This window comes from Lactuca sativa, chromosome 1 (genome assembly GCF_002870075.4).
Source record: "Lactuca sativa cultivar Salinas chromosome 1, Lsat_Salinas_v11, whole genome shotgun sequence".
In the NCBI taxonomy this organism is placed as follows: domain Eukaryota; kingdom Viridiplantae; phylum Streptophyta; class Magnoliopsida; order Asterales; family Asteraceae; genus Lactuca; species Lactuca sativa.
In genome coordinates, this window is record NC_056623.2 from 10,955,244 (window position 1) to 11,005,832 (window position 50,589).

Sequence of the window (50,589 nt, forward strand, 5' to 3'; positions counted from 1 at the left end):
AACACAATATGTACCATTGACTAAATTTATTAACATTTCACAACCTAAGCCTTTAGATTTGAAATGAAGCATAATATTCTCTCCCTTAATTATAGCAAAACAACTATTCCATCCTTACAACTTTGCAAAGAATGACTCTTGTTTTCTATAATTAATATTGCCAACTTGCAATACTTTCCTTAATAAGCATACAATCATAACATTTATGCTCCCACTATCATGATGATTATTACAAACATAACACTTATGCTCCCACTAGCTTTGACATGTATTCAGAAACAGCTTAACTTTCAGAAAAAAAAAACAATACCTATTGAATTTCTTAACTTCATGTTTCTAATACCTAATGCTTTGATAACCTTTTATCAAGGCTTACACACCTTTGCCTTAGATAGTTCATATGTGTGTCGAAACAATCAAGACTAATTGCCAAACCTTACAATTCAAATTATGGAAAGGGATACCGTAACCATAATCGAATTCGAGAATGCAATTTTACAATCACTATCTTCTTAAAATCTTTCTTAGTGAAAGCATTTCCTCACAATCATTTTCATGAAGGAGGAAATCTTATGACACTTAGATTTAAACGGTATATGTGTTCCTATCCATGTGAACAAATTCAAACTCATATGGATCGAACTTTCTTAATCTCGATTTCTTGCCTTATGGTAGCACAGCTGCCCACCATGTCTTCCAAGTAGTTAAGCAGCTTCACCTTTTCCTATCAATGTACCTTTCATTGATTAAGGTGCCTTTTATGCGTTCAAAATGAGAACTCATAGAACTCACATGCATAATTAACTCAACTGGAACAGCACAAAAACAAAATAATGTCAACACGATAGGTTGTAAACCTCAACTCGTGTGCTAGTGATGATCGATAAGTTTTATTTGATTTGTTCTTGAAACCTTTCTAGACAATTAAGACTCCCACTGACTCCTTGACCTATAATATTCTCTTGTCAATAACCATTTCTTGACAAACACATATTCAAGAGTTAGTGTAGCTTTTATCAAAACACTTCATAAATTGGTCCTAGTTGGTCTTTGTCTTATCCAAGACATCACAACTTTCCACATTTGATGAATGTTATAAACCTTCTTAATACTTTTTCACTCAATGTCACAATCTTAACTTTAAGACTTGTTTTGGAACGAAGTATGATTGACTTCTTGATTTAACCATTTCTTCAATTCTTGATTCCTCTACTTAGACATACAATTGTACTAAGATTCACTTAGAGGATCAATTGAGATATAGTTCTTAATCATTAAGACCTATCATAAAGCATAAAAGGTACTCTCCCTTTTTCTTAGAATGGAGAACCTTTTATCTTTCTGCCTATTTGATTCTTCTTATTCGTTATGCTATTGAATTAAACTTTTTCAATCAATTCAGAATTACACTTAATCTTATAAGTATAATCATATTTACTAAACCTTTAGTAAATCATGACGAATGTCTTTGTTACTCTTGTGGTAGACTTGATCAACACGCAACGTTTTGTGCTCGATCTCCTAGTCCTTCACTTGACACTTTGTCAATGAATTAGTCTAATTTCCAAATATGAAATTTCTCATTCATCGTGCAACCAAGTTGCATGATTCCAAGTTTCTGTCCAATTGAAATTTGGGCGATGAGAAACTCTCCCTATTTGGAAAACTCTCGACTTTCCATAAATAACATAATAAGAACCAAATCCATTATTGCTAATAATAGAAACATTCAAACATCAATTTTTCATATACGCCATTGCAAGGATAAATAAATAATATAAAATCAAAATTTATTTTATTGCGGAAAAATTTTGTCCTTAGAATGCAATTCATTGAAAAACTATGCTAATACATCTTTCTTAGCTATCTAATTCTAACTCTAAGTAGTAGCTCAAGAATCTAATCTTCGAGAAATGCGATCAAAATCCATTCCTTCACGGTTAGATTCTGCTCACTTCTTCCCTTAAGCTTCCTTTCTTTTCTTCGATCCTACAAAACATCAATTGTAATCTTATCACATTATGTATTAAGAATCTAGAATAGAAGCTTAAAAGAGTTAGTCAATGGATTTTACCTAAAGCAGAGCCATACGTTTCGACTCTCCCATCTCTTAGATCTCTTAGGTAAATGGGGCAGCTTCGTCTCCAATGCCCTTTCTCTTGGCAATAAAAGCAAATTGACTCTTTCGGAACATGACATGGAACTACTTCAGACATTGCCTTTCTCTTATGATCAAACTTTTTGATCACAACATGTCTTTCGTTGCCATTGTCTATATCCATAGAGGTCTTGAAGGCAGATTCACCAATCAACTTTGCTTTTCCATTGCGCCAAAACATTTCTGATTCAGCAGCAATAAGCATATAGGTGAGATCTATAAGGGTCACGTCGCGGTTTATCATATAGTACTCTCTTACAAACTCACTATATGAGTTAGGAAGTGACCGAAGAACCCCATCAACATCCATTTCCTCACAGACAACGGATCTCGACATTCTTAACCTATCAATGTGTGACTTCATCCCTAGGACGTGTGCACACACCGACTTTCCTTCTTTATGTTTACTTGCCAAAAGGGCTAGAGTGATCTTGAACTTTTCAAGCCTTTGAACTTGTGGGTTAGGGAGAATAATTGGAGGAGGAGGAGGAAGTGAAGCATGATTTCTTGTTCCTCGATCGAATCGTGGAATACCATCTTCATGTGGAATGCTTGTTCCACGGGATTTGGGAAGACCATAGTTGTCGAACTTTGACATCTACAAAACGGGAGAAAAACGAATTCAAGTTAGTTGATAGATTGTGTCCTTAGTAAATCACCCAAATGAAATACTAAGGGTAGGACCCAACACAATATTCTACAACTCGGGAGAGGGATGCCGTAACCCTAATTGCAGAATATTTGAAGGTAAGTGAATGACGATTCACTAATTTCCACCATGAAAAACGAAAAGAAATTTAAGTTTTAAATCTATGAAAACTCCTAGATCCTTTGAGATTCATTGAACTTTCAATGGCATGTTTAAATCTCGATATGCCCCTCTTGTTTGTGACTAGGATGGCGAGGATCACAAAGCGGGTGTGAATAACCATGCAAACTTACATGGTGCCCTCACATGTTACAGTCACCTATTCGATGTGTCGATAAACCACACACACTCCAACGAACTATGACAAACATTGAGTCACCCTTTTCTACCTTTGCTTAGAACCATTTAGTGTGCCTGTAAACCACACACGCTCCACTAACGTCTTTGCAAGGGCACAAAGTGTAATTTCATGGAATTGCATCAATTCACTTTTGCCTAAGTAACTAAGATTGGGAATTTTATGAAAACATTTAGTTACTTTTATACTTCATTATACTTATAATGGAAGGTTTTGTCCCATCCTACCCGTTCGGCTAACGACCCTCCACTAGTCAAGAGTGCGGTGGGTAAGAGTGGATACTCATTCAATCGCCATTTTATAGGCAATTTCCTTAAACACCCCTTATAGACCAGCTTCGTGAATGAGGCCTACTAACGGTAAGACTGACTTTTACTCATACATATATATAATGTTATACCTTTAATGTTATATATATAGTATAGGGTGTATTTTATACTTTTAAAATACTAGGTGGTCTAATTTAACAATTATACTTTTAATTAAATTGTAAACCTAAACTTTTATGGATTTATTAAACTTCTTTTAATTATACACCTTAATTAATTAATAAAACCATAAGGGTGTGATTTGAACCATTTCAAAACAATACTAGAGTTTTAGAATTTAACATTCCTAATTAAACTTTTAATCAACTTTTAAATTCCAAAACTTGAGGGCAAGTTTTGAAACATTTCAACACATTAGGGTTTAGAATTTAAACATACATCAAAATTAAACCATTTAATAAAAATTTAAATTCCAAAACTTGAGGGCAAGTTTTGAAACCTTTTTCAAAATATTAGGGTTTTAACTATTTAAATTTCAAAACAACAAAACTTTTAGGTTCAAATTTAAACTATAAAACCTAAAGGGGAAAATATGAAACTTTTCATAACAACAAGGATCAAATAACAAATAATCTTAATTAACATTTAATCACATAATTATCCATATTTGATTTATTTAATGATTTCTTGCAAAACAATTTACCAATTTAATTAAAATAATCAATCAATTATCACATAAGGAAACAAATATTTTATTAATTGATAAATATCTTCAATTAGATCAAGAATATAGTCAAATATATCATAAAATTGGATTTATATTGATCTAATATGATAAGGCAACTATCCTTTAGCAAAAACAGCAAGAAATCCTGAAGTTGGCTCCTTCTGATGAGTTGACTCGTCGAGTCAAGCATGGACTCATCGAGTCAGCATGGACTCGGCGAGTTCAGCTATGGACTCGGCGAGTCCAGCCTCCAGAAACCAAAAAATCGAATTTTTCAATCATATAATGCATCAATACAATAGAAACCAGTCTAGGCTCTGATACCACTGATGTGTTTTTGGTCATAAGACATCCTATGTGCTCATACAAACCCTAATGCTTGGATCTAGGTTTCTCTATTGTACATGCAAGTTATCCAAGACTATAAACCCTAATTCTAGCAATCAAGTAATCATATTAACATGAGAATAGGTTTAAGATGTTACCTTGATTGTTATGTAGCAATAACAATCCCAAATCTCCTTGTAATGACTTTAGAAAGCTTAGAGTCACAATTGTCACTCCTCTAATGGTTCACAAACACCATAAGCAAGAGGATGAAGAGGAGAGAGGATGGAGGCTGCCCAAAACGTGTTCTAACCCTAGAATAAAGCTTTTCCACGTTTTTGGGTCATAAGGGTCTTATATATAGTTAGGTAATTAGGGTTATCTAACAAGGAAACCCTAATTTGGATGCTTAAGCCGTAAGCAACCCATGAACTCCTTTAATTAGGGCCTTGGACAATTTCCTTATGGGTTTCTCCATAGAATTCGTCCACTCCTTAATTTAAGACAATCCATGGCCCAAATTGCAATTATCTTATAATTACAATTCTAGTCCCTTAAGTTTAATTAATCTCTTTTAGTCACAAAACTAATTACCAATTAATTATTGAATAATATTAATTAAACAATATGATTTCTCCTTTAATATATTATTCCCATAATATATTAATAAATCATATTTAATCCTTTCTCTCCATAATTCATCCTATCAAGTTGCTTTGGTGAAGGCAACCCAAAAGGACCATGCACCATCGGGTCAAGTACATACCAAAATAGTTATGGACTTAGACACTAATCCAACAGTAAGCAGCAGAGCAAATGATGTGGATTCATGGAGAGGTTCAGGTCAAGGTTTGTGTTAGGACCTCTCTTCCCGTTCTTGTCTGATGAAGGCTTTGGCGTTTGAAGCACGATCCGAACACCTTATAGAGTCCAGTAGAATGGGGTTTTGACTCGCATTTATTTCGTTTAGCCATTCTTGAGTGTAGTTAGCAAGACCATGGGTTAGGCTGTAACGCTTGGTTTCGGTATAAGTTTATTTCTACAATTGTTTTTAATTCCTTTGGGACTCGACGAGTTGGAAGCTTCAACTCGTCGTGTCGAGAGGGTTTTGGTCGCGAAATTGAATGAACCGACTCGACGAGTCGGGGTATCCCAACTTAGCAAGTTGGTGGCTGGGAAAGAAACCCTAATTTTTAGGGTGGTGTACCTAATTTAAAATCCTCTGTCCAGAAACCCTAAATGGCGTGTATCAACTTCTTTTATGAGTGTGTAAACTTGTGAATAGCCTTAAGTGTTGATCTTTTTGTACACTTTTGAAGAAGCTTTGAAGTTGAAGGTGTATAGCTTGGAGGGAAGACTTAGGTCCAGAATCTCCCCACTTGTTGCAGTCTCTTGGAGCTATCAATTTTATACCTTGCTTTGTTATCGTTTAGATCTCTTTGTTTTGGGGTTTTATCTTGATTTTGGGCTCATAGTGGGGTTGTCTAAGAAGTTGAGTCTTCCAGAGGTTGTTATGTTAGATCTGACCATTTATGGCCTTTTTTTGGGTTAAAGTTGCAAGCTTTACTAAATTCTAGGTCCCATTCATGCAATAAGTCATTCATTAAGCCCATCTCGAGCCCTAGGGTTTCTTTTAGCATGCATGGATGTAAATTTGGAAACTTTACATCATTTTCCAGCCTTTGGATGCCAGATCTGCATTTTGGGTCTATGCATTTGGAGTTTAAGGGCTTAATGGGTCAAGCCTCACTCTAATGAGTCTAGGGTTCAGGTTTGACTCATTGTGGTGGTTCCTTAGGGTAAAGTTGAAAACCTTACCCTTATAGACATCATTTTGGAGGATATCTGAGATTTAGAGTTCCTAGATTCGATGGAAACAGCTTAATGCATTAAGCAGTTAATGGAAAAACACGACGAGTTGAAGGACAACTCGGCATGTTGGGTCAACGTGGACTGTTGACTTTGACTTTTGTTTTTGACCAAGTTTGCCCGAAGGGGTAATTGAGGTAATCTGAATTGCAACAAAAGGAAATTATAGGCTTAGGATAAGACCCATATGGGTTTGGGCCCAATTTGGAAATTTAGGCCATTGGTGGGCCTTTGTGGATCATTTGTTTTTGCGTCTTTTGGTTATTGGATTTGGGCCTCAGTTTTGGTTCATGTTAGGTCAGTGGTAAAATGGTCATTCCACCCCAAGTATGGATGGTGGGCTCTAGAATGGAACCCAATTGCTAATTGGGTGTTATTTTGATCTGATAGTTTGGGGTGTCGTCAAGGCGGCAATCAGGGATTTCTTCCAACGAGTTTTTGCATTCAAGGTGAGTCTTCTCACTATATCTATGGGTCGAAGGCACCAATGTCGGCCCATTACGTGTTATGCGGTATGCTAGTTGTCTCTATGATACTTGCATGGAAGACCCCCCCCCTCGGGGGGGGGGGGGGGGGGAAGCCTGTGGCTGTTCACTATTTGGATAAAACCGAATTGTCCAATTGGACTATTTGGATTGGACTATTTGGTTTGGATATTCAGATTTTTGGATTGGTTTTCAACAAAACCGAATTATTATTTTGGATTTCAGATTGATTTGGGTTTATAAAATAAGAACCGAATAGTCCAAAAAAACTGAATAACAAATTGTTATGTATTTATTTTCAATATATCTATAATTATTTATTAATTTTATAATTTTTTTAAATAAGTTCAGAAGGTTTTACTTAATAAAAGACATTAATATTTACTTTCTCTCAAAAGTTTTTTATCTATTAAATAATAAACTATAATATGTCTTCTTAGTGGTTGTTTATAAATTTAAATCACAATAAATAATTTGTTTTTGCTTCTTCTGTAAAATTAGATCATATTATAATTCTATGTCCTTTTAAAATGTTATAGTTTTTGAAAACCGAATAATAAAAACCGATCCAACTGAATTGTAATTGGATCGGATCGGATTTGAATTTAGTTTGGACTATTTGGATCCATATTTTGAAAACCAAAATCAATTTGGATTTACTTAATTGGATCGGATCGAACCAATCCATCCAAACGAACACCCCTACCCATGGCATTTGGATATCAGACCATGAGGGAAAGCCTATTGCATTCCAGGTAAAGACCATATGGTTGTATGTTGTGTGGAAGTGATGTAAGACTACATAGCAGTTGTAGCATTCATTATGTTGGTATTTGGTTGTGGACGTGATGTAAGACTGCGAAGCAGCCATAGCATTTACTAGGTTAGTGTGTGGTTGTGGAAGTGTTGTAAGACTGCGGAGCACCCGTAGCACTCACTAGGTTAGTATGCAATTGTGGAAGTGATGTAAGACTTTGGAGCAACCGTAGCATTTACTAGGTTTGTATGCGGTTGTGGAAATGTTATAAGACTACAGAGCAGCTGTAGCATTCACTAGGTTGGTATGCGGTTGTAGGAGTGTTGTAAGACTACGAAGCAACCATAACATTCACTAGGTTGGTAGGCGGTTGTGGAAGTGCTGTAAGACTGTGAAGCAATCGTAGCATTCACTAGGTTAGTATGTGGTTGTGGAAGTGTTGTAAGACTGTAGAGCCATCGTAGCATTCATTAGGTAGGTAGGTGGTTGTGGAAGTGTTGTAAGACTGCGGAGCAGTAACATTCACTAAGTTGGTACGTAGGCGATTGTGACAATGATGGAAGCCTACAACTTGGCTCGTAGCATTCTTTAGGATGATTTAGATCATCACATGATTAGGTGAAGGGTTGTGAGTGGGCCATAACATTTGTAATACCTGGGTAGATCGTAGGCTGGGTTGGGACCGAATGTGATGTGGGAATACGGTTCGGTTCGTAGCAATCACTTGGAGTGAAGTGGACTTGGTGATCGTTCGTGCGTTGGTTGATCGAGTTGTCTTTTATTTGGACTGAATGACTGATGGAGTTGTATTGGCAGATGCGTTAGGACAACCTTTATCGGTTCGGCTCTTAAATCCAATTTGTCAAACATTTGATGTAATCAAAAGGATCTTCTTCAGTTCGTGATTATCCATAGACAATGATGAATGAAATTCCCAAATTACCCTTCGTGATCTTACTTAGCATGACCTTTAAACGTACTTAGTATATCTCTAAGAGGCCCTACTTTTCACTTGGTAATTTCTATCTTGAACCTTATTTATTTGAGATCTCCACAACTCTTCAACTTATTTATTAATTACTACACCTCAAAATGTTTGTGTTTTTTTTATAACTAAATGGTACTTAACGGAATAATTGAAATGCTAAGTTTAATTTAATTTTTTCTTAAGCTACTTATAGTATTAAAAAATTGCTTATTGAAGCTATAAAGTAAAATTAATATTTATTGATAAACAATATATAAATTGAATATTTAATTTAAGAGAAAAAGATAAATCATGCTAATCTCATGATACATTTTCTAAGATTTAAGAAAAAATAGTTATTTGATCAAAATAGTATGATTTTCACAAATGATTGAGATTTCACAATATTGAAAATCTTCAAAACGATGTTGATCATTTTAGAGATTTTTACAGGTGTCATATGCAAAAATCAAAGATAATTTGGTCCGGTAAATATTGTGGTTAACATGATTAGCCTTATTTATCTTTTTCTCCTAACTTAATGTTATATATTTTTAAACTTTAATAATTTTTAATAATTTCTACTATATGCAAAAAATATTTTGATTTTTTTATTAGTTACTAAAATAATTAGAACTTATATATTAATATTTTTTCATCTCATATATATATATATATATATATATATATATATATATATATATATATATATATATATATATATATATATATATATATATATATAAAGTGAGTATACCCTTAAAGATATATACGCTTAGATACTCAAACACACCATAATACGTCATTTTGTTTGATATATTCATTATAATTTTCTTATAGTTTAACCTCTAACTTGATTTATTTTTAAGATTTTAGAAATTTCACTATTATCTTCCTCTTACATCACTTTTTTTTGCCGACCACCTACTAGGCTATATATATTAGTTGAAAATGAAAATTATGTAAGAGGAAGATAAATGTTTAATTTTTAAAAATCATGGAAATAAATCAAGTTAGAAGTTAAATTATAAGAACATTGGACAATTAAAATGTATTATATAATAGAAAACGACGTGGTATGATGAATTTGGGTACCTAAGATTATATACCCTTAAGGGATATTCATTTTTCCATATATATATATATATATATATATATATATATATATATATATATATATATATATATATATATATATATAAAGACCATTGGTCAATAAAAAGTGTTTAGGGTAAAAATAAATTAAATAGAAAAACTAAGAACAAACACACCAAACATATTCTTACTAATCCTTGTAGTAAGTCTTTTGTTTTCCTTGATTAGGTATATATCTGTTCACAAATTGATATATTTATTATGGTTGTTGGTAGCAGAGAAGGTGGTAGTCGTGGTTGCAGTGAGGATTTTGGCAATGAAAAAAAGAAACGAATGACACTAAATAATCATTTACAAGTATAACTATACGGTTGTACCAGACACCAGTACACTAAAGTGTAATGACAAATGGAAATATGTGGTTTAAATTGAATCTTAAAATCTTTATTTTTTTACGGAATTTAAACGAAACATCTCTCTCTCTCTCTCTCTCTATATATATATATATATATATATATATATATATATATATATATATATAAATATATATATATATATATATATATATATATATATATATATATATTGTTAGGTTATTTTGTTTTCACTATCTAATGTGTGCATGTATGACTGATTCTATACCAATCATTTTAATTATTTTAAGAAACTAATTAATGTATATTACATGTTGAAGATATAATAGGTATTAATTACATCTTCAACATTTAATACACATTAATTATTTTATTAAAATAATTAAAATGATTGGTCCAGAATCAATCATAATAGATAGTGAAAACATTTGAACCTATATATATATATATATATATATATATATATATATATATATATATATATATATATATATATATATATATATATATATATATATATATATATATATATTGTGAGCCCAAAAACTAACTATGAACAACAAATTTTACTGGTTTTTTTTTTTCCTTTGTGTTTTGGGGTTTAAAAGATGTTTTGATTTAGCTGGTTTGACTTAGTCGATCTCTTCATTTTGGGTAATTATTTGAACTGGAAGTTTGATTGACATGCCAATAGATATTAACGTCTTTATGGAAATTACTAATAACAGTAATAAGTTTTGAGATTCTCTCTCTCTCTCTCTCTCTCTCTCTCTCTCTCTCTCTCTCTCTCTCTCTCTCTCTCTCTCTCTCTCTCTCTCTCTCTCTCTCTCTCTCTCTCTCTCTCTCTCTCTCTCTCTCTTTGTTTTTCCTTGAAAGATCTGGTTATTTGAGGTTCTTACAGTAGGTTTGCCAAAAAGATGTCATGTAACATAAAACATGAATTATATGAGCAAATCTACATATAGATCGAAGAGGATCCAGCTATTTGTCAAAAAGAGTTTATGAGATGTTACATCCATCACCAGATCTGGTAGTAACTTCTTTCCTCTGTGTTCCTTTTACTTGCAAAAACCCAAGTAATCTAGTGTTTTATACTTTGATTGAAATATATGGAGACAGTGAAACAAATTATCCACCACTGAGTAGGTATAGGTTTAAGACAGATCTTTATTTGTTTGATGATTGATGTTTCCTGAAATTGATAGAATCAAGGAAGAGAACAAGTGAACGCAAATTGAACTCAAGTACTTTTCTAATGTTTGTCTGTGTGTTAATTAAAGAACAAGTTTTAAGGAGGATTACACCAACTTTTCTTCTTATGATTAGGTTACGTTCTTATTAAATTTAAGGGTATTCATCCTATAACTTTTTTTCTTTGTAAGCCATTTTATGAAATTATTATATTTTCTTAACTATTTACAAATAACCGAACTTAATTGCGATTTTGAAAAAAAACTTTTAAAATACTTGTTTTTTTTCTCTCATCTTCTCTTCTTCCTATAAATTCATTTTTTTAGTGAATACAAATATAAGACTTAGTATATTTTTTCTCCAATCTCTTTCTATTATATCACTAGGTGTGAGACCCGTATATTATACGGGTTGATTTAAAAAAAAATTAAACATTAAAATGTAAACATAAAATATTTTTTAATATATAACTTTAAAATAAGAAAGGAATAAATGTATTTATTGTAATTTAATATCATATATATGATATTTAATACTTTACATATATAAGTATATGAGTTTAATTTAAAAATTGAAACAAACCAAAAATTGACAAGTGGATAATATTTATTTCAAAATTACTACAAAATTACAAGTGTCAAAACTCACGAGAGATTGACACGTGACAAAAAAACTTTCATTTATTAAAGAAGATTTCAATGCAGCGTCGCACAATATTAGTAGCCCCTCATATCTTCAAATTTTTTCAAAAAAATGTAATATTTTTTATAAAAAGGAAACTAGTTGTGAGACCAATGTTTTATATTAGTTAATTTAGAAAAAAAAAAAAGTTAAATATAAAGGTCAAAATATTTAACAACTTTGAATTTATAAGAAAAATAATGACTTATTATAATGAAAATGTTTTTTATCTTTTAAATTTAAACAAATAATTTAAATAAATAAACAAAAGAAACTAATGAGTTTTAATTTGAAAATTTTGAAATTAAAAGACTTTTTTTAACCGGCAAACGAGGATATTATATGTAAAAATGAAAAGCCATTCCTAGCAAGTTATTGGGAGTGGAAAATTCAAAAACAAACAAAGCAGTAAATCAAAACAAATACAAAAAGAACCATTGTAACGAATTGAAGGGAAGAACATTCCATTTCGTCCAATTTAAACCACCACCATCGCCTCTGTGCCTGAACCAAAGGAAAGTTATTGATTGGATTATGTTCACCACTTTCAAAGCACACATCAATTGGTTATTGAACAGTCTTTCATTTCTTGCTTTCCAGATACCCCATAATGTTCCATAGCAGATTCCTAGCAGCCTTTTCTTTTTCTTTGGACAGTTTCCCCAATTGGATGCATAATCTAGAACCTCGTTCACCGTGTGGAAGTTAACAATTGTAATGTTACACCATTTGAGTATCCATGTCATGACCTTTCTTGCAAAAGAGCACCGTATCAATGCATGATCAGAGGTTTCCTCCACCAGGTTGCATTGGCAGCACGTAGTGGATGGTAAGATTATCCCCTGCTTAGAGAGTGCCATCGCGGATGGGATGCGACCCATTTTTGCCCTCCAAATGAAACACTTGACCTTTAGTGGAATTTCCTTAATCCAGTTAATCCTGCCAATATCCATGGGGCCAGTGTTTTCCAAGGCTTGACGGAGGGCACTTACAGATTACTTTTCGTCCCTAGTAAGATCGCATTTCCATTAGACTTCGTTTGCCTCCTGATATTTTTTTAATGATTTTTCATGTGGAATGCCTGCTTTGTCGAGATCGTGTTTGATGCATGTTATATTATTCCATACCTCAGTCAACGTCTTTAAGGAGTAACAATCATCATCTTTATCATGACGTTTATGGATACTTGTAATAACCTTCGCCCACAACGAGAAGGGTTCTGAACGGAGTCGCCACCACCATTTCACCAGAAGTGATATATTTAGGGATTTAATTGATCCAACCCCAAGCCCGCCCTTTGCCTTATCTACAATAATTTTATCCCAAAAAACCCAATGTATCTTCTTTCTACCCTCTGAACCACCCCAAAGAAAGCGCTGTCTAATTCCTTCCAATTTGTTCAAGACTCCAGTGGGGGTAGCAAATAATGACATGTAATAGTTTGGTAGATTTACCAACACTGATTTGATTGATGTCAAACGTCCACCAAAGGATAACGTTTTCGACTTTCATAGTGATAACCTTTTTTAGAATCTTTCAATTATGGGCATCCAGTGTTTTGTGAGTATCATATTAGAACCCATAGGTACTCCAAGGTATGTAAAGCGTAGTGTAGAGGGTTCGCAACCAAGGGGCCGAGACCAACGGGATACTTTATTCGTGTCAGCCCCGACATCAAAAACTCTTGATTTGTTGATGTAACGCCCGTAGATCCGGGTTAGACAATGTAGAGGCAATAAGTGTCGATAATGACTTTTCAACAAAAGATTATTTAGAATAAATAATCTTAACCAAGATGTAGAATACGTCACGAAGTTCCGTACATATAAAGAATGCCGAGATCCGAGTTATAATGAAGAAGTTATGACCCGTCGAAGTTTTGCGACGGAACCGACACAATACCGGGAAGCGTAAATAGTGAATTTACGATAGAGCGAGTTTTAGCCTTAGCGACCTAAACAACAGTTGTAGAATACATTAAACCGAGAGCGTCCATAAAAAGAACGCCCAAATCTGACTTCATATGAGGAAGTTATGATTTTTCAAAGTTTTGGCTTAGCAATGAACAACCCGAAGTTCGAATATTAGATCGGGTGGTTTTTAGCTGACACAACCTAAACAAGAATCGAATATCTCGTTATTTTTAGCGTAACGATAAAAAGCCTGACGAAAACGGACGTCGGATGAAGAAGTTATGAGACTTTAACGGACCAATCATGTCCCGGCCTGTTAAATATTATAACTTTTAAAATAAATTCTAAATTAGTTGACGGAGTCTAAACAAAAGTTGTAGAGTATGTTCCCGCCTACGTGTGGATATAAAGAACGTTGAAAACAGAGCTCGTATGTGAAAGTTACGAATTTTTAAAGTCGAGTGTGCAAATTACGAAATCCGATGTGAAATTGATGACGTGGCTCGATCAGGGCTGTCGCTTGTTGACCACGGTGCTCGCTTCGGATCTTGACATGTCGCATCTCGGATGCCCAATGCTCGCATCGGACACCCCGCGTACCGTGTATGCCTCACGTACAAACCTCGCACGCTCCGTGTTCTAGCCTTCCTCGGTCCACAAGCAGCCACGTCGCACCAAGAGACTTCGGACGCGTGTCTTCGGTGTACGCCCAACGTAGTGCAAGCCCTCGCGGCTATAAAAGGAGGCCGAGGGTAGCCTAATTCTTCACTCCAAAATTCACTATCTCTCTACAATCTTTCTCTCTCTAACCCATTTTAATCCCCCAAAACCCTTGGAAAACCCGCTAACACCCGAAGGAAGCCCCGAAGCTCCCGGAGTCCTGAGAAAAAGGGTCTTTCGGTTTCGAAACGCTACTCCAAACAAAGCCCTGGTTTTCTATAAAACCTACTGTAAGTAAGCTACGCCTACGCTATTTTTATTATAGCTTCTAATTAATTATAGTAACATCATTAGGACCTTAAGATAATTATTTGGGCTATTATTATGAGTTATATAGAGTGTTGTTTAACGCTTATACAATAATAATAAAAGCTAGACTATTAATTAGTCGTGGTTAACGTTAGACTAAACCCTAGTGGTATTGATACTAGGTTTTGTCGAGGGAGAACTATTTTGAGATAACGAAGCGTTGTTCGAGTACAGAGTCACCACCTTTCAAGTGAGTGCATAGTACCTTATCATGAACATGATTTTAATACAAGTATTGATTGAATGTATTAAATATATGTTTATGTGCGAATTATTTGATGTTGTCTTAATTACGTGTTAAAGAACATACCTAGTTATTTATAATGATTTTGGGTAATGAGTAAACCTAAAATTTATTATGATGGTCATTGGGTAGTATCTCCTTATGAGTATGAGTGAGATATATACGGGGAATAGAACCCTTAAAAATGTCATTGATCCAGAAGCACAGATTAGACATAATCATTCGTCCCTAGTCCGAGAGTATGGATTGGACTCAGTCAACTGTCGTTAATCCGGGAGTATTGATTAAGACATAGTCAGTTGTCCTTAATCCGGGAGTATGGATTAAGACATAGTCAGTTGTCCTTAGTTCGGGAGTATGGACAGGACATAGTTATCTGTCATTAATTTGGTAGTATGGATTTAGACACAGACCAATTGTCCCTCATCCAAGAGTATGGAATAGGTACAATCAAGGACTCGAGAGAATGGATTAGATCCGGAGTAAGAGGTAAAATTTAAGGTCTGTGAGTATAGATAGTCTCGTTGTGAGGATTGACGGGGTGGGGTAAGAGTCGATTATATAAATGGGGAAATCCTATATTGTGTGAATATATATATATATATATATATATATATATATATATATATATATATATATATATATATATAACATTGTAGGATTGAAATCCCGATGTACTCACCAGGTTTCCCAACCTGACCCACTCAGTTTATTTATATCTCAGGTGTTGGTATGAAGTCACATTACACCGAGAGATTAAGGAGATATAAATCACTAGTGATAATAAGTGTAAGTTCTGTTTATGTTTATGTTTCTGTATTGACGATGACATCCCAAATGTTTTAAAATGAATAAAAATACATTTCTTCGGAAATGTATTGATAATGTAATCATCACGTTTTTTTGGGAACAAATTCCGCAACGTTTTTTTTAAAAAGATACTCTGGTTTTTATAAAGCATAAACAAAATCGGTCTTTTATGACCGTGAAAATGGGGATATCACAGTTGGTATCAGAGCATTAGTTTAAGCGAGCTAGGAATTTGTAGGATTTCTAGACTTAAACTTAGAATTCTAAGCGATAATTGTGAGGTGTGAGCACTAGCTTATTTTAGGAATTGTGCCTAAAATGCTTTTATGTGCTAAATGCTTGTGCCTGATATGTTGTTATTTGTTCGGATCAATCGTCTATTGCCGACCAGATCTGGGAACCTTATGTGTTTAGGATTCTAAGCGTTTAACTACGATATTAGAACTAGTATATAAACGTTCCAGAGTGATAAGGATGATTTAAACGTCTATCCTAAGTAAAAATCTAAATTCACCCTATTCGGTGTGAAGATCAAAATGGCAAGAACCCGAAGTGGGTTCGGGAATGCAAATGGGAACAAGAATCAACCTCCAGTGATTGAGCAGATACCCGTTATGGTAGCCTCTCCAGATCCAATCACCATGGCCGGAGTGCAAGCAATGATTCAAACGATGTTGGATCGTCAAATGAAGGAAAAAAGACGTTTACTTAACAACATCGAGAGGAACTTACGATGCCTATTGAGCAACCCGAACTGAATGATGGGCGGTCGGAGGAAGGGAACTACAGTGGGACCGTTGGTCAAGCCGATGCACCGATGATTAGGAGGATTAATCAAGATGACGGAGTCGAGAGTAATGGGTGCAATTACAAGGATTTTCTGACTTGCTACCCATCGACTTTCACTGGAAAGGAAGATCCGATCAGAGTTATGGATTGGATCTCGGAGATGGAGTTGGCCTTCATGACATGTGGTTGCAGAGGCAAATTACAGACCACGTTTGCAGTACGACAGTTCCGAGGAGGTGTTGTTCGTTGGTGGAACACCCTGGGGATGACTTTAAGTCCCAATGAGCCCCTGCAACTGACATGGGCAGAGTTTTTGGTGCAATTCAAACGTAAGTACTGTTCAGCCCAAAACCTGTTCGAACTGGAGAACCAATTCCTAACCTTGAAGACAGGAAGCATGACCATCGATGAATACAACAACAACTTCACGGACAACATGGAGTTTTCTTTGTGCCTTGTCCCAGACAAGCTGAAAAAAATTGACAAGTACGCAAAGGGACTTCCATGGGAGTATGCGGTGCCAGTACGTCACGCACCTACTCTAGAGGCAGCTATCTGGGCTGCCAAGTATGTTGAAGATATGATCAAGGGAAGAGCCGCCATCAAGATGGAGGTTGGCGAGAAGAGAAAGTTTGAAGGATCCTCAAGGTCTGACGAGAAGAGAAAATTCTCGAAGTCTGGTTCAAAGAAGTTCGAAGAAGGAACGCAATGGTGTGACTAGTGCAGAAAGAAGCACATTGGGAAATGCTCTAAAGAGATGACCTACTTTAAATGCGGGAAGACTGATCATTAGGCCAACGAATGCACAACCAAGAGAGAAGTATGCTTTAAGTGTGGTGAAGAGGGACACTTCAAGCAAGACTGCCCAAAGAGAGAAGGGGATACAAAGCCAAATGTGCCACCAAAGCCAAAGGCGAGAACATTTCAAATGATCCTTGACGAGGCAGATGACAATGCAAGGATTCAGGAGTGAAGGCTTGACATCCAAAGATCGAGTTATGAAGTAGTCGTGTAGATAGTATCACGTGATGTAGCCTATTAGAGGCATAGTCTAGGGTGAACTTGAACACCTATGTAATCATTTCAAGGAATACTATAAAACCTTCATTTTGATAGTTGATGTGTTAAGTTGTTATGTGATTTTCTTGTATGGTGACTTGGAAAACTGCGAGACAATACTTGGGACGAGTATGAGTAGGTGTGAATGGTAGTAGAGGCCTATACTACCGGAAGCACAAGACTTGCACTTGGATCAGGGAAAGTCACAAGGTTACCAAGAAGCTAGTAATTGATTTCGTTTTATTCAAGTATACCGTTACCATAGTTTCGGTAATGACTAAGAAGATGATTTTTATTCCGACCCTAATGGTCATATCAAATTGAGTCCGACTACGATGAGTATGTTATATGGTTCAGAAAACCAAGTTCGATGTAGCATCTGACTTAAGCCGGAAGATTAAAGAGAAAGACAATCAACGCAATCAGTAGAGGTATCGTGATAGTTGTTTGTAGCTAGAAATGCTACCTTTTAAGATGAGATTAGAACATGAATGAAAGTATAGTCTGTTTTGGAAGAATATAAGAGACTTGAGTCTAAGCATTGCAACATACAATGATAGGTCAATAGAATACGACACATCATTCCATTGTAGTAATAAAAGAACTTATCTTAAGTTCGTATCCAGTGAGGATCGAGATTGTGACTTGAAGGTTTTAATTTGCAGTCTAACGTGAGATAGGGAGCAAGTGCAAGATCGAGCACCGCCTGTAGTCAAGAAGTCTTAGAGTTAGATACTCGTTCAAAGAAACATGAAAGTTACGGTTATTACTTAGTATGAAGAGATAGCGTATGGAGTCATCATGTGAGCCTTGTTTCGTTGATGATTCTGGGACGTAATCATCCTAAAGAGGAGACAATTGTAACGCCCGTAGATCCGGGCTAGACAATTTAGAGGCAATAAGTGTCGAAAACGAATTTTCAACAAAAGATTATTTAGAATAAATAATCTTAACCAAGTTGTAGAATATGTCACGAGGTTTCCGTACATATAAAGAACGCCGAAATCCGAGTTATAACGAATAAGTTATGACCCGTCGAAGTTTCGCGACGGAACTGGCACAATACCGGGAAGCGTAAATAGTGAATTTATGATAAAGTGAGTTCTAGCCTTAGTGACCTAAATGAAAGTCGTAGAATACATTAATCCGAGAGCGTCCACAAAACGAACGCCGAAATCTAACTTCGTATGAGGAAGTTATGATTTTTCGAAGTCTCGGCTTAGCAGTGAACAGCCCGAAGTTCGAATATTAGATCGGGTGGTTTTTAGTAGACACAACCTAAACAAGAATTGAATATCTCGTTATTTTTAGCGTAACAATAAAAAGACAGACGAAAACGGACATCGGATGAAGAAGTTATGAGACTTTAACGGACCAATCATGTCCCGGCCTGTTAAATATTATAACTTTTAAAATAAATTCAGAATTAGCTAACAGAGTCTAAACGAAAGTTGTAGAGTACGTTCCCGCCTACGCGTGAATATAAAGAACGTCAAAAACGGAGCTCGTATGTGAAAGTTACGAATTTTTAAAGTCGAGTATGCAAATTATGAAATCTGACACGTCGCATCTCGGACGCCCAACGCTCGCATCGGACGCCCCAGGTACCGTGTACGCCTCACATACAAACCTCACATGCTCCGTGTTCTAGCCTTCCTCAGTCCACAAGCAGCCACGTCGCACCAAGAGACTTTGGACACGTGTCTTCGGTGTACGCCCAACGTACTTGAAACTACGCACAGCGTAGTGTGAGCCCTCGCGGCTATAAAAGGAGGCCGAGGGCAGCCTAATTCTTCACTCCAAAATTCACTATCTCTCTACAATCTTTCTCTCTCTAACCCATTTTAACCCCCCAAAACCCTAGGAAACCCCCTATAACACCCGAAGGAAGCCCCGAGGCTCCCAGAGTCCCGAGAAAAAGGGTCTTTCGGTTTCGAAACACTACTCCAAACAATGCCCGATTTTTTATAAAACCCGTTGTAAGTAAGCTACGCCTACGCTATTTTTAATATAACTTCTAATTAATTATAGTAACATCATTAGGACCTTAAAATAATTATTTGGGATATTATTATGAGTTATATAGAGTGTTGTTTAACGCTTATATAATAATAATAAAAGCTAGACTATTAATTAGTCGCGGTTAACGTTAGACTAAACCCTAGTGGTATTGATACTAGGTTTTGTCGGAGGAGAATTATTTTGAGATAACGAAGCGTTGCTCGAGTACAAAGTCACCACCTTTCAAGTGAGTGCATATTACCTTTTCATGAACATGATTTTAATACAAGTATTGATTGAATGTATTAAATATATGTTTATGTGCGAATTATTTGATGTTGTCTGAATTACGTGTTAAAGAACATACCTAGTTATTGATAATGATTTAGGGTAATGAGTAAACCTAAAATTTATTATGAGGGTCATTGGGTAGTATCTCCTTATGAGTACAAGTGAGATATATATGGGGAATAGAACCCTTAAACATGTCATTGATCCAGAAGCACGCATTAGACATAATCATTCGTCCCTAGTCCGAGAGTATGGATTGGACTCAGTCAACTGTCGTTAATCCGGGAGTATGGATTAAGACATAGTCAGTTGTCCTTAATCCAGGAGTATGGATTAAGACATAGTCAGTTGTCCTTAGTCCGGGAGTATGGACAGGACATAGTTATCTGTTATTAATCCGGGAGTATGGATTTAGACACAGACCAATTGTCCCTCATCCGAGAGTATGGAATAGGTACAATCAAGGACTCGAGAGCATGGATTAGATCCGGAGTAAGAGGTAAAATTTAAGGTCTGTGAGTATGGATAGTCTCGTTGTGAGGATTGACAGGGTGAGGTAAGAGTCGATTATATAAATGGGTAAATCCTATATTGTGTGAATTTATATATATATATATATATATATATATATATATATATATATATAACATTGTGGGATTGAAATCCATATCTACTCACCAGGTTTCCCAACCTGACCCACTCAGTTTATTTATATCTCAGGTGTTGGTATGAAGTCATATTACACCGAGAGATTAAGGAGATATAAATCACTAGTGATAATAAGTGTAAGTTCTGTTTATGCTTATGTTTCTGTATTGACGATGACATCCCAAATGTTTTAACATGAATAAAAATACATTTCTTCGGAAATGCCTTGATAATGTAATCATCACGTTTTTGTGGGAACAAATTCCGCAATGTTTTTCTTAAAAGAGATACTCTGATTTTTATAAATTATAAACAAAATCGGTCTTTTCTGGCCGTGAAAATGGGGATTTCACATTTGAAATTGACCTTTAGTGCAGAGGCAAGTTGGAAGCAACGTAGGACTCATGACAGATTTTTGAGATTTTGTTTAGACCACTCACCCACAAATAATGCATCGTCAGCGTATGAAAGATGTGAGACTATTGGGCCATCGTTCGGTAATTGCAGTCCTAGAAAGACCCCCGTTTAATGGGATCTTGCATCGTCACGCTCAAGCCTTCCATGGCAACAATAAAGAGGAAGGGGGAGAGGGAGTCTCCTTGTTGAACGCCTTTCGAGGTCTTGAATTCTATTGTTGGGTTTCCATTGACTAAAACAGAGGCGTACGATGATTGTAAACACCCTTTCATCCATATTCACCACCTATCACCGAAACCCATTTGCATTAAATTGTTGTCCAAAATTCCCAATTTATTGAATCGAATGCCTTGTCAAAGTCAGCCTTAAAAAGCAGTATCTTTTTATTTGTCTTTTTTGCCCACGAACAAATCTCGTTAACCACCAGCAGTCCATCTAATATGTTCATGTTGTCCACATATGCCGACTGGACTTCATTGATGCATCTCCCCATTACTTTCTTTATCCGCATTGCAAGAATTTTGGCTATGATCTTGTAAATACACCCAATGAGGCTGATTGGATTAAAGTCACTAATCTTTAAAGGGTCTTTAACCTTGGGTATTAAGGAAATGAAGGAAGAGGTGCATGATTTGTCGAGTTGACCATGCCACTCAAAATGTTTAACCACAACTGCGATGTCTCCGAGTAACACCTCCCAATATTTTTTATGAACTGGAACGTAAACCCGTCTGGACCCGACGACTTTTCATTCCCACATGCCCAAACGGCTGCTTTTATTTCTTCGAGTGAGAATGGCATTTCTAAGGCTTGAGAATCCGATTATGGTATTTTCTTAAACAAGGGACTCCTAAATTTAGGTCTTTGAGACCATTGCTCAGTAAATTTCTCCTGAAAGAATCGTAAAACCTCTGCTTTTATTTTCGTTGGATACGTGCACCATTCACCATTGATCATAATATCATTGATTCGATTACTTCGACTTTTGTTGTTTGCATAGCTATGAAAAAATCTAGTATTTTCATCTTCGTCTATTAGCCATTTAATTTTTGCTTTTTTTGCTCCACATCAATGACCGCTATTTTTTCTTTTTCAGCAATCTCTTTATATCCATTTTTCCTAGTTTCCATTTCCGCCTTAGTGAGAGGTTTGGGTTCAGCCTCTCTATCAAGGTCATTCACCACCTTTTGAATTTTCAAAATGTGTTCTTCTTCTTTTAGGTAATCTACCGCCATCTATCTTTCTAATTCCTCTTTGACATGTTTGAGTTTTACAGCTAAGTATTGATATGGGTTTCCGAATCCTTTAAAATTATTCCACGCTTTTATAAATACAAGCTCAAAACCTTCTCTCAACATCCATGGGTTGAAAAGTTTAAAAGGTTGGGGTCCGAAGTCGCACCATGTGGATGAAAGTAGGATCGGATAGTGGTCTGAGTGTTTCCTTGGTAATGTTGTGACTGAGATGGATGGGATTAGGTCAATGAGACTTAGGCAAACAAGGAATCTGTCAAGTTTGCTTAGGTGTCGTTTGATATGGTATCTAACTGGGTCCAAAGAGGGACTGGGTCTTAAAATCCCAATTGGCATGTTTGATATGGATTATAGATATAAGGACTCGGTCCAGAATGTGGACTCGGTCCAAAAAAAACAAAGGATTCGGTCCTTGCTTTCAACTTGACGGACCAGAGAAAAAATCCAAAAACACGTCTTGCGCCCTACATCCCGTTACCGTCTTGCTTGATTTTGTTTCATCCTCTCCCTGGTTATCCTGCCATCGAATAAGCAAGAAAACGGCCATCGATCAAAAGCAATCCGACCAGCCTTCATCAACGATCAAAAACAGTTCGAGCAGCCTTCATCAACAGCCTTAATAGACGAAGCAAGAAGTCGCCGGCAAGAAGACCTCTAAACCGTGATCAACAGCAACAACATCAGCAGGTTTTTTTTTTCGATTTTTGTCTTGATTTCATTTAGAGAATAAGAATGCGATGTTACCTGTAAATCTTATCATAATTCATAAATCAATGGCATCACCATGCATAGTTAAGCATTTGCTCACAGTATATATGATCGCCAACTACCTTTAATAAAGAATGAATAAATATATTCGTTAAATGCTCTTAAGAATCTCACATGCCCTTCATATGTTTTACTTAATATATATTTTACTTAAAATGAATATATATTTGCTCACAGTGTGGATAACTCTTTACTACCCACAACACCAAAATTATTTTGGTATTCTTATGTTTCATTCAAAACTGTTGTACACATTATTCTTTCTTTGTTACTGGTACCTTTTTGCTGTTGTTAGACATGTTGCCATGGAAGTATGAATGTTTTTTGTGTCAATACCCCATAAGCAGGGGCAAAATTGTCCAGAACTGTTCATATATTTTTGTGAATGTCAACTGGTCATGAATTCTTGAAGATGTGTTATTGTCATCATTTTTAGATTATTTGATTGACGAATCATGTTTCTTTTTCTTGTTGTTTATCTTTTTCACTAGTCATCAACATTTTTAATAAACAATATTGTAATACAAAAGTTTTACCATATTTGGGATGAAAAAACAATTTTAAGCTAAAAATGCCAACCATAAACTTCGATTTTACTCTTATATTTATATAATTTATTTTAATTATATTCAAGACACTAGAGTGTGGTATTTTTGTTATTATAGATTAACAATTTATTATATGTGATGAATTGTTTGTTTATTTTTTTTATATAATTTTCTATCTTTTCATCTTAATCACATTTTTTATTTTATCTCATAATAACTTTGTATATTTATAAATATGAAATATTTGTGACTATTTGTATACATGTGTATATGTATATATATATATATATATATATATATATATATATATATATATTTGCGTATATGTGTGCAAATTTGTGTGTTTATAGGTGTATATATTTGTGTTTATGTGTGCAAATATGTGTATATATTTGTGTGACATGTTTATCATTCATTTATTCCTTAGACATGGCAGAAAAGAGAAGTAGAGCTAGTTGGTCTTCGGATTTTGTGAACAAAACTTTTCTTGATGCATGTATACAAGAACTAACAAGTAATGGTCGGGAGGGTAGTGGTCTTAAAGGTACCTCATGGAATACAATAGCTAAAAAACTAAAAAAAGAACATGACTTTGTTGTTGACAAAAAACAAATGAAATATCGTTATGACTATTTGAAAAGCAAGTATGCAGTTTGGTTGAAATTAAAAAACAAAACTGGGAATCTCTATAATCCTATAACAAACACGTTTCAAATGACGGATGAAGAGTGGAAAGCGGAGGCGAAGGTATTCTTTTAATTTAAAGCACATTATTTTTTTAAAAAAAAGTTTAATAATAAAAACATTTTGTTTTTCAAATAGTTGAACAAGATGGTTGAGAAATTAAGAAATGCACCCCTCCTTTACCCTGAGCTATGCACCCAGTTGTTTGACGGTGCGACCTCGACTGGTGCTGCTAGTTGGGGACCATCTTCGACACTCCCTCATCCTGCAGAAGCCTTTACTACACAAGATTATGATGATATCGAGATGGTAGATACAGCACCTCAAATGGATATCCCAGCCTCAACTTCAACAGTACCCCCACCTACAAGTGCATCACATGCAAGTGTAGATTCGTCTGTTCGGTCCAAAAACAAAAGAGGAAAACGAAATGCATCCACAGACACACTAGATGATGACATAAGAGAGGTTGGCAAGGAAATTATGAAGGCGGCTCAGGCATTTGCGCAAACTCATAATCTTGACAAGGAGATGGATGAATGTATTGAAAAATTGAAAGTCTTGGAGTGGGGAAGTTCTGATCCGAAATACATCACTGTTCTTATGTTGTTCGCTGAAAATGCTGGTAACAGGAAAATTTGGTTACGCCTCGAGTCTTCGACTTGTGAGTTGTGGGTGAAAAGTGCGGGAAAGAATTTTGGATTACTTGGTTGACGTTAGTATGACTTTAGGATGTTTTTGTCTTTATGCTTTATGGATTTATATTATGGTACATGTTATGGATTTTTATGTGTACGATTGTTACGTGTTATGTTTAGGATTTTTAAGCTTAGGTTGTTTATGTGTTATGTTTAGGATTGTTATTTGGTATTGACTTTTATGTTATGGATTTTTATGTGATGTATTTTTATGTTACGGAGTTATATGTCATTAATTTTAATTTTATTGATTAATTTTATGGTTTATGTTATAAAATTTATGTGATTTGTATTTAACATGTAACAGGTTACATATGGATAAAGAAGGTGAGTTTTTAGGTTTCCTTATACTCTCATGCTATTGGTTGATGTTGGTTCGAAAAAGAAAAAAAAGAATTGGAAGAATAAAAGCTAACGAATCGGAAGAATCCGGACATGCATACACACAAGATTTGATACACGGATGTCCTATACAATGTTTTGATATGATGCGTCTTTCACAAGATGCATTTGTATTATTATGCAATCATTTTACTCAAAGAAATTGGTTGCAACATAGTAGGACAATAAGCGTTGAAGAGAAGATGGCTATATTTTTACATGTTATAGGACATAATGAACGTTTTCGAGCTGTTAAAGAAAGGTTTCACCACTCCATACAAACGATTCATCAATGTTTTCATGAAGTGCTAAAAGCAATGATGTGTTTTGCAAGAGAAATTATTGTACCAACATCTTCTAATACAACAAGAAATACCTCGGAACGACATAGACGGCTAAAAAACATATTTCCTAGAGCATTAGGTGCACTAGATGGAACACTTGTACATGCAGTTTTGCCCGTTGATGAACAAACTCGCTATAGAGGAAGAGGAAAAGGTGAATGTTATCAAAATGTAATAGGAATTTGTGATTTTGATATGATATTCACCTTTGTATGGGCTGGATGGGAGGGCATAGCACACGATTCTAAAGTTTTGAAAGAAGTTGCATTTAATCCGACTTCTGGATTTCCATTCCCTCCACCAGGTTTGTCAATTTTCTATAAGTTTTATTATCTATATTATTTATATGATTAATTTGTCACCCATCTACAGATAAATATTACCTTTGTGATGCCGCATACACCAACACCCGTGGATTTATGGCTCCTTACCGCAATACTAGGTATTGGTTAGCCGATTTTCGAAGAAACAGAGCGTTAACCAAGGAAGAAAGGTTTAATCATGCTCATGCACAACTTAGAAATATCATTGAACGTGCTTATGGTGTATTGAAAGCGAGATTTCCAATTTTAAAACGTATGGCTCCTTATCCTTTTCCCGTGCAAAGAGACATAGTCATTGCCTCTGTCGCGATCCATAATTTTATAAAGAAATACGATATTCAAGATGACCTATTTACGAACTTTGAACAAAACACTATGGTTACTCCTAATGTGGGAGGTGGAGGAAGTGAGGGTCAAAACATACAAAGCATAGAATGGGGTTCAGAAGCCGTTGAGTATATGACTACTTTGCGTGACCAGATTGCTAATCAGTTACTTTCAAATGGTTTACGTTAAATGATATATTTTTTTTATTATGTATGACAATGTGTACTTGGCTTTTGTATTACACTTTGTATTTGGATTTTAAATTATGTATGTTTAATTTGGATTTTATGTGATAATTTTTATTTTTATAATTTTTTTATCCAACACAAAAGGACAACATAAGGATAATATGGTCATTTTTATTATTCAGCACAATCAGTCAGATAAATAATCAAACAGCATAAATTCAGTCAGATGTGACTCAGTCAGCATTTCTAACCCAGTCAGCTTTAACCCAATCAGCAACTATCAAACGACCCCTTAGTTTCGAGTCTCTATTACAAAAACAGGTAAAACGATGCCCCCCCCCCCCCCATTTTTAAATCAGTAAGGCCAACTTGATGGATGAAAAGGTTGAAGTCTCTAGCGGATCTTGAGCAAAACAACGAATTGAATCTTTCATCGGACCTCCGAACTACATTGAAATCCCCCACCATTACACATATTCCTTCCTTCTAGTTTTTGATGTTTACTGATTCTTCCCAGAGCACTTTTTTGTTACAGGATGCTTGTGGCCCATAATTTTTTGCAAAAATGATTTGCGATTGAATACCATACTAGTGTACAATATTTATCAGGTAATGTCTTGAGGCAATAATCTCCGTTGAAGTGAAAATTTGATTATTCCAAATGTTTAAAAGACCTCCTGATCTCCCCACCGAGTTTGTTCTTTCTACCCCAAAATCACTAGACTCCCAACATGCTGCTACATCAATGAGATCTACATCCAACAGTTGTGTTTCTTGAATTGCAACAAAAAAAAAATTCTATGTTTAGCCTTTAGTTTCCTAACCCACTTCAGCTTATATTCTTCCCCCATCCCACGTATATAAAGAGATAATAAATTCATTGATCTACATTGTCCTCACCGTTTTATCCGATGATTTCAACCAATATTGGGTTCCTGGCATTCACTTCAAAACCAATTAAACTCCCAATTGCCGTAGTGACTTCTAGTTCTAGTAGGTTAGGCTCTCTTTCAAAGGTGGTATACCCAACCTCAATTGTTGTGGAAGTCTGAGGTCGAGGATGATTTCGACAATCCGAAGTGAGTGTGGGGTGAGCTGCAGACTCCGGGGGTCTATCATAAATCGGAGGGGTGGGGTGTTGGCGATCAGCGCAATTAAGATGGAAGGGCACAACTTCGGGTTTTGATGATCTCTCATTCCTTTTCCTTTTAAGTGTTGATCTCTCGTTATGTAACGACCCAAAAATCAAGGGTAAAAATTTCATTTTTATTATAGTCAAAACACAAATATCTTCTAAATCCAAGCATTCCAAAAAACATTGCTATTTAAAAACATTTATCAGAGTTCGTCCCAAAATCACATTTTGCGGAAAACACGGGTGTGTGAGCTGCGATCAAGTCGGACCCTTCCTTCCCAAACCAGTGACATCTGAAACCATAAACAAAACTGTAAGCATAAAACTTAGTGAGTTCCCCAGAGCATACCCCACATAATCCACATAATAACATAATCCATGCATATAACATATGAGGATGTCGTGGGCTCCCCCCAAGGTCTTACTCTAGGATGTCGTGGGCTCCCCCGGGGTCTTACACCTATGTGCCATGGGCTCCCCATGGTCTTTACCCACAAAGCCACGGGCTCCCCCACATGATCTAATATCCAAGTGCCATGGGCTCCCCCATGGTCTTTACCTGGATTGCCATGGGCTCCCCCACATGGTCTGACATCCAAGTGTCATGGGCTCCCCCATGGTCTTTCATGCAAATATCATAGAGACAACTAGCATACCACACAACACATAACCAACTAGTATACCACATATCACTAAATCAACTAGTATACCACATATCACAAAATGGGCCGGTGTAGCACCCGGTTCCTGGTACGTAAATGTTATTGAGTATTTCCTTTCTTTTTGCCTTGGACTCGGCGAGTCATAGGTCCGACTCGCCGAGTGGATGCGGGACCCGGGACACGTTTAAGTTGGTGACTCGGCGAGTCCATATCCTGGACTCGGCGAGTCACAGCTGTTGGATGAAACCCTAAGTTTCAGGGGTTTGCACCCTATTTAAAGGACTTATCAGCCCCAAGCCGGCCCCCATTGACCCTTAAAGCCCTGTATCTCTCGTTCTAAGCTATTTCTTTGAGAGTTTGAGGTTAGTGGGTGTGTTTTTGAAGGCTTTGAAAGAGGAAGGAAGTAGATCCAGAAGAAGGGAAGCCATCCAAGCATTATTTGTGTCCTTCCAGCAGTTCCTTTGAGGTATAACCCGTTTTCCCCTTGATTCTATGCTTAAAACTTCATTTGGGTCCTTCTTGGTCAATTCCCCAAGTTTGTATGTGCATTATATGTCGTAATAAGGCGTTTGGCCTTTGGATCTATGCAAGATTGAGCTCCAGGAGCTCAGATCTGTTAGCTTTTTGGCCCCATGTGGCTTGTTAGCCCTAGATCTACCCTTTTGAGAGATTTTGAGCCCTATAATCCATATTGGTGAATATCCACACGTAAAGTTGGAAACTTTACGTGTGATTCGTGTCCTAGGAGTCCAGATCTATGAATGGCATGGACTGGAATCGAGCAAATCGGTATATTTTAGGAGTGCATGGCAGCGACTCGGCGAGTCGTTCATGTGACTCGGCGAGTCTGCTCGCGAGTCTTCGAGTTTGTCCCCTTTCCGTAGTGTCGAGTGAGCAGTGAGTCACAGGGTGTGACTCAGTGAGTCGGAAGCTTAACCCATCTATGGAGGTACTCGGCGAGTCAATGCCCTGACTCGGCGAGTTCAAGGCAATCTCCTTAGATCAAGAACAGACTCGACGAGTTGTTCATACAACTCGGCGAGTCTTAGCATGGGTGTTCTTCGGATGAAGATGGACTCGACGAGTTGTTCATACAACTCGGCGAGTAGGATGAAGGACTTGAGTATTGGTCTTGAAGGCGAACCCGTCGAGTCGTCGCCTAACTCGACGGGTAGGATCGGGATTCAGGGCAGTCGTTTGCGTAGGGACTCGGCGAGTCGGAAAGCCAACTCGGCGAGTCGAGGTCAACTGAAAGTTGACTCTGACTTTGACTTGGGGCAAGGTCAGGGGTAAAATGGTCATTTTACCCAAAGGTCAGTGAGCAGTGTTTGATTGAGTATATTGTGGGAATTGCAGCCGGAGGGTTTCCGGAGCAGCAGCAACAGTAGTAGGTGATCAGTTCCCACGCAGACCAACAGCTATTTCGAGGTGAGTTTCCTTCCCAGTAGGAACGGGTCTAGGGCACCAAGGCCGACCCGTGTAGACGAGATGCTAGTACTAGAGTGTGGGCCGAGCCCGTATCTCTGTTGTAGTTAAGTACGGTATATGTGTTAATATGATAGTATTGCTTATACTTGTTGTCTGCATGATACTTGTATGTTATGGGTTAGTGGTTGAGTGTGGGCAGGGCCCGTATCTCGCCAAGGTCGGAGTGTGGGCTAGGCCCGTATCTCCCAGATAGCGAAGTGTGGGCAGGGCCCGTATCTTCACGAGTGTGGGCGAGGCCCGTATCTCCCGGCTAGCGAAGTGTGGGCAGGGCCCGTATCTTCCCGAGTGTGGGCAAGGCCCGTAACTCCTAGATGAATAATGGTTGTTACTTGTTGCATGGTATGTGGTATTATGGGGGAACTCACTAAGCTTTGTGCTTACAGTTTTCAGTTTTGGTTTCAGGTATCTCCTCAGCTAGGGGAAAGGAGCCGACGCGGTAGCGGCACGTCACGCACACACTCTCCGATTTCCGCATTTACGAGCTCCACTGGGATTTATACTCTGATATTTTAATTAAATGTATGACTTGGTTTTTAGACACGGTTCACTGGCGTGGTATTTGATCAGACAATGTTTTAGTCCTTTTATATTCTCTAGAAGTGATGTTTTTAAAACGAAATTTTTGGTCATGAAAATTGGGTTGTTACAAGTTGGTATCAGAGCCCTGGTTTGAGGGATTCGGACACACCTTCGGGGGTGTCTGAACTCAAATCGAGGGATTAAAAGATTTTCTGAAAGAAAATGTTTTTGAAAATTGAGAAAAGAATTTTGAGAAAGAACGAAGTGTGTGTGATGTGCGCGACCGGCCGAGCTCGAGTAAGTATTCCCCAAAGTACCCATACAAGTTTATGTTATGTTTATCAGCTTTCGTAGAACAGCATGCTAGAATAGGACTAAGGATCTAGGAGTGATACCTTATGTGCCTTCTATTTGTGTTTTAGTTGTATGAAAATTGCATGCTAGTTATCGGGTAGATAGTAAGTAGGATAGCCTGATTAGGTTATGCCTGGTAGTATGAGCTTAGCACTTTATGCTAGCTCAGTTCCTGAAGGTGATGGAGTTAGTTGAGATTGTTACCCCTTATCTGAATGTTGCTTGCTTCGTGCTTCGTGGGACTCTGAATAATGGGAGTTAGCCATTAGGCGAATGCGTCACGCCACGTGTGACCAGGGTTGAATAATCTTAGAGTGCCGGATTTGATCCTACTGCGCAGCTCTTGTTTGAGTCCAACCGTTGTAGGGACGAGTCGGATACTCGAAGAATTATTTGGGCCTCGTCACATGTGATGGTATTCGGGTAATGGCTAACTGGCATTACAAGGAGGCCTGTAGCAGCTGAGGACTGGTTAGAGTGGAACTAGAGATTTCCCTAGGGCAAGCCTAGGATGAGTATAACAGTGATCAGCAATAGTGAAAGGGATCTGGTGGAGTCGAGGCAATCCTTGAAGAAGGTACGGATAGATGTGGAAGGTAGTATGGGCCCGTACTACTGAAAGCAGAGGATCTGTACCCGAACCAAGGATGACCAAGATAAGACCAGGGAACTTGTAAGTAGATGTGATCCCTCAGGGAGTATCAGTATCGCTAATGATTGTTGTGATGTATTGCAGAATGGTGGTACTCCGATCGAGGCCGGTAGATGGTGGCTCAGGAGAGGGGTCAGGTTCGGGATCAGGTTCCGAGCCAATTGATGAGGGGCTACGCGAGTTCATCGCGTCAGAGATCACCAGGGGTATCCTTGAGTCGACTCCCATTATCTTTGGGTCGATCAAGGAAGGGATCATGGAGTTGATGGAGGATCGCCTTCGGGCATTCAGGAGTGATATGGCATCTAGCCAGTCAGGATCTCGCACGCTGTCCTTCAAGGACTTCAGGGGCAGCGGTGCGCCGGATTTCCATGGGGTGAAAGACCCCATTGTTGCCAGGCGATGGATTGCAGACATCGAGTCTGCCCAGTTGACCAGCTTCTGCCCCGAGGGGTCGAAGGTGAGGTATGCAGCGGGATGTCTACGGGACCGAGCCCGGGATTGGTGGGAGTCAGTGGGTGACTCGTTGGGAGCCTCAGCTATCGAGGCTATGACCTGGTCGGACTTTGTGACCAGGTTCAGGACAGAGTTCGCGCCGGCGGTCGAGCTTCAGCAGCTGGCCAGGGAATTTCTCGACATGAGGCAGACGACGGAGACTGTGGCGGAGATCACCGCCAAGTTCAGGGAGAGGGCTTTGTTGGTGCCCCAGTATGCCGGTGACGAGGACATGAGGAGGACTCGTTACCATGATATGCTACGAGCTGACATCCGGGAGCATGTTAGCTTTTCGGCTTGCCCTACCCTGGACTCCATGATTGCCAGGGCAAGGGAGAGGGAGATAGATTTGGAGCACATCCGGAAACGGAAACTAGAGGAGGGTCAGGCAGGAGGGGCTTCGGGGAAGAAGCCCAAGGGATCAGATGGTAGGCCGAAAGGTCAGTCAGGACCGAGCCGCTGCGGGAAATGCGGCAGGTCGCATGTGGGGGCATGTAGGATGGGTTCAGTAGGCTGCTACAAGTGCGGCAAGGCAGGGCACTTTAGCAGGGATTGTACTGCTCCAGTTTCAGCTATTCAGACATCAGAGTTGCTGTGTTTTCACTGCAATCAGAGGGGCCACAAGAAGGCCAATTGCCCCCAGTTGACAGTTTCAGCGCCAGTGAAGGCGCCAGCTCCAGCGACCCTGCGGATCACGGATGGTCGGCAGGGCAAGGCAGAGGCTCCAGTGGTGAGGAGCCGGGCATTTCAGCTGACTACCGAGGAGGCACGCGCCTCACCCGATGTGGTGACGGGTATGATTCTTTCCTTCTGTCTTATTTTTATGATGTTATGATATTGATATGTGCTCTGTATGCTTTAGGATCGTTCCATGTGAACGGCATCCCAGTTCAGGTATTGTTTGATTCGGGTGCATCCCGATCGTTTGTTTCTCTTGCGCTTAGCAAGAGGTTTCATGAGGCTTCAGGAGAGTTAGATTGTCCTTTAGAAGTAGAGATTGCTGATGATCGTTCGATGCGAGCATCGATGGTATTCCGAGATTGCGTTCTGCGGTTGTTCGAGGAGCGTTACTTGGTAGACTTGGTTCCCATACCGTTGCGTGGGAACAAGGTGATTATTGGCATGGATTGGTTGAGCCCTAATGGGGCGGTGATAGATTGCGCGCAGCAGCTAGTGCGGGTCAGGACCCCAAGTGGGGGAGAGTTGGTGATTCATGGAGAAAGGCCGCAGTGTGGACCCGCTGTATGTTCAGCAGCGAGGGCTAGGCGCTATCTCCAGCAGGGATGCGCAGGTTATGTCGCGTATATGATGGATACCCGAAAGGCGGGTAATGCATCGATGAGCGAGGTTCCGGTGGTTCGGGACTTTGTAGACGTCTTCCCAGAGCAGCTTCCTGGGATACCTCCGGAGCGACAGGTGGAGTTCAGGATCGACCTTGTTCCTGGTGCGGCTGCGATAGCCAAGGCGCCGTATCGGTTGGCTCCTCCCGAGATGCAGGAGTTGTCTACGCAGCTGCAGGAGCTGCTAGACAAGGGGTTCATTCGTCCGAGCAGTTCGCCCTGGGGAGCCCCGATTCTGTTTGTGAAGAAGAAGGACGGGTCGCATCGGATGTGTATAGATTATCGGGAGCTGAACAAGGTAACGGTGAAGAACCGTTACCCGCTTCCGAGGATTGATGACCTCTTTGACCAGCTTCAGGGCGCATCTTGGTTCTCCAAGATTGATTTGGGTTCGGGTTATCATCAGATGAGGGTCAGGGAGGAGGATATGCAGAAGACCGCGTTTCGGACGCGCTATGGCCATTACGAGTTCATGGTGATGCCGTTTGGGCTCACCAATGCTCCTGCCGCGTTCATGGACCTCATGAACCGTGTATGCAGACCGATGCTGGACCGGTCTGTGATAGTCTTTATCGATGATATCTTGGTTTATTCCAAGACCCGGGAGGAACATGAGGAGCATTTGAGAGAGGTGTTAGAGATCCTGAGGAGGGAGAGCTTGTATGCCAAGTTCTCCAAGTGTGAGTTTTGGTTGCGCGAGTTGCAATTTCTGGGACACCTCGTCAACCAGAACGGGATTCTGGTCGATCCGGCCAAGGTCGAGGCCGTGATGAGATGGGAGGTTCCGAAGTCTCCATCTGAGATTCGGAGTTTCCTGGGATTGGCAGGCTACTATCGGAGATTTATCCAGGATTTCTCCAAGATAGCCGTGCCCCTGACGCGGCTGACGAAGAGAGCCGTGGTCTTTCGGTGAGGACCCGAGCAGCAGGCTGCATTTGAGACGCTGAGACAGAGATTGTGTGAGGCGCCGATCTTAGCCCTGCCAGAGGGCGTAGAGGATTTTGTGGTTTATTGTGATGCGTCCATTTCTGGGTTGGGCGCGGTGCTGATGCAAAGGGGGCATGTCATTGCTTACGCTTCGAGGCAGCTCAAGCCTCACGAGGCGAACTACCCGACGCACGATTTGGAGTTGGGGGCGGTGGTATTTGCCCTCAAGATTTGGCGACATTACCTCTATGGGGTTCGATGTACCATCTACACGGACCACAAGAGCTTGAGGTACCTCATGGATCAGCCGAATCTGAACATGAGGCAGCGTCGGTGGTTGGATGTGGTGAAGGATTATGATTGCGATATCCTTTACCATCCGGGGAAGGCCAATGTGGTGGCCGATGCGCTTAGCCGCAAGGCGGCGCCGATCAGGGATGTTTGCATGCGGATGACCGTGGTGACTCCCCTGTTGGAGCAGATTCGGGAGGCTCAACAGGAGGCTATCAAGGAGGAGCATCGGAAGAGCGAGCGTGTAGTAGGTCAGGTTTCCTCCTTCGATTATGATAGCCGAGGGTTATTGACACTACACCATAAGGTGTGGGTGCCGTATCACGGAGGCGTGCGCCAGATTTTGATGGAGGAGGCGCACAAGTCCCGATTCTCTATTCATCCCGGGGCGACGAAGATGTATAGGGATCTTCGTCTAGACTATTGGTGGCCCTGCATGAAGCGGGATGTGGCATGGTATGTCGAGCGATGTTTGACCTGCAGGAAGGTCAAGGCCGAACATCAGAGACCGCATGGCAAGATGCAGCCGTTGGATATTCCACTGTGGAAATGGGAAGATATCACGATGGATTTTATCACGAAGCTTCCCAGGACCGCACGTGGGGTGGATTCGATTTGGGTCATCGTGGATAGATTGACCAAGAGTGCTCACTTTATTCCGATTCAGGAGAGCATATCGGCCGAGAAATTGGCCGACATCTATATCAGGGAGATTGTGGCACGGCATGGGGTGCCAGTATCGGTGATCTCGGACAGGGATGTGCGTTTCACTTCCAGGTTTTGGAAGAGATTCCATGACGAGTTGGGCACTCGTCTGCATTTTAGCACTGCCTTTCACCCGCAGACGGATGGGCATAGCGAGCGGACCATCCAGACTCTGGAGGATATGTTGCGGGCGTGCGTGCTAGATTTCGGTGGTAGCTGGGATACCTATCTTCCCCTGGCCGAGTTCTCCTACAACAACAGCTATCACGCGAGTATCGACCGCCCTCCCTTCGAGATGTTGTACGGAAGGAGGTGTAGGACCCCGATATGCTGGGGTGAGGTTGGCCAGAGAGTCATGGGAAGCACCGAAGTGGTGCTCAAGACGACTGAGAGGATCCAGCAGGTCCGGAGCAGGCTTCAGACTGCTCAGAGTCGGCAAAAAAGTTATGCCGACAAGCGTCGATCCGACTTAGAGTTCCAGGTCGGGGATATGGTTCTCCTGAAGGTGTCGCCGTGGAAAGGCGTCATCCGATTCAGGAAGCGGGGCAAGTTGGGCCCGCGATTCATCGGACCGTTCAGGGTCGTAGCCCGGGTGGGCAAGGTAGCATATAGGCTGGATCTGCCAGCCGAGCTTAGCCAGATCCACAGCACTTTCCATGTTTCGCAGTTGCGGAAGTGCCTAGTGGACGATTCTGCAGTAGTACCTTTGGAGGATATTCAGGTTGATGACAGCCTGAACTACATTGAGCGCCCAGTCGCAATCCTCGACAGGAAGTCAAAGGATTTAAGGAACAAGAGGGTGGAGCTAGTGAAGGTGCAATGGCAGCACCGCAAGGGTTCAGAGTGGACTTGGGAGCCGGTAGACGAGATGATGGAGCATTATCCCGAGCTGTTTCAGGATCGAGCAGCAGACTTCGAGGACGAAGTCTAAAATAAGTGGGGGAGATTTGTAGCACCCGGTTCCTGGTACGTAAATGTTATTGAGTATTTCCTTTCTTTTTGCCTTGGACTCGGCGAGTCATAGGTCCGACTCGCCGAGTGGATGCGGGACCCGGGACACGTTTAAGTTGGTGACTCGGCGAGTCCATATCCTGGACTCAGCGAGTCACAGCTGTTGGATGAAACCCTAAGTTTCAGGGGTTTGCACCCTATTTAAAGGACTTATCAGCCCCAAGCCGGCCCCCATTGACCCTTAAAGCCCTGTATCTCTCGTTCTAAGCTATTTCTTTGAGAGTTTGAGGTTAGTGGGTGTGTTTTTGAAGGCTTTGAAAGAGGAAGGAAGTAGATCCAGAAGAAGGGAAGCCATCCAAGCATTATTTATGTCCTTCCAGCAGTTCCTTTGAGGTATAACCCGTTTTCCCCTTGATTCTATGCTTAAAACTTCATTTGGGTCCTTCTTGGTCAATTCCCCAAGTTTGTATGTGCATTATATGTCGTAATAAGGCGTTTGGCCTTTGGATCTATGCAAGATTGAGCTCCAGGAGCTCAGATCTGTTAGCTTTTTGGCCCCATGTGGCTTGTTAGCCCTAGATCTACCCTTTTGAGAGATTTTGAGCCCTATAATCCATATTGGTGAATATCCACACGTAAAGTTGGAAACTTTACGTGTGATTCGTGTCCTAGGAGTCCAGATCTATGAATGGCATGGACTGGAATCGAGCAAATCGGTATATTTTAGGAGTGCATGGCAGCGACTCGGCAAGTCGTTCATGTGACTCGGCGAGTCTGCTCGCGAGTCTTCGAGTTTGTCCCCTTTCCGTAGTGTCGAGTGAGCAGTGAGTCACAGGGTGTGACTCAGTGAGTCGGAAGCTTAACCCATCTATGGAGGTACTCGGCGAGTCAATGCCCTGACTCGACGAGTTCAAGGCAATCTCCTTAGATCAAGAACAGACTCGACGAGTTGTTCATACAACTCGGCGAGTCTTAACATGGGTGTTCTTCGGATGAAGATGGACTCGACGAGTTGTTCATACAACTCGGCGAGTAGGATGAAGGACTTGAGTATTGGTCTTGAAGGCGAACCCGTCGAGTCGTCGCCTAACTCGACGGGTAGGATCGGGATTCAGGGCAGTCGTTTGCGTAGGGACTCGGCGAGTCGGAAAGCCAACTCGGCGAGTCGAGGTCAACTGAAAGTTGACTCTGACTTTGACTTGGGGCAAGGTCAGGGGTAAAATGGTCATTTTACCCAAAGGTCAGTGAGCAGTGTTTGATTGAGTATATTGTGGGAATTGCAGCCGGAGGGTTTCCGGAGCAGCAACAGCAGTAGTAGGTGATCAGTTCCCACGCAGACCAGCAGCTATTTCGAGGTGAGTTTCCTTCCCAGTAGGAACGGGTCTAGGGCACCAAGGCCGACCCGTGTAGACGAGATGCTAGTACTAGAGTGTGGGTCGAACCCGTATCTCTGTTGTAGTTAAGTACGGTATATGTGTTAATATGATAGTATTGCTTATACTTGTTGTCTGCATGATACTTGTATGTTATGGGTTAGTGGTTGAGTGTGGGCAGGGCCCGTATCTCGCCAAGGTCGGAGTGTGGGCTAGGCCCGTATCTCCCAGATAGCGAAGTGTGGGCAGGGCCCGTATCTTCACGAGTGTGGGCGAGGCCCGTATCTCCCGGCTAGCGAAGTGTGGGCAGGGCCCGTATCTTCCCGAGTGTGGGCAAGGCCCGTAACTCCTAGCTGAATAATGGTTGTTACTTGTTGCATGGTATGTGGTATTATGGGGGAACTCACTAAGCTTTGTGCTTACAGTTTTCAGTTTTGGTTTCAGGTATCTCCTCAGCTAGGGGAAAGGAGCCGGCGCGGTAGCGGCACGTCACGCACACACTCTCCGATTTCCGCATTTACGAGCTCCACTGGGATTTATACTCTGATATTTTAATTAAATGTATGACTTGGTTTTTAGACACGGTTCACTGGCGTGGTATTTGATCAGACAATGTTTTAGTCCTTTTATATTCTCTAGAAGTGATGTATTTAAAACGAAATTTTTATTCATGAAAATTGGGTTGTTACAGCCGGCCTTGGTGCCTTCGACACATTGGTATTATGAGGAGACTCACCTCGAATGTTGAAGCTCCCCGAATGAAATCCTTAGTTGTTGCCCCGCCGGCTTCGCGAGCTACCATTACTAATCAATATACCCAATTAGCAATTGGGTTCCCTGCTAAAATCCTTAATCCAAGGACTCCAAACCTTAGATCTCTTCCACAATGATGTCCAAAAGGGTAAAGTTTCTAACTTTACCCTCAAGAACCATCCATTAAGCTTCAAACTCAAACCTAGGTTCCTTAAAGCGGGTCTTGATCCATTAAGCCCTTAAATTCCCACTAAAATGTTCCAAAACACAGATCCGGTGTCCCAAAGTGGGCAAATCATGTAGAGTTTTCGACTTTACTCTCATACATGCTAGAAACACCCTCTAAGACTCGTTTATGGCTTCATAATGGACATATTGCATGAATGGGGCCTAGAGGCCAATAAAGTTTGCAATTTTAAGCCTCAAGAGGTCATATAGGGGTCAGATCTACTCCATCAACCCCTGGAAACCTCTTCTCTTTGGATAACTCAACCAAAGTCCCAAAAATCAAGCTTAAACTTCAAGAAGGGAGATCTAGTTAACTACAAGTCAAGGTGATGACTTTATACCTCAGAGATGCAGCCATTGATGAAGAGTTTTTGGATCTAGTAGCTCCTTCTTGTATCCCCAAGCTTTCTTTCCTTCCAAGTGGCTTCAAACACACACAACACCCTAAATATGGCTCACAATCACTCAAAAGTGCCTTAGGGTTTCGAGGTGAGGGTTTAGGACAGTGGAGGCTAGAAATGAGGCTAACTCCTGATGTTTAAGTTGTTTAAATAGGGTACAAAATCCTGGAATTAGGATTTCCCAAACTCCTTGCAACTCGTCAAGTTGGACCTCCCCAACTCTTCGAGTTGGTCTTCCAAAAAAACGTGTGACAAATTTCCAACACATCGAGTTCTTCCCCTTGAACTCGACGAGTTGGACTTATAAATGAAGTTTTCTCTTTCTTAACTGACCTTCTAGATTTCGGGTGTTACATCTCTCCCCCACGTAAACTAGACTTCGTCCTCGAACTCTCCCCCACTTAAACTAAACTTCGTCCTCGAAGCCCATGACTTCTTCTATCCACTTACTACTTCGACTGATGTTTCCTACTGCACCTTTACTAACCTTGCTACCTTACATCTGTAGGATCCTCATTTTCTGATCGATATCTGCCACTACTTCCTCTCCTGATTCAAACGTTCTTTATCATGGATATCGACCAAAGGAACTACACGAAATCGTTGTGCAAACACTTACGTGCCTGAGACATAGTAAGCACTATGAATCAGTCTGAAATTCCATCATAATCCTACATGATGCATCACCTTGCCCATCCGCGGCAAATCTTGACAAAATCACTATACCGGGCCTTCAGCCCTGCTTCCCGAATCGGGGTGTCGCTCTTTAAGGTGAAGCCTAGAGAGCACTTCGACCTCGATAAAACTTAAGTATCCAACGCTTACCACAAATCGACAAACCGTTCGGAACACAACAAATATTGACACCCGACATCCCGGGGGACGCAGCCATCACCCTGAGTTTCCGATGGCCTTCCCAAGGCAACTGATCCCCACCAAACGAGACTTTATCTAATCTCGGCGAAGGGTAAATCCTTCGTCTCATGCAAGAAACTACGCCTGCCTCCCCGGATCTAGGGGTGTTCGTTTGGATGGATCGGTTTGATCTGATCCAATCAAGTGAATCCAAATTGATTTCGGTTTTCGAAACATAGATCCGAATAGTCCAAACTAAATTTAAATCCAATCCGATCCGATCCAATCACAATTCGGTTGGATCGGTTTTTATAATTCGGTTTTCAAAAACCGAAACATTTTAAAATGACAAATAATTATAATATTACTAAACTTTACACAAGAAGCAAAAACAAATTACTTAGGGGTCGTTTGATATGGTCTCTAACTGGGTCCAAAGAGGGACTGGGTCCATAAAATACCAATTGGCATGTTTGATAGCAATTATAGAAGTGAGGACTCGGTCAAAAAAAAATAAAGGATTCGGTCCTTCATTTCTACTTGATGGACCGAGAAAAGAAAAACAAAAACACGTCGTCCTACATACTTTCGTGTTGCGTCACTGTTTCATTCCTCCCTCGTTATCTACCATCGAAGAAGAAAGGACCGTGATCAACAACAACAATACCATGATCAATCTTCATCAAAACATACCGTGATCAAGAGCAACAAAATCAACAAGTTTTTTCTTCGTTTTTTCGTTATTATTTCTGTATTCAGGGGCAAAATTGTCCTGCACTTGATAATAATACACACACAACACCAAAAATATATTTCTGTGTTCTTTTGTTCCGTTCAGACCTGTTGTACACAATATTTCTGTACCTTTTGTTGTTGTTAGACAAGCTTCCATGGAAGCATGAATGGTTTTTCTGTCAATACCCCATAATCAGGGGCAAAATTGTCCACAACTGTCCATATATTTTTATGGTAGTGTATCTCTTTAAAGTTGTCAATGTTCTATCTCAAAGACATGAATTGTATTCAGGGGCAATATTTTCCTGCATTTGATAATAATACACACACAACACCAAAAATATTTCGGTGTTCTTCTGTTCCATTCAAAACTGTTGTGCATAATATTTCTGTATCTTTTTGCTTTTGTTAGACAAGCTTCCATGGAAGCATGAATGTTTTTTCTGTCAATACCCCATAATCAGGGGCAAAAATTGTCCATAATTGTCCATATATTTTTGTGGTAGTGTATCTCTTTAAAGCTGTCAATGTTCTATCTCAAAGACATGAATTCTTGAAGCTTTGTGAATGCCAACCAATCAGGAATTCTTGAAGATGTGTGGTTGTCATCATTTTTATGTCATTTGATTGAGTAATCATGTTTCTTTTTCTTGTGTTTATCTTTTTCGCTAGTCATAAACTTGTTTAATCAACAATATAGTAGTACAAAAGTTTACCATACTTGGGATGAGAAAACAATTTTAAGCCACAAATGCCAACAATAAACATGGATTTTACTCTTATATTTATATAATTTATTTTAATTATACTAAAGACACCAAAGTGTGGTATTTTTGTTACTATAAATTAACAATTTATTATTTTTGATGAATTATTATTATTATTATTATTATTATTATTATTATTATTATTATTATTATTATTATTATTTATCATTTTGTATTTTTTCATGTTAATCACATTTTTTATTTTATCTCATAATAATTTTGTATATTTATAAATATGAAATATTTGTGACTATTTGTGTACATGTGTATATATATATATATATATATATATATATATATATATATATATATATATATATATATATATATATATACACTTGTGTATATGTGTGCAAATTTGTGTTTTTATAGGTGTATACATTTGTGTACTTTTCTTGAACTAACAAGTAACAGTCGGGAGGGTAGTGGTCTCAAAAGTACCTCATGAAATATAATAGCTGAAAAACTAAAAAAGAACACGACTTTGTTGTTGACAAAAAACAAATCAAAATATCGTTATGCATGACTACTTGAAAAGCAAGTATGTCGTTTGGTTGAAATTAATTAAAAAACAAAAGTGGGAATCTCTATAATCCTGTCACAAACACGTTTCAAATGACGGATGAAGAATGGAAAGCGGAGGAAAAGGTAAACTTTTAATTTAAAACACATTATTAGTTTTTAATAAGTTTAATCATAAAACCATTTTTTCAAACAGTTGAACAAGATGGTTGAGAAATTAAGAAATGCACCCCTCCTTTACCCTGATCTATGCACCCAGTTGTTTGACGGTGTGACCTCGACCAATGCTGCTAGTTGGGGACCATCTTCGACACTCCTTCATCCTGCAGAAGTCTTTACTACACAATATTGTGAGGATATCGAAATGGTAGATACTCCACCTCAAATGGATATCCTAGCCTCAGCTTCAACAGTACCCCCACCTACAAGTGCATCACATGCAAGTGGAGATTCTTCTGCTCGGTCTAAAAATAAAAGAGGAAAACAAAATGCACCCGCGGAAACACTGGATGATGACATAAGAGAGGTTGGCAAAGAAATTATGAAGGCGGCTCAGGCATTCGCACAAACTAATAATCTTGACAAGGAGATGGATGAATGTATTGAAAAATTGAAAGGCTTGGAGCTGGATAATTCTGATCCGAAATATATCACTGCTCTTATGTTGTTCGCTGAAAATGCTGGTAACAGGAAAATTTGGTTACGCCTCGAGTCTTCGACTTGTGAGTTGTGGGTGAAAAGTGCGGGAAAGAATTTTGGATTACTTGGTTGACTTTAGTATGACTTTAGGATGTTTTTGTCTTTATGCTTTATAGATTTATATTATGGTACATGTTATGGATTTTTAAGTGTAAGGTTGTTATTTGTTATGTTTAGGATTTTGAAGTTTAGGTTGTTTATGTGTTATGTTAGGGATTATTATTTGGTATTGACTTTTACGTTATGGATTTTTATTTGATGGATTTTAATGTTATGGAATTATATGTCATCCATTTTAATGTTATGGAATTATATGTCATCCATTTTAATGTTATTGATTACTTTCATGGTTTGGTTATAAAATTTATGGGATTTGTATTTAACATGTAACATGTTACATATGGATAAGGAAGGTGAGTTTTTAGGTTTCATTATACTCTCATGCTATTGGTTGATGTTGGTTCGAAAAAGAAAAAATAGAATTGGAAGAATAAAAGCTAACGAATCGGAAGAAACCGGACATGCATATATACAAGATTTGATGCACAGATGTCCTATACAATGCGTCTTTCACAAGATGCATTGGTATTATTATGCAATCATTTTACTCAAAGAAATTGGTTGCAACATAGTAGGACAATAAGCGTTGAAGAGAAGATGACTATATTTTTACATGTTATAGGACATAATGAACGTTTTCGAGCTGTTAAAGAAAGGTTTCACCACTCCATACAAACGATTCATCAATGTTTTCATGAAGTGCTAAAAGCAATGATGTGTTTTGCAAGAGAAATTATCATACCAACATCTTCAAATACAACAAGAAATACCTCAGAACGACATAGACGACTAAAAAACATATTTCCTAGAGCATTAGGTGCACTAGATGGAGCACTTGTACATGTAGTCGTGCCCGTTGATGAACAAATTCGCTATAAGGGAAGAGGAAAAGGTGAATGTTATCAAAATGTAATAGGAATTTGTGATTTTGATATGATATTCACCTTTGTATGGGCTGGATGGGAGGGCATAGCACACGATTCTAATGTTTTGAAAGAAGTTGCATTTGATCCGACTTTTAGATTTCCATTCCCTCCACTAGGTTTGTCATTTTTCTATAAGTTTTATTATCTATAGTATTTATATGATTAATTTGTCACCCATCTACAGATAAATATTACCTTTGTGATGCTGCATACACCAACACCCGTGGATTTATGGCTCCTTACCGCATTACTAGGTATTGGTTAGCCAATTTTCGAAGAAACAGAGCTTTAACTAAGGAAGAAAGGTTCAATAATGCTCATGCACAACTTAGAAATATCATTGAACATGGTTATGGTGTATTGAAGGCAATATTTCCAATTTTAAAACGTATGGCTCCTAATCCTTTTTCAGTGCAAAGAGACATAGTCATTGTCTGTGTTGCAGTCCATAATTTTATAAAGAAATATGATATTCAAGATGGCCTTTTGATAAACTTTGAACAAAACACTACGGTTACTCCTAATGTGGGAGGTGGAGGAAGTGAGGGCCAAAACATACAAGGAATAGAATGGGGTTCAGAAGCCGTTGAGTATATCACTACTTTGCGTGACCAGATTGCTAATCAGTTACTTTCAAATGGTTCACGTTAAATGATATACCTTTTTATTATCTATTGCAATGTGTATTTGGGTTTTGTATTTCACTTTGTATTTGGATTTTAAATTATGTTTGTTTAATTTGGATTTTATGTGATAATTTTTATTTTTATAATTATTTTATCCATCACAAAAGGAAAACATAAGGATAATATGGTCATGTTTATCATTCAGCACAACCAGTCAGATAAATAATCAAACAACATGAATTCAGTCAGATGTGAACTCAGTCAGCATTTCTAACTCAGTCAGCTCTAACCCAATCAGCAAATCAAACGACCCCTTAGTTGTTATTTCAAATTTATAAACAACTAATAAGAAGATATATTATTGTTAAATATTTTATAGATAGAAAACTTTTGAGTGAAAATGCATATTAATGTTTTTCTATCGGGTGAAATGTTCCTATTTGAAAAAATAAATTATAAAATTAATAACTAACTATAGATATATATTATAAATAGATAAATAATAAATATTTATTCGGTTTTTTGGACTATTCGGTTCTTATTTTATAAAACAAAATCAATCCGAAATCCAAAATAATAATTCAGTTTTGTTGAAAACCAATCCAAAAATCTGAATATCCGAACCAAATAGTCCAATCCAAATTGTCCAATTGGATAAGTCGGTTTTATCCGAATAATGAACAGTCCTACCCGGATCCTGAGTCATCACATTGGTCTGACTCCTCGACAGACCTCCCACCCGGGAACCGTATCGTACAATTTCCCTTCACAGATAATTGATCGAACGACCATTTCCAGTCCTGATTATCTCGGTGTTACCAACCGGATGAATTCACTTACCACATACAGATGTCGAATGCCCGTCTTAACAGATAGTCCAGATAATCCTTCGAGTAAAGGATCTATCTCCACAACGGTTAGACTCAGACGAGAGCTGTGCAGCAGAGTCAACTCGATTACTCGGAGATTATTTAATCCCATTGCAAGTGGATTAGCATCTCCCGGTCAACAACTATTCCACATAAGGATCCCAAATCACTACTGCTACTCACAATACCATACCGTCGTCTAGCTAATTACCATAGTAACCATGACTTCCTTGGATCTCAATCTTGTCTGCCACTATCCGAAATACCGGATTCCTGCTCGGTTGCTGAGCCAACAAGCAACCGGTGTCGGAGTCGGTGCCGAAAATTGATTGCCATAGTCTGGCGTGGTGGTATCTACTTTGGTTACCGCCTTAGTGGTGGTGGCATCATCTAAAATTTCTCCGTCCTCCACCTCATCCGTACGAGTATCGGATATTCCTTCATCATCACTACTGTTAGCCTTTGAATCTTCCTCTTCCCTGTGATCTCCTTCTACATTAATATCATCACACTCCTCCGTTTTTTACTCATAAGGTGCATCATTATTGTCGAACTTAGATGGGAGCCAAAGTTCATCTTCGTACTCCATTATTCCCACTTTAATTGGTCCATTGTTCAAATAAACTATGATCTCCTCATTTAATTTATTCATCGTTCTGGTTAGAATGCTAAGCTTGACACACGACAAATCCACGCGATCTTGAATGCCTTCGAATGGTGCAATGATCCTCCCAATAGACTTGATGACCGCACTGAAGTTTGAATTACACCAGTATTGTTGTGACAACCATTTGAAGATACCCGACCAATTTTTTTGTTTTCCAGGAACTCTTCCGCTGCAACAGTACTATCAAAAGTGAGCAAGGCTTTCGTTCCCCTTAGATATTTCATGCCCGCCACCTTGTCACTATGTATGGAGAGCAAAGTCGGTAAGTGAACAAGGTGATCGATTGATAAAGTTTCTCCGATTAGAGTACTTTTATGAATCCATCTCTCCATCCTTTCGTCGGTCTGCAATTTGATTTCATTTGCTTCTTGTGCACGGTTAGTATTATTAAGGATTTCATTCAAGTTTTGATTTTTTTGCCCCAATGACTTCTGCATATGTCCTACTTCCCATAAAGGCAGAACCTCCTACCCCTTGCCTAGCATTTCAAAGGGCAAATTTGGTTTGTTCATGTGACTGATGGTATGGCGATATTCCTTCCTTTCATGCATTGCGATATTTATTTCCAGAGTATTGTTCCCACATTTTTCACCATTTAGTTTGATCTCCAGGTCCTTGTCGTAAATCACTCCAGTGAATCTGATGAACCCATAGTTTTTCCCAGTTTTGCCCCTTCTATCTCCAAACTAAACATCTGATAGTTCTCTAAACTTGGAGAAGATTCTCCTAAATTCCTCCTTGGTAGCTCCGTTCAGTATGTTTGAGACGAAGTAACTTGTTTCTTCTTTCCTGACCTCAATTAACATCGTCGAAGTTTTCTTCCAGCGCACATGCGTCCATTCGTCTTTCGTATAGAGCGTTGGGTAAGAGGATTTGTTTTGTAATTTACCTGAATTCCTCCCTAAAAGGTAACTTTATTAATGAAATTGATATTCATTTATTACTACATTTATTTTAATTATTACATTAAAATATTATATGGAATTTAATAAAATAGAAAAAAACTCATAAAATAACATGTGGAAAAAAAATTAATTCAAAATAACCATAAAATGACATTTAGTAAATTAAATAAGAGTGTGACATGTGGCAAAAAAAACATTCATTTATTAGAGTAGACTATATATTAGTAATTACCCTGAAAAAAGACAGAAAGATTGATGTAACACTCCAATTCAGGTATTACTCTTTAGACCTTTGAAAAAGAAAAGATGGCATAGAAGGTCCCTTAGTATGCGGGGGGGGGGGGGGGGGGGGGGGTACTCCAGGAGTACGCTTAGCATACTAAGGATGCATGATCACGGAAGTTGGCCGCGTACGCAGGGCGTACACATAGGTACGCGGGGCATACGCAACAGAGGTCCAAAACCCTAATTCTCGTACTTGACACCTATTTAAACTCCCTTAAGCCTCTTGGACTAAACCCTAGTCAGCCTCCCTCATATTATTTCGCCCTTCTACACCATAGATACCTTGTGAGAGTGGTTTTAAGCTTAAGGAGTATATTTGTGGCCATTTTAATGTCCATTCAAGAAGGAGTTGCTAAGAAAGCTTGGAGTGGCATTAGGCTTCAAGAATCTGCATCTAGTTCACCTTGAAGAGCTTCTGGAGGTATAGAGCTTTGATCTTGCCATCTTATTCATTAGATCTAGCTAGGGTTTTCTGTTTTATCCCTTTAGTTGGTTTTGGACCTTCTCGTGAGAGTTGAGCAACTCTAGAGGCTGAAATGGTTAGATCTGAACTTTGTGAGCATGCTAAATGCACAAAGGTGCTAGCTTGAAGAGTATCTAAACTCCATGCATGAGTTTGAAGCTTTCTATGAAGTCCTTATATGAAGAATGAAGTTTTTAAGTCCCATATAGCATGCAAGGGCATTAAGTACCAGGGTGATACGTAAGGCGTACGCACCTCAGATGGGCTCAGACTTGTTTTGGGCTTGTAAGCTTTTGGGCCTTAATTAGTCATTAGGCCTGGTCACGTTTTGGAGTTCATGGGCCAACTTATCTGTTTTGGGCCATGGATACTATGGTTGGGATTTATTGGGCCATGAGGCCCATTAATGATTTTGGACATGGACTTTGGGCCCATTAGCAAAGGAAGACTTTTTGGGCCATTATGAAAAGACTTGGGGGTTGGGTTCTCTAATTAGATTGTGTTCAGTCCTAACCTTGGGTAATATTATTATTATTCAGCATAAGTTACGGACTGCTAGGAGAGTAGCTTTTGGATTCATCAGACAGAGGTGAGTCTCATCACCATACCAATGGGTCTAAGGCACCAAAGCCAACCCATTTTCTGATATGTGGTACACTAGTTGTCGTAGAGATATGTGGTATGATAGTTAGATGTATGCTATGTGGTATGCTAGTGATTATATGATACTTGCAGGGAAGACCACGGGGGGAGCCCATGGCACTTGGACAAGACCATGTCGGGGGCTCATGGCTTGATGGTTAAACACCATGGGGAGCCCATGGCAGTCGAATGAAAGACTATGTGGCGGAGCCCATGGCTTGTCGGTTAAAGACCATGGGGGAGCCCATGACACTTTGGTATAAGACCATGTGGGGGACCCCATGACATCCTTATATGTTTGTATGCATGGCTTATGTGATATATGTAGCTTTTATAGCTAATATGATATGTGTTATGTGGATTGTGTGTGGGGTATGCTCTGGGAGACTCACTAAGCATTAGTTTATAGTTTGTGGATTTGTTTTAGGTAAATCTGAGCCAGAGGTCAACGGCAAGGCTTCATGGTGCGGCGTACACACACACTCTCTCTCTCTCAGACGTTTTTATGGGACACTCTGATGATTTGAAATAAAATTGTATTTGTTATGAATTTTGAAAACAATTGTATTTGGGATTTCATGGTTTATGGAAAGTATTTAGGTTAATCAAAAATGAAAATTTTCTTTTGAAAATTGGGTTGTTACAATTGAGTAATTACAAAATGATTTATGACAAAATAGCAACATATGTCTTAATTCCGTCACTAATACGTCGGTCCAAAATTGTCATTTTTGTCCAAAAAGTTTTGGATTAGCACTACTGGTCAAAACTTTGATTTTGTTGCGAGTTTGATCCGATTTGCTTTGAACTTTTTTATGATGATGATTTTGTCCATACTTTTTTCTGTTTTTAGTTTTTTTATTTATCTTATTAAAACAAAATTTTCAACATACCATATGGACCCTTTTGCAGTTTTTTTTTTTAATTTTCATTTTTTGAGCGTTGTACATCGGTTTTTTTCGCTTCATTTTTCTCACCCCTTTATTATATACTAATTACTATAAATTGACCAATTGATAGCTAAGATACTTGTATATATGCACAACCATGTATACCATCAGAACTCATTATTCATATTATTCTTTGATATTTAAATGCCTAACACATACACACACACACACATATATATATATATATATATATATATATATATATATATATATATATATAACACATACATAGACATACATGAATAAACAAACAAAGATAGCCATATACATACACATACATGCATATACGTTAACATAAACACACACACACACATACACACACACACACATATATATATATATATATATATATATATATATATATAAACATACATAGACATATACATTGTTATTATTACTTATTATTATTGTTGTTACAATTATTACTACTTATTTTTATTATTATAGTTAATTTTTTTATTAGTAGTAGTAATAATTTCAAAAATGGTCCCTGATGTTAAAAAAAATCGAGTTCAGTCCTTAATTTTTTTTTATCCTCAAAAAAATTCCATGTGGTTTCAAAACATTTAATGATTGGATCACTCCGTCAACTTGGAGCCATTATCTCCCCTTACGTGCAGATCATGTGAGGGTACTTTCATCATTTCATTTAACCTTTCTCATTTATTATTGGTGATAATTCTTGAATACATACTTTTTTATTCCTTTCCTTCTTATCAACTCCATCCCTATCCCAAGAAACCCACATCTTCTTCATCCTCCCAACTTCAGATTAACAAAGCACTGTCAACCTACTAGGGTTTCAAGCTAACAAAGAAAAATGGTCCTTTGTGTTTGGAATGTCCATGAAAAAAAAGACTTGGATGCTTTGATGGGTTTTCTAGGTTTTAAAAATTACATATGAGCGAAAAAAATACTTAAATCCTTAAGTTCACATGCAACCTAGAAAGGATCTATGTTTTTTCTCTATTGACAACAACAAACTATGAATATCAAGAAACCCTAAGGAGAGGCTATGGAAATCGACACTCATATAAAGATTAAAGTTACATACCTTTTTATTATTATAAAAAATAATCAAGTCAAATCATCTTGAAGTTCCTTAGAAAGCAAGCACAAAAAACTTGAATGTCTCTAATGGCTTGTACCCAAAACCCTAGCAATTAGAAGACTTGAGGAGAAGGGAAAGCGAGAACAAAATTTTGGCTCTATGGAAGTGAGGAAGAGTGCACCAAAATAGGTACCCTAGGGGTCCTATTTGATAACTGATAAGGAAGTCTTGGATAAACCTAATTGAATATTATAATAAAATCTTAAATTAAGCAATTATCAAACTCCTTATTTATCTATAAGAAGCATTATAGAAACCCTATTGGCAAGCCCAAAAATTGGCCACCTTTGGAGTATTTTAGAATTCATCTCTTGTTCAACTATTAAACAATTATAACTTAGCCCTTATACTTTCAATTAATTCTAATTAACCCAAAATTAATTCCAATTAATTTCTTATTAATTCTTAATTAATAACTACTATTTCTAATTAAAATATTAATCATATAATATATTAATAAGTAATATATTTCAATTTTTCTAATTAATTTATTAATCAAATAATAAATTAACAAATCAACATCTCTCTCAAAAAGTCATTCTATTGAGTTACTAGTTATGAGGACAACTCAAAAAGGACTTTGCTTCTAATTCAAGAATATTCCAATTAGT

At 38.5% G+C, this 50,589-nt stretch overlaps 4 protein-coding genes across 4 annotated transcripts; 3 read left to right on the forward strand and 1 right to left on the reverse strand.

Annotated features, from left to right (window-relative positions):
- Positions 1 to 12,320: 12,320 nt before the first annotated feature.
- Positions 12,321 to 12,767, reverse strand: LOC111911013 (uncharacterized). The gene has a single exon (XM_023906783.1). It carries the CDS (start codon positions 12,765 to 12,767, stop codon positions 12,321 to 12,323), a length of 447 nt encoding a protein of 148 aa, XP_023762551.1.
- An 11,339-nt stretch (positions 12,768 to 24,106) lies between these two features.
- On the forward strand, positions 24,107 to 25,249 carry LOC111911023 (uncharacterized). The gene is made up of 2 exons (XM_023906802.3): positions 24,107 to 24,424; positions 24,500 to 25,249. The coding sequence occupies exons 1-2, from the start codon at positions 24,107 to 24,109 to the stop codon at positions 25,073 to 25,075; spliced, it is 894 nt and encodes a 297-aa protein (XP_023762570.2). The 3' UTR covers positions 25,076 to 25,249.
- A 124-nt stretch (positions 25,250 to 25,373) lies between these two features.
- LOC128126966 (uncharacterized) lies at positions 25,374 to 26,623 on the forward strand. Its single transcript, XM_052765148.1, has 2 exons — positions 25,374 to 26,088; positions 26,157 to 26,623. Exons 1-2 carry the CDS (start codon positions 25,374 to 25,376, stop codon positions 26,621 to 26,623), a joined length of 1,182 nt encoding a protein of 393 aa, XP_052621108.1.
- Positions 26,624 to 41,868: 15,245 nt separating this feature from the next.
- Positions 41,869 to 44,111, forward strand: LOC111911012 (uncharacterized). Its single transcript, XM_023906782.1, has 4 exons — positions 41,869 to 41,901; positions 41,972 to 42,458; positions 43,157 to 43,426; positions 43,645 to 44,111. The coding sequence occupies exons 1-4, from the start codon at positions 41,869 to 41,871 to the stop codon at positions 44,109 to 44,111; spliced, it is 1,257 nt and encodes a 418-aa protein (XP_023762550.1).
- The last annotated feature ends 6,478 nt before the right edge of the window (positions 44,112 to 50,589 follow it).

What these genes read in the sequence shown, in the direction of transcription:
- LOC111911013 (XM_023906783.1), bottom strand. Translation starts at nt 12,767, where the DNA reads ATGGCACTCTCTAAGCAGGGGATAATCTTACCATCCACTACGTGCTGC.
- LOC111911023 (XM_023906802.3), top strand. Translation starts at nt 24,107, where the DNA reads ATGGCAGAAAAGAGAAGTAGAGCTAGTTGGTCTTCGGATTTTGTGAAC. An exon ending in AGTGGAAAGCGGAGGCGAAG is followed by an intron (nt 24,425 to 24,499) that starts GTATTCTTTTAA and finishes TTTTTCAAATAG; the next exon opens with TTGAACAAGATGGTTGAGAA.
- LOC128126966 (XM_052765148.1), top strand. Translation starts at nt 25,374, where the DNA reads ATGGATAAAGAAGGTGAGTTTTTAGGTTTCCTTATACTCTCATGCTAT. An exon ending in ATTTCCATTCCCTCCACCAG is followed by an intron (nt 26,089 to 26,156) that starts GTTTGTCAATTT and finishes ACCCATCTACAG; the next exon opens with ATAAATATTACCTTTGTGAT.
- LOC111911012 (XM_023906782.1), top strand. Translation starts at nt 41,869, where the DNA reads ATGACGGATGAAGAATGGAAAGCGGAGGAAAAG. An exon ending in AATGGAAAGCGGAGGAAAAG is followed by an intron (nt 41,902 to 41,971) that starts GTAAACTTTTAA and finishes TTTTTCAAACAG; the next exon opens with TTGAACAAGATGGTTGAGAA. An exon ending in CTATAAGGGAAGAGGAAAAG is followed by an intron (nt 43,427 to 43,644) that starts GTGAATGTTATC and finishes ACCCATCTACAG; the next exon opens with ATAAATATTACCTTTGTGAT.